Here is a 60,948-nt window from a genome sequence, read left to right on the forward strand (position 1 = left end):
TCACTGTCCATAAATACAGCCCGTAGCAAAAAGTATGGAATCACCAGTCTCGGACGAGCACTCACTCAGACATTTTATCATGTAGAACAAACTCTGATAAAAAGCTTGAAAAAAATATGAATTAGTTCAAAAGTGCAACTCTTGAACATTCAGAAACACTAATAGAAATGAATAAAAAACATTGTGGTGGTCAGTAAATGTTACTTTTATAGAACAAGTGCAGACCAAAGCACACGGTCCCAGTTGAAGCCTGGGACCATGTGTATTTTTGTGTGAGACCAAGATTGAGCTTTTTGGCAACAAACAGTCTAAGTGGGTCTGGCGTGCCACGAAAGATGCACATGCTGAAAAGCACCTCATACCCACTGTGAAGTATGGGGGTGGGTCAGTGATGCTGTGGGGCTGTTTCGCTTCCAAAGGCCCTGGGAACCTTGTTAGGGTGCATGGCATCATGAATGCTTTGAAATACCAGGACATTTTAAATCAAAATCTGTTGCCCTCTGCCCGAAAGCTGAAGATGGGTCGTCACTGGGTCTTTCAGCAAGACAGTGACCCTAAACATATGGCCAAATCTACACAGAAATGGTTCACCAGACACAAAATCAAGCTCCTCCCATGGCCATCTCAGTCCCCAGACCTTGTTTTGTTGGCAAAAGGGGGTTGTACAAAGTATTAACACCAGGGGTGCTAATAATTGTGACACACATTATTTGATGTCAAATAATTTTTTTCTTTATGCGAGATTTTTTCCCCACTGAATGAATGAACTTGTATTTAAGGTTGGATTTTTCTCTTTTTTTCCGTTAAGGTCCCATATTATTTGAATTTTAAAAAATTATTACAAGCTAAAAAACACATCTTTTTCAGGGGTGCCAATAATTATGGAGGGCACTGTATATGGAATCACTTCATTCTGAGGAAAAATATATGGAATCATGAGAAACAAACGAAGAAATAACAATCAAAACACATCTCTAGTATTTTGTAGCACCACCTCTGGCTTTCATGACAGCTTGCATTCTCTGAGGAATGGATTTGATGGGTATTCTTCATCAATTTGGTGCCAACTCTCTTTGATTGCAATTGCTAGATCATCCTTGCAGGTCGGAGCCTTGCTGTGGACCATTTTTTCAATTTCCACCACAGGTTTTCAATAGGGTTGAGATCTGGGCTATTTGCAGATGATATTGACTGGATGAGTCTTTCTCCAAGGCATACTTTAGGGGTTGTATAAAAAAGGTTGTCGCCAGGGATGTCCTCTCTCTCCATTACTATTTGATATGGCAATTGAGCCATTTGCGATTGCAATCTGTTCTAACACACAATTTAGGGGACTTGTGGTGGGACAGAAGGAATATGGAATTGCCCTGTATGCTGATGACATCATTTTAATGATTTCTAAACCATCAGATTCAATCCCAGTGTTATTGCAACTAATAGTCTTTTGGCAGGATTTCTGGCTACAAAGTGAATACCCGTAATTTGGGATGGAATCGAGAACCGGTTCCTAGAGAGAACCACTTCTGAGTGTTTCTATTCCATGGAATTGTTTGCCAATGTATCTAATGGTTATCTTATCGATTCCAACCAGAACAATGATGCATGTTACACGCAGTTGAATCAGCAAGCAAGACTACATAATTACTCAAGGAGTGACCACTCACCAAGTATGAACTGAAGAGTCTTCGCCGAGTGATTATGCATATATTTTCTCATGCCAAGTAATTATTCATGAGACTACTTAAAGAAATGATGATTTTTCCAAAAAAGTCTAATAATGGGTCAATCGTATTCCTCGTCAAATACTCTATAAGAAAAATATAACATATATGCATCTAAAATAATCCTAAACAATTTTATTTGCAATTTTAATACTCCTGTTACAATGGTTCCTTGGGTATGCGTTCGTTCCCATAGCAACCACTCAGTTACTACCTGTTATTGTCCTACGTCACGCGCGCTGCGTTGTCTGGGACCGAGAATAGGCATAAAGGTACGCATTTCGAGCAGAGTGCGGCGACCTGTTAATTTGTGTGCGTCCATGAACGAATCTAAGTATTTCCTCTTCATGTCATAAAGTTCTTATGATAAGTTGGAGCCGTTATCAGCGCGACTGTTTCGTGTTTTTACTGTTGTGTCAGCTGGTTGCTCACGCTCGTCCTCGCTGCGTCGAGGATAGCATTATTTACATTATATTCGCGTTGCACATTTGTGTCAAGAGGGAATGATTTCTATATTTCTGATGTCCTATGAGCAATTAAGATTGAAATTTGGACTTGACAGGAAACATTTTTAAATACTTGCAACTCATGAGTTTTATTCAAACAAATCTCCTTAAACCTCCTCTTTTTTAGAGGATTTGATGACAAAAGACATTCTTAGGAAAGGGGCTATCTCGAGGTTGTACAAAATTCTAATGTGTAACTCTCCTGAAAATTCAAAGGACAAAATGAGGGCATGGATTCATAACTTGGATAAGGACATAACAGAAAGGGAATGGGCTAAGCTGTGTGTAAATGCTCAAATCATGTGCATGAACGGACGGTTAAGACTTATTCAATACAAATGGATAATGAGAACATACAGTGTATCACAAAAGTGAGTACACCTCTCGCATTTCTGCAGATAATTATATATTTTCATGGGACAACACTGACAAAATGACACTTTGACACAATGAAAAGTAGTCTGTGTGCAGCTTATACAGTGGGGCAAATAAGTATTTAGTCAACCACCAATCGTGCAAGTTCTCCTACTTGAAAAGATTAGAGAGGCCTGTAATTGTCAACGTGGGTAAACCTCAACCATGAGAGACAAAATATGGGGGAAAAAAACAGAAAATCACATTGTTTGATTTTTAAAGAATTTATTTCCAAATTAGAGTGGTAAATAAGTATTTGGTCACCTACAAACAAGCAAGATTTCTGGCTGTCAAAGAGGTCTAACTTCTAACGAGGTCTAACGAGGCTCAACTCATTCCTGTGTTAATGGCACCTGTTTTAACTCATTATCGGTATAAAAGACACCTGTACACAACCACAGGCAGTTTTTGCTATGGGCAATGTGGGCGGCCGCCCAGGGCGCAATCTATTTGGGGGCGCACAAGCGCCCTCTCAAAAAAAAAAAAAAAAATCCGCTAGTTTTCTAGACTAATGCCGCTCATTTTCACGTCAAGTTAGTAGAGTGGGCGCTAGGGCGCCCCTTACTCAGAGGGGCCCCCAGAGGGCCAATAGATTTGGCACACAAAGATTTCGCACACTCAGCTTCCCCGCACTGTCAAAGCTAAAGGTATTGGATGTGATCAAGTACCATGGAATTAATTAGCGGATCATATATCAGTTTTGTTATCAATCCCAAAGAGTATTCACACGTAAGCTCGGCCAATCAGTTTTCACACAGTAAGTATGTGCAAATAGTGGTTTACCAAGATCTATAAGAAAATTCTTTACTGTAATTTCAATGGTGGTTTTCACAGGCCACCTCATTATTCATTTGACTACTTAAAGAAATGGTGATTTTTTTTCAAGAAAGTCTATTAATGGGTCTATCGTATTCCTCGTTGAATACGCTATAAGAAAAATATACCATATATGCATCTAAAATAATCCTAAACGATTTTATTAGCAATTTTAATACTCCTTTTAGCAAGGTTCCTTGGGTATGCGGTATGCCGCTGCGTACGTTCCCATAGCAACCAGTCCTGTTACGTCACAAGTGCTGCATATTCTGAGAACGAGCATAGGCGTAAATCAAAAAGTAAATCCGAACTTTAAGATTTTTTTGGGTTGAATTTGAATCATATTTCACATCACTTAATATGATACAAAATAATAAATGCAAGTCTAGTATAGAAGCTCATGCAAAATTGTTTAGTACTTAATTAATTTCCTCTTGAGTTATTATTTTTATTTACTATTTTTTTGTATGTCTAATGATGTAAATATGTTGAGATGGTTATATTCTATGTGAACTAGTTGTTTGTATTATTTGTTATTTGTATGTTTTGTAGTGTTCAATTAAAAAAAAAAAAAAAAAAATTAATTTAAAAAAAAAGAGAATAGGCGTAAGCGTAAGGTGCGCATTTCGAGCAGAGGGGGCCACCCCACCTGTTTGAGGATTAATCTGTGCGTCAATGAACGAATATAAGTATTACCTCTTCATGCCATAAAGTTCTTATGATAAGTTAGAGCCGTTATCAGCACGACTGTTTCGTGTTTTTCCTCTTACGTCGGCTGGTTGATCCCACTCGTTCTCGCTGCGTCGAGGAGAGCGTTCTTTACATTATATTCGCATTGCACATTTGCTTTAAGAGGGAAGGTGTTAGTTTAGCATCTTAAAATGATGTTGTACATCCATATGAGTGTAAAGTGCTTAGTTTTTGCCACTTTTATGGCCAAGATGACCGCAAGCAGCGCCCCCTGGGACCCTTGCTACGTCCCTGCCCTTACTATCATGTCAACTGCTGCTGAGAGTTGTGTGTGTCAGAAGAAAAGGCAGGGGGAGACGGGAGGGGGATCAGCTGCTCGCAACTGCAGAGTGAGTCTCACTCACTCTCAGAGGAAAAGCAAGGAGGGGGGCGGGGGATAGACTATTTTAATAAAATAACGTAAAAAAACGTAACACATTCTTGTGTTTCATGTCGGCGGGGGTTGGGTAGTTTGGATGTCGGGGGGGGGGGGGGGCAGATGGGGTGGTTCGCCCAGGGCGCGAAAGTAGCCAGGACCGCCACTGTACACAACCTCAGTCAGTCACACTCCAAACTCCACTATGGCCAAGACCAAAGAGTTGTCGAAGGACACCAGAGACAAAATTGTAGACCTGCACCAGGCTGGGAAGACTGAATCTGCAATAGGTTAAAGTTGCTTGGTGTAAAGAAATCAACTGTGGGAGCAATAATTAGAAAATTGAAGACATACAAGACCACTGATAAACTCCCTCAATCTGGGGCTCCATCCAAGATCTCACCCCGTGGCGTCAAAATGATAACGAGAACGATGAGAAAAAATCCCAGAACCACACAGGGGGACCTAGTGAATGACCTACAGAGAGCTGGGACCACAGTAACAAAGGCTACTATCAGTAACACAATGCGCCGCCAGGGACTCAAATCCTGCACTGCCAGACGTGTTCCCCAGCTGAAGCCAGTACACGTCCAGGCCCGTCTGCGGTTCGCTAGAGAGCATTTGAATGATCCAGAAGAGGACTGGGGGAATGTGTTATGGTCAGATGAAACCAAAATAGAACTTTTTGGTAGAAACACAAGTTCTGGTGTTTGGACGAGAAAGAATACTGAATTGCATCCAAAGAACACCATACCCACTGTGAAGCATGGGGGTGGAAACATCATGCTTTGGGGCTGTTTTTCTGCAAAGGGACCAGGGCGACTGATCTGTGTAAAGGAAAGAATGAATGGGGCATTGTATCGAGAGATTTTGAGTGAAAATCTCTTTCCATCAGCAAGGGCATTGAAGATGAGATGTGGTTGGGTCTTTCAGCATGACAATGATCCCAAACACACAGCCAGGGCAACAAAGGAGTGGCTTTGTAAGAAGCATTTCAAGGTCCTGGAGTGGCCTAGCCAGTCTCCAGATCTCAACCCCATAGAAAATCTGTGGAGGGAGTTGAAAGTCTGTGTTGCCCAACGACAGCTCCAAAACATCACTGCTCTCTGCATGGAGGAATGGGCCAAAATACCAGCAACAGTGTGTGAAAAGCTTGTGAAGAGTAACAGAAAACGTTTGGCCTCTGTTATTGCCAACAAAGGGTACATAACAAAGTATTTAGATGAACTTTTGGTATTGACCATATACTTATTTTCCACCATGATTTGCAAATGAATTCTTTAAAAATCAAGCTGTGATTTTCTGTTGTTTTTTTTCACATTCTGTCTCTCATGGTTGAGGTTTACCCATGTTGACAATGGCGTACCGCAACACGTCACTTCCGCTCATTAATATTCATGACATTAGCTACTGTGCCTATGTAGGGACAAGCCACCGGTTGTCCCTAATAGGAAATGAATGGAAATCGTGTACGAAGGAGATGTTTACAGAGCTAAAACTACCAATTCTCTACGAAAATTATGTGCCTGGTGCCAAATTCACTGGCAAAGATGTGGAACAACATAAAAATGTTCAGTTAAAGAGATAGCTTGAGTGTCGAAGGCTGAAAAAGACGAAAAAAAACTAGCCGACCTAAGCATAGCCTTAGCTTTTTTATCGACGCGACTGACAATGACATTCTCCTGTTTCAACAAGCTATCCTTTACCTTCAGCCCTGTCTTTTTTATATACCTCTGGTTGTCCTACGTCTCTTACAGTTCTTGGGGGTAATTTAGTTAGCTTTGTGTAGCGTTAGCAAATGCTAGTCAGTGACAGCCAACGAACACTTTTAATTTTTTCATTGATAACAAATCTTTTAATTCTATAATTTATTTACACTTCCCCCTTACTAAAGTTGTTTTATATATATACCCTAACTGAAACTGTAACAGTGGCAGTCAGATACTATTGTAATTCTTTTCAGGTCATTCATTGTCAGACAGAAGCAGTACGGCACAACGTTACGCTAAAAAAATAAGTTAAAAAATATAAAAATGGCTTACCTCTTTGTCCTCTGAAAGACCATGCCAACCCGACAAAATGTTTACTGCATATGAAATGTGAATGGATTCACCGAGCTGGTGTTAAAGTCCGCAGCAAGTTGATTCGGTCTTCACATTTTTTCCTCCCGAATTTTTGGTTTCCAGAAACGTATGAAGAAAACATCCTTCATGTGCCGTAATGTCTAGAGTCATTTCTATAAGTTCCAAAAAAGCAATGCGTGATCGGCATGTTCGTTTTTGAAAGATTACCGGCGAATAGTAGCACAAATTACGTTGTTTCTATGCAAGGGCTGGTCTATAATGTCCCACTTCGGCTTTACTTCCGCTTTACGATGCGATGTCACGGTCTAAAAATAGCATGCGTGCTGTACGCCATTACAGGCTTCTCTAATATTTTCAAGTGGGAGAACTTGCACAATTATGACTAAATACGTATTTGCCCCACTGTACAGTACAGGCCAAAAGTTCGGACACACCTCATCATTTGTGCCTTTTCTATATTTTTTGCTACTATTTAAATGGTAATTTCTCACTGAAGATATCAAAACTTTGCCTGGTACACCAGACTCACCGCTGTTCCAGCAGTTGAGTCTGGCCACCATTCAGCGGATGCAATTTCCAGGGCCAAGCAAACCACAGCAAACAGACAGCGGAGTGGACCAATCAGCGACGGGCAGACGTGACGTTAGTAAAACGACGAGGGCAGGACGAGGGACTTGTGCGCGAAAGGAAACATACGAGGAGAGCGGAGTTTATTCAACATGGCTAGCGCGAGACAGACTGTTGTCAATGACTCGTGTCGATGTGTTTTTGGTAATTTAGAACTGATTTTACCGTGGATTGGAACATATTCTCGGCTCTCCTGTTCACCATCTGTGGTGTTGTTGTGGAAACGACTTCCGACGCGCAAGTGTGACGTTGCTCCTTAAGAAGACGTCACGTAAATAAACTAATCTGATTTGTCGATTGATTTTGTACCTGCTCGAGAGGCCGTTAATGGGCTGGGTCCCAGACTTTTCTCTCAGTGTTTGAAAAATACAGGGAGAACAGTCTGGCCGTGCCAGGTAAATCTGAAAACAGGTTTTATATTCTACTTTCTTCAAAGTATCCACCCTTTGTCTTTATTACTTTTTTGCATACTTTTGGCACTCTCTGTGCTTCAAGATTCAAACACCTGAAATGGTTTTCACTTCACTGGTATGCCTTACCAGGGTTAATAACTTGCCTTTTCAATGGAGTTGGGACCATTATTTGTATTGCCTTGAATGAGGTGTGTCCAAACCTTAGGCTTGTACTGTATATACTAGTATATGGCGGAAAACACTCAGGTGACTTGAAGTTCCGCTCTGAGACCCCCAATTTGGCCTTTGACTTTCAAAATTGTTCGATATGCAAGTGTGATACATCATTGGAAAGCTTAAAATCTCAATTTTCTGGGGGAAGAAAATTTTTGAACAGGAGGGCATTTTTCCCCCCAAAATGTTTTAAACAGCAAAACCGTAACTGGAGGCGAGAGCACACGAGAGCAGAATTAAAGACACCACGATTTTAACGAGATATTATCGCGTACTTACTTTGTTTCGATCCAAAAACTCCATGTAGCATGTATAACCGAGTGTCATGAGTCATGACACAGCTGTGAATGGCCACAGCCGGATTTTTGGGGGGATTTTATGGGTAAAACATGGTGATATAACAAGGGTCGCGATGCAGAAATCGCAGACAACAAGGAGTGGTTGAGATTTTCTTTTTCATATAATTACCCTTTTAAACGTTATTTTTCAAATTTTTTTTTTTGTTTGGATCGATTATTTATCATCTAACATATCGGGGAAAATGCAACAGTGACAAATAAAGTACAATTAAGCAATAGTTATGAGGTAGATATCCGTGACTTTTTTACAGACGCCAAATTTTTCATTGTGACGTAATTTGTTTAAAAGTTTAAAATATGTGAGTGAATAATTAAAAATTTTTTTTTTTTTTTTTTTAACGAAATATGAGACATCAATTAATGATTCTAAGCTAAAAACGACAGACATTTTGAACAATAAATATTATTAGTTACGTTTGTTTTATGGTTGGGTTCAAACAAAAGCGGTTGCGCGACTTCTGTAAGCGGGGGTTTTCAGGGTAAACCGGACAAATTAAAAATAGTTCGGGGGCTTAATGCGCCATGAATCTGCGATGGCAGCATATAGACATATTGTTCTATCAAATACAAGTTGTTTTGGCTTAAAATACCACAGTTTTTTCTAAAGAGGAGTGCAAGAGCAGAAACTGCTTTTTCAGTCTTGTGTTTTCTGCCATATACATCTTGACACTGTTCTTCAATCCACGGTTCAAGCTCAGATGTTGTTGAAGCTTTTGAAAGCATAGGTTTAAAGAAATTCTAAACATCCATCTTGCCTTCTCAGGTGTAGTTTTGGCTAAGCAAAGCAGAGGACCGTCTCTAAGGTGCTAGTCGCATGAGCTGTTCGAAAAATAATTTTGATCCACTATGGAATACGTAGGATTCTTGTTCATTTCATTCATTTTTGTTTTATTGCTTTACAAGTTTTATAGACAACATTTTAACAGCTACGCCTTTATTTTAAAGGGTAAGTTCGGAATTTTTGACATTAGGCTTTATCTTCAAGTTGCTGGGGGTTTAATTAGTCGGCGGAGTTGATTTCAACAAATTCCATGCAGATGGTCAGTTATTTGCTAGTTTCAGGGCTCCGGAGTGGCTAAGCAAGCGCGAGTCAATGGTGGTTGAAATCAACGCCAACCACTCACCCCCGCTAACTCGAAGATTAAGCCTTATGTGAAAAATTATGATCTTCCCCTTTAAATTCAAATATCGGAAAGTCAATTACCGTAATTTTTGCACTATAAGGCGCACCTGACAATAAGCCGCCACCCACCAAATTTGACACAAAAACGACATTTGTTCATAGATAAGCCACGCTGGACTATAAACCGCAGCTGTCCTAACTGTATTATAGGATATTTACACCAAAAGATATTAACCTGTAACACTTTATTTGACAGTGGCATCATATGACTTTTATAAGACCAAATGAACCACCATGAAGCTTTTAACCAATTGGCTGTGAAGCTTCATTGCCTTAAGAGGGTTCATTTGGCCATCATTGCTCCCTTGGGGGAGACATTGAACCTCTGCTGCCACCTGCTATCAACATTGTTGTCCAACATGCCTCCTACCATGCATTGCTGCGCTACATATTTAAATGACAATCAAAATTCATGTTCTTTGCTAATTACCATAATTTTCTGACTACAAGGCGAACCTGACTATAAGCCGCCACCCACCAAATTTGACACAAAAATGGCATTTATTCATCAATAAGCCGCACTGGACTGTAAGCTGCAGCTGTCCTCACTGTATTATGGAAAATTTACACCAAAAGATATTAACCAGTAAAACTTTATATCATCCATCCATTATCTTCCGCTTGGTCCGGGGTCGGGTCGCGGGGGCAGCAGCTTTAGCAGGGAAGCCAAGACTTCTATCTCCACAGCCACTTCAGCCAGCTCTTCCGAGGGGATTCCAAGGCGTTCCCAGGCCAGCCGAGCGACATAGTCTCTCCAGCGTGTCCTGGGTCGTCCCCGGGGTCTCCCGCCGGTGGGACATGCCCGGAACACCTCTCCAGGGAGGAGTCCAGGAGGCATCCGAACCAGATGCCCGAGTCACCTCAACTGCCTCCTCTCAACGCGGAGGAGTAGCGGCTCGACACCAAGCACCTCCCGGATGACCGGGCTTCTCACCCTATCTCTAAGGGAGATCCCGGACACCCTACAGAGGAAACTCATTTCGGCCGCTTGTATCCGGGATCTTGTTCTTTCGGTCACGACCCACAGCTCGTGACCATAGGTGAGGGTAGGAATGTAGATCAACCGGTAAATCGAGAGCTTTGCCTTTCGGCTCAGCTCCTTCTTCACCACAACGGACCGGTGGAGTGTCTGCATCACTGCAGACGCTGCACCGATACGCCAAAGCACACGGTCCCAGGCTTCAACTGGGACCGTGTGCTTTGGTCAGATGAGACCAAGATTGAGCTTTTTGGCAACAAACAGTCTAAGTGGGTCTGGCGTGCCACGAAAGATGCGCATGCTGAAAAGCACCTCATATCCACTGTGAAGTATGGGGGTGGGTCAGTGATGCTGTGGGGCTGTTTCGCTTCCAAAGGGCCTGGGAACCTTGTTAGGGTGCATGGCATCATGAATGCTTTGAAATACCAGGACATTTTAAATCAAAATCTGTTGCCCTCTGCCCAAAAGCTGAAGATGGGTCGTCACTGGGTCTTTCAGCAAGACAATGACCCTAAACATATGGCCAAATCTACACAGAAATGGTTCACCAGACACAAAATCAAGCTCCTCCCATGGCCATCTCAGTCCCCAGACCTTGTTTTGTTGGCAAAAGGGGGTTGTACAAAGTATTAACACCAGGGGTGCTAATAATTGTGACACACTTTATTTGATGTCAAATAATTATTTATGTGGGATTTTTTCCCCACTGAATAAATGCACTTGTATTGAAGTTTGGATTTTTCTCTTTTTTTCCATTAAGGTCCCATATTATTTGAATTTTAAAAAATTATTAGAAGCTAAAAAACATCTTAACGAGGGGTGCCAATAATTATGGAGGGCACTGTAACTTTCAAATGCTCCAATCCCATTGGCTGGCTCACCGCTAAGGTTTTTGTTTGTTGCCCACCTCCGCTCTGCAAACCCGCAGAAAAAAATGATTTTTGTTGTTGCAACGTGTATTAGTCCAGACAACTTGAGATCCGGTCCAGACGGCTTGGGTGACCTCTGCTTTATATGACAGTGGCATCATAAGACCACCATGAGACCAAACGAACCACCATGAAGCTTTGAACCAAAGATGGCAGCAAAGCTTCATTGCTTCAAGAAGTGTGATTTGGCCATCACTGCTCCACCTTCTGTCAACACTGTTGTTGTCCAACATGTCTCCTAGCATGCATTGCAGCGCTACACATCTAAATAACAATAAAAATTCATGTTGTGTGCTAATTATTTCTTCAGTTACTGTTACAGTTTCATTAGGTGCTAGTTATGGTATTTGAAAACACTTTTACAGCGGTGCCACAAGACTATCATAATTATGACATGACACTTCTTCTCGAGTCACTATGTATTATCAGATGATTCCAGTTCTGCCATGAGCATTAATGAATGCTTATGACAGATGTCATTTTGTGTCATCCGGCAAATTATCTCAATTTTGAATAGATGTGAAAGATCCGAGCTGGTATAAATGGGGTTAGTGACAATTTTCCAGGTGACACTTGATGACATCTGCCATAAGCATTCAATAATGCCCATGATAGTGTCATGTCATAATTATGGTAGTCTTATCGCAGTCTTATGACGCCACTGTCAAATAAAGGGTTACCTATTAACGCAAACAAATAAGCCGCACTGGACTATAAACTGCAGGATTCAAAATGAAGGAAAAAAGTAGCGGCCTGTAGTCCGAAAATTACGGTATTTCTCCAGTTACTGTTCCAGTGGTTTCATTAATTGCTAGTTATTGTATTTCGTAACACTTTGACAGTGACGCCATAAGACAATCATAATTATGACATGACACTGTTATGAGCATTAATGAATGCTTATAACACGTCGTTTAGTGTTATCCGGCAAATTATCTCACTTTTGAATGGATGGTAAAGGTCCAAGATGGACATAAATGGAGTTAGTGACAATTTAACGGATGACACTTAATGACATCTGTCATAAGCATTCAATAATGCCCATGACAGTGTCATAATTATGATGGTCTTATGGCAGTGTTATGACGCCGCTGTCAAATAAAGAGTGACCTATAAATCCAAATAGATCAACAAATATGTCGCACTGTCGACTATAAGCCGCATGATTTAAAAAGAAGGAAAAAAGTAGTGGCTTATAGTCCAAAAATTACAGTAGTTACTTTGACAATAATCGGTCAAGTAACTAGACTAATTTTTTGGGATGGAAAAGTAATTTAATTACTGATTACAAGTGATGATCTGTGACAACACTGATTGTGCTATTGTTTTATGTGGTACATTTGATGGTGAAGCTTTAAATATGGACAAGTGGCTTTTATTTAGCAAAAACACAGATACAAAAACATTCTCACATTATCGAAACGGACAAGCCTGCAGATTAAATTAAAAATGACCAATGATAAAGAGCAGTGAATATAGTGCCTCTCTATGGCCAGTCAAAAAAAAAAATCACTTAATACATTGTGAAACCTACAGAAGATTTGTTTTTTCGAATAAAGAAAAACATGGCATCTCAAAAATAAATGTACATGAGTGAGTTGAATTTACAAAAACAGAAACAAGAAAAAGGATCAGATTGTTTAGACGTGACCAGGGTTCTGCTGGTTTACAGTTAAACAGTTCTGAATTCCCCAGCAGAAGGTTTAATGGTGAATGGTGAAATCAATTTAAAAGACATCACAGAAAATAGTCTGCAACTGGCTTCTTTGAAGGAATGCCTCTCGTTTCCTGTGGCGCTGCTTCAAATATGATAAACTCCCGTTGTAGATGTTCATCCAGTTCCAAAATGGCAGCCACGTTACCACATCTGGGGGCGGGTGAATAAAGGACATAAAATGGCAGTTGAAAATAAATGTTATGAATACATTGATCCCTCGTTTTTCACGGTTAATGGGGACCAGATCTCGCCGGTATAGGTGGAAAAAAACATTTGTGGTTATTTCAGTGTGAAAATTATTCATTTGTTTGATGTTAGTAGTTTCTTTCTAACAAATATTTTATTTTGTAATTTGCCATGACATCTCGGTGTTCGGCCATTCCTAACTACGCGGCGAAACGTCCTACACAATGCTCAGGGCGCTTGCGCATGCATCCACACGCATGCGCACATCGGTTAGAAGCAGCGAGTACACACTATTTTTGTTTTTATTTAGTTATTTAGAACCTTTTCACTGCCTCAAAGATACGTTTTGCATGTATTACCCTCTCATACTTTTAACCATTGTGTTTTTTTGTGTTAGCTTTAAGCAGTTGACCACATTAGTCACGTAGCGTATATAAACCGTCCTTATTTGATATAACTACATTTAAGTATTTTCTGCAGGCATTTTTTTATTACGTTATTCCTGTATGCATCCAAACAAAACAAGTTTAGAGCGCACGGTAGTACTTTAGGTGTCAAATAAGACTAGTATAGGACGTTTCGCCGATGTAGGATATTTTGGCAGAACACCGGTTACGCTTTTATTTTGGTATATTTCCTGTTTCAAGTGTCTTGTGATGTTTTAGCTTAAAGGCGGGCGAAAAGGAGTGACAGCGAATTTGAGTGTTTTTGATCTCGTCTAGCGGCCCCTCTGGAAGAGACAAAGCTCTTACGGTGAAAACAGACCACCTTAGAAAATAAAACAATCACCAGGATCACCGGATCATATTTTGTATCTGTGTGTGAGTTCTCTGATAGCTTCTATGATGGTAAAGCATTCAGCATTAAGTACAATCCAGCAGTGAAACCTATAATATGACCATTTATTGGCCGCAGCTATTTTTCTGTATGTGCTTGCTTTATTCCATGTCATTACTGCCATCAGAAACTCTTAAATGTTTCATTAGCATAAGAGCAGTATAGCTTTAATGTGCGTGTGTCTGTGTGGGGGGTCCATGTGCGCGTGCATGTATTTAAAAAATGCTCTGAGGAAAAAAAAACCTGGAACCTTGAAGTAAACACTTCTGTTGAGTATGTCACAGCAGCCATTAACAATAAGCTGTCCGGTTGAAGTGTACCGTTTAAGCTGTAAGTCATTTATGTTACAATGACATGTTTGCACAGTCGTCATATTGATTTTTATAATGTTGTACATTGTTCAAGTCATACAAGCTGTTAGAAATGTTCATACTTGAATTCTTATTGTTTACAAGATATTTTATATACTTAATGTTTAGACTGCATGTACAATTGTTAAATATGTTGAATTGAAAGCTGGTAAATTAATCAACGAGAAACGTTTAATTTGTATTTCATGCATTGATTCAGATTTTCAAATTATATAACAGTCCGCGTGAGTGAATTTATCATCATTTATCGAGGTAAATCCGCTCAATTTACCGTGATACGTACTTAAGGCCATATCGCCCAGCCCTAGTTGACAGTCGACATATCACAATTTCACAAATGTTATGAAAATATTTTATAAAGGTTGAAAAGTTACCTAGTGTTGCTTTAAGGATTATATTGTAATATTAAAGGATTCAAGTCGTAACAAAATTAAAGTTGTTTTGATGTTTATTTTTACATTACATGAACCGGAAACTGTTTGGTTTCACAGGCTGAGACTTTTTACCAACGTAGGGCTTTAGTAACACAAAACTACTTTTGGTGTGATCACAAAACAGCATTTTGGGAACAGGCGAGGGCGAGCGACAGAACACTGTCTGTCTGAACTCAACATTACTACCATCTGAGCTACAATGATCACCTCGCTTTTCCTGTTCCTCATTTGAAAAGATGACTCTTCTTTCGTACCTGTAACAGTAGTTAGGTGCTGACCACACAGTAAGCACTGTTTCATTAAAGTGCCACTTATATCCCTCCATGACCAGCTGATGTGCTCTGCAAATCATGTGGATGTCATTGGCAGCATTGAACTGGGCCACGACATCACTACCGAAAAGGTAGCCAGCACCTCTTGGACTCACACCCCATCCTGTAGTATCTGAGAAAAGAGAAAGTTAAAAAAAAATAAACATTTATGTTATATTCTTGCAGCCAATGTCATTTGTCTTATTTATAGAGGAAGCCATTATCTTTTAAACACTCTGTGAGGTGACGAAAATGTTTCATGAACTTTTTCCTGTTTCTTCAGTGTAACCCACATGATAAAAGTCCACAAAAAAAGTGTATTTCATTGTTTCATAAATTGTGCGAAAATATTTTAACTCACATTTAATTAGAATTGTTTTCATCAAAGTATTGGGGGGGGGGAATCAAACACTTGACTGCAAAGAACAATTCGGCCTACTGGTTGCTCGTATGGCAGGAAGCCCCCGCCCTCGTATGCTCCATTAGGTAGCTAGAAAAAAACAATGTGTGGATTGACAAAACTCGGCCCAACTTTGTTCAAAACACTGTCGGAGAGATCGGTGGTCGATGGAAATTTCAGCAAAATACTCGATTACAAAAATATTAAATTGCTGCAGCCCTATATTTATTATTTTCAATGTAGTTTGTGTTTTAGTTAGGAATTTAAAAAAATACTGCATTTAAATTGATTTATTAGAATGTGTATTCATTACATTAGTGTCTGAATGGGTTAAAAAAATGTTGAAAAAATAACGCATATCGGCAATAATTTATGAGGCAATATACAGTGTTGGCCAAAAGTATTGGCACCCCTGCAATTCTGTCAGATAATGCTCAATTTCTCCCAGAAAATGATTGCAAATACAAATGCTTTGGTAGTTATATCTTCATTAATTTGCTTGCAATGAAAAAACACAAAAGACAATGGGAAAAAAATTGAATCATTATCATTTTACACATAACTTCAAAAATGGACCAGACAAAAGTATTGGCACCCTTTGAAAAATCATGTGATGCTTCTCTAATTTGTGTAATTAACAGCACCTGTTACTTACCTGTGGCGCATAACAGGTGGTGGCAATAACTAAATCACATTTGCAGCCAGTTGAAATGGATTAAAAGTTGACTTAACCTCTGTCCTGTGTCCTTCTGTGTACCACATGGAGCATGGAGAAAAGAAAACCAAAGAAGAAGAAGAGATGCAAAATTGTGAGGAAGCATGGGCAATCTCCAGGCTTCAAGTCAATCTCCAAAGACCTGAATGTTCCTATGTCTACCGTGCGCAGTGCCATAAATAAGTGTAAAGCCGTAGCACTGTGGCTAACCTCCATAGATGTGGACGGAAAAGAAAAATTGACCAGAGATTTCCACAAAAGATCATACGGATGGTGGATAAAGAACCTCGACTAACATCCAAACAAGTTCGAGCTGTCCTGCAGTCCGAGGGGACAACAGTGTCAACCCGTACTATCCGTCAGCGTCTGAATGAAAAGGGACTCAATGGTAGGATAACCAGGAAGACCCCCCCCCACACACACACACACACTTCTGACCCAGAGACATAAAAGAGCCAGACTGGAGTTTGCCAAAACTTACTTGAAAAAGCCAAAAACTTTTTTACAGGAAAAAAACGAGGCCTTCAAAGAAAAGAACACGGTCCCCACAGTCAAACATGGCAAAGGTTCCCTGATGTTTTGGGGTTGCTTTGCTAGTCTATAGACCAGGGGTCCCCAAACTTTTTTCTGTGAGGGCCACATAACTTTTCCCTTCTCTGATGAGGGGCCGGGGTCAGTTTGTAACAGAAAAAGTGTGACGATTGCAGGAGTGCCTAAATGTAAAATGTCATTGTTTTTCAGAAAGCCACAATCAATTAACCCTTTCTGGATTCTTCACGGATATAATGAAAAAAAAAAAAAAAAAACGGAGTTCCAGGAGGAAACCAACGTGCCTGCGTAGGTTTCCTCCGGGAACTCCGGTTTACTCCCACATCCCAAAAAACATGCATGGTAGGCTGATTGAACACTCTAAATTGTACGTATGTATGAGTGTGTGCGTGAATGGTTGTATGTCTCCTTGTGCCCTGCGATTGGCTGGTAACCAGTTCAGGGTGTCCCCTGCCTTTAGCTGAGTTAGATGGGATAGGCTCCAGCACCTCCGCGACCCTCGTGAGGAAAGCGGCATGGAAAATGAATGAATGAATAATATATAATAATAAATAATAATAACACTATTAATCAAATAGTGTTATTATTATAACCCTCTCTGGGTTCTTCACAGAAAAAAGCCAGGAAATAAATAAGACTATTGGGGGTGGGGGGATAAATTGTTCAGGGGCCGGACCAAATGTAAAGGTGGGCCGTGATTTGGGGACCCCTGCTATAGACTATCAAGAAATTTTGCAGCATAATGTAGGGCCCAGTGTGAGAAAGCTGGATTTACCTCAGAGGTCATGGGTCTTCCAGCAGGACAATGACCCAAACCACACTTCATAAAGCACTAGAAAATGGTTTGAGAGAAAGCACTGGAGACTTCTAAAGTGGCCAGCAAAGAGTCCAAACCTGAATCCCATACAACACCTGTAGAGAGATCTAAAAATTGCAGTTTGGAGAAGGCACCCTTGAAATCTCAGAGACCTGGAGCAGTTGGCCAATGAAGAATGGTGTAAAATTCCAGCAGAGCATTGTAAGAAACTCATTGATGGATACCGGAAGCGATTGTTCGTAGTTATTTTCTCTAAAGGTTGTGCTAACAAGTATTAGGCTGAGGGTGCCAATACTTTTGTCCGGCCCATTTTTGGAGTTTTGTGTAAAATGATAATGAATTTTTTTCTTTTCTTCATCCGCTTTGTGGTTTTACATTGCAAGCAAAATAAATGAAGATATTACGACCAAAGCATGTGTAATTGCAAACCTTTTCTGGGAGAAATTGAGCATTCTGACAGAATTGCAGGGGTGCCAATACTTTTGGCCAGCAGTGTATATTCATTACATTAGTGTCTGAATTGGTTAAAAAAATGTTGACAAAATATCGCATATCGGCAATAATTTATTAAGGCAATATATCGCCCACTACAATTTGTTATCGCGACAAGCCTAGGTATGATTATTATATTTAACGTTGACTTGTCAAGAGAACTCCCTGGTGCCAACAAACAATAAAAAATTAGGGCTGGATAACCACAATTGTGGTGCAAAACAATCTGCTAGCTATGAAAAATTTGCTTTACAGATGATTTTCAAGTCTTTCCAAGATTTTAAAGATGAAGAGGGTTCCCCAGTTACAATGTGGACACCTGCGGCTTTTCATCAGACAATAAAGAGTATGAAACATAAAAAAAAGAAACACAAATCAATCGAATAGTATTCGCATGCTTCATTATCTACGGAGCTTGTATGCATACCTTCTGGGTCTGACCAGAGAAGGTCACACATAGGCCCATCATGAGGCACTTCCTGTTTTCTGTCGATGGTCCGAATCTGATCCAGTGTTTGTATTGAAGGCGATAAGCCACCATGGACACAAAATATCTGCGGGGACAAGGACTTAATTATAACTACAGACTGACAAGTCAACATTACATTTATTTACACTGACAGTAACATCTGGTTAAAATGGATCATAAAAAAAAAATAATCCATGATGACAATCACCAAATGTATTTATTTCTGCCAGTTGTAATAGCCAAACAATGTGATTAAGCAAGAAACGCCGGGAACTCTGTCCAGGCACCAAACTTTTTTTCCTCTTGAACCTGAACGGTTGCGAAATATAGTGCGGGTATGATGGCCAATGACACATCAGTCAAAATGGATTCGGCGTAGGGCTGGGCGATATGGCCTTAAGTACGTATCACGGTAAATTAAGCAAATTTACCTCGATAACGATAAATGACGATAAATTCGCCCAAGCGGAATGTTATATAATTTGAAAATCTGAATCAATGCATGAAATACAAATTAACCGTTTCTCGTTAATTTACCAGCTTTCAATTTGACAATCGCTCGTGCAGTCTAAACATTAAGTATATAAAAATTTCTTGTAAACAATAAGAATTCTAGTGTGTTTGTAACAGCTTGTATGACTTGAAAAATGTACATTATAAAAATCAATATGACGACTGTGCAGACATGTCAATGTAACACAAATGACTTACAGCTTTAACAGTACACTTCAAACAGACAACTTATTGGTAATGGCTGCTGTGACACAAGTACTCAACACAAGTTTTTACGTCAAGGTTTCAGGTTTTTTTTCCCCAGAGCATTTTTTAATACATGCACGCACACATGCACCCCCCACACAGACACAACCACATTAATTCTATATTGCTCTTATGCCAATGAAATATTTAAGATTTTATGATGGCAGAATAAAGCAAGCACATACAGAAAAATAGCTGTGGCCTTTAAACGGTCATATTATATATAGGCGTCACTGTTGGATTATACTTTACGTTGAGTGCCTTACTATGGAGGACCAGGAGTGCAAAAATTCAATAAATAAATACACAATTAAATAAATAATTAAAAGTGTCATTAAAATGCTTTTATTTCAATATTTATTTATTTATTTCAATATTTATTTCAATTTTTAATTATTTATTTCGATTTATATTTATTTCGATTCATATTTATTTATTTATTTCAAAATTTATTTCGATTTTTTTAATTTCAGTTTTTATTCCTTTATTTCAACTTTTATTTATTTATTTCAATTTTTATTTATTTCATTTTATATTTATTTATTTCAAAATGTATTTCAATTTTTATTTATTTCAATTTTTATTTATTTATTTGATCATTTATTTATTTATTTCAACATTTATTTATTTCACTTTTTATTTATTTCATTCTTGCACTCTTGTTCCCCGTGTGGCCGCATGAAATAATTTTATCTGTCATTGGCTCATCAAACTCGGTGGGCGGGCGTGAACTAGGCGGGGTTTGAGTTGATCGCGTAATAAGCGATTGCTACGTCCTATTTCTTCCCAACATGGCGGCATTATCTGAGATTTTGCATGACCTCTCTTGGGACATGTTAGACTTCTCAGAACAAATTGAAGCAGGACATTTGGACCCTGAGTACGTGTCCTACAAAACAGAGCAATTAACGTTATTGGCATCATCTCGGCTCTGTCAGATCAAGATGTTGATCGATCGAGTTTTCGATAGTTTAGAACTGCGGTCAAGCCAGCCTCCACTCGTAAAAACGAAGTCAAACCAGCCGCCCCTCATTTGGATTATTGTTTGCATTATGTGCATTACGGTAATGCAATGCGCTGGCTTCGGAATGCAATGACGTGGCTTCAGAGCGCAAGTCCCTGTATTAAATATGGGGGAAAAAACGGTGACCTATTCGATAACGGGTCCACTTTAGAGAGACACTGGAGCACCCTTAGACCCAAACTAAATCATTATCATGTAAAAATGATGTCGGAGTTCAGAGTAAAACTACTTAGAAAACTGCTAGTTATTTCTGTCATTTAGCCTTATTTCAAAACTTGATTAAAAAAAAATAATAAAATCTGGTAAATATCCAAGGACCGTTCCACTTCTGAGTTATACTAGAGTTTCCCGTATGCAGACATCAGCCCGTTTAAAGGCGCTGGCCCATGCGACGTAGAAGCCAAAGACTGGATTCCACCATGGGCTGCTGGTGGAGTTCTCCTCAGAGTGTCCTCGAATAAATTTGCTGCTTCTCTGAGCAGCTCTGGGCCCATTTTGGACATATGTATGTTTTGCTTGGACAACACGCGAAATGCGTCAAAGCCTACTACCGCTACACTGACCACGCTACTAATCTTCGTCGTTTTTGTGATTTTGAGGGAGCAATTATTTTTTAGATTATACGGATCTACACTGCCACCTTATGTATTGGGTGTACATAAAAATTAGCCAATGCCTCATGTAGAATGTTGCTTGTTTCTGTGTGAGTCAAGGATCACACTTGAGCTGAATAAAACACTTGTTTATTAACAAAACAATAGACTCGGGACGACCGATTGCCTCGCATGCACACTTCCGTGTTCGTCTCATCAATACTGGCGCTACTCCCGTGATTGGCAACTTACATATGACATCGAGGGTACAGCGGCTCATGAGTGTCAAACAACATTTAAACAAATGTTCTACACCTCAGGCGTCAATCTATTATCTGAGATCGACTAGTTAAGACTTGCTTTGCTGAGCAACCAATCAGACGTTAGAAACTTTGACGAGCAAACATGACAGATAAAATTATTTCATGGTTGCACCTCCAGAGGAACAAGAGTGCAAGAATGAAATAAACAAAAAGTGAAATAAATAAAAGTTGAAATAAATAAATAAATGATGAAATAAATAAATAAAAATTGAAATAAATAAATAAAAACTGAAATAAATAAAAATTGAAATAAATGAATAAAAATCGAAATAAATAAATATCGAAATAAATGTAAATTGAAATAAATAAAAATCGAAATAAATATAAATTGAAATTTTAAAAAAATGAAATAAATAAATATAAATTGAAATAAATAAATAAAAATTGAAATAAATATTGAAATAAATAAATAAATATTGATATAAAAGCATTTTAATGACACTTTTAATTATTTATTTAATTGTGTATTTATTTATTGAATTTTTGCACTCCTGGTCCTCCATACCTTACCGTCATAAAAGCTATCAGAGAAATCACACACACACACACACACACACACAGATACAAAATAACGCGACATAATGATTGCTAGATGCAGTCCGTGCCCAGTCCACTCATTAATTTCAGCCGTTTCGATAAGATTAGCGCCGCTCAAAAGAGGGAAAAGATAGCCTCGAATGTGGTAATTACCGACCGATTAGCCTCCTAAATGTCGATTATAAATTATTCACCTCCATAATCTCTAACAGATTAAAATCAGTACTACCAGATCTGATACACATGGACCAAACGGGCTTCATAAGACAAAGACAAACACAGGATAACATTAGGAAGATAATACACGTGATAAAACAAGTAATGGGAGAAAAAGAGGAGATGTTGATGTTAAGCCTAGACGCTGAAAAGGCATTTGATTCGGTGAGATGGACATTCCTCTATGAAGTACTCGGAAAATTTGGCTTCCACCCATCAGTGATAGAAATTTTGGCAGCGTTGTATAAAAACCCACTAGCAAGAATTAAACTTAATGGGGAACTGAGTGAGCCTTTTAAACTGGAAAGGGGAACAAGACAGGGCTGCTGCCTGTCACCACTCCTTTTCGCCATATTCATAGAACCCTTGGGCCAATTGATCAGACAAAGGCTAGACATAAAGGGTATAATCATGAGACCAGGGGAACAAAAATTGGCATTATTTGCAGATGACCTATTGCTGACCATAGCACAACCAACACAGACATTACCCAAATTAATGAATATGTTAGAGGAATATGGCAGGCTATCGGGATATAAAATTAACATACATAAAACACAAGCCCTGACATTCAACTATGATCCTCCACCACAGATCAGGACAACGTACGAATGGAACTGGGAGGCGGGTTCAATTAAGTATCTTGGGGTTCAGATACCTAAAGATTTGACAAAGTTATTCGAATTTAACTATAATCCTTTAAATTTAAAATTAAAAGCAGATCTGCAAAGATGGAATGTTATACCCTCCCTTAGTCTGAGTTCTAAGATTGAATCAATTAAGATGAACATACTTCCACGACTGCTTTACCTCTTCCAATGTCTACCTGTTAAGATACCATCGAAACAATTTTTGGAATGGGAGAGATTAATTTTGATATATATCTGGCAAGGAAAACGGGCTAGAATTAAATTCAAAACACTGCAACTGAGCAAAAACAAGGGTGGAATGGGACTTCCAAACCTACAAGAATATTACTACGCAGCCCAGCTAAGACCTTTGATTTGTTTATGTTCCTCAACATACAGTGCGGGTTGGAAAGAAATTGAATGTTCTAATCTCCAGGGAATGCCAATGTCTGCTTTGATGGCTGATAATGTACTGTGGCATCGTTTGAACATTGCAGATGGCAACATAACTCATCACTTGTTGCAGGTCTGGCAGGAGGTATGCAAAAAACTTAAAATTGAGAACTCACTCAAAAGGTTGAGATGGTGTGCCCTCGACACAGAATTCACACCAAACAAAACAGATAATAGGTTTAAAAAGTGGATTTCAAAAGGCCTGACCTCATATCAATCATTCACACAAGACAGTAAATTTCAGGACTTTGAAACCCTGATATCTAAAAATGGCCTAGAAAAAGACGATTTTTATAGATACCTGCAAGTTAGACACTATTTTCACCATAACATATTAAAAAATATAAATAGACATGAAAATTTGGTCCTACAAGAAATTGTAAACCTTCTTGAGTCCAAAACCTGCAATAAAATTATTTCCAAATTGCATAAAATTATTAGACTAACCAAGATGGAGAACACTCAGTATATAAAACAAAAATGGGAAGGGGAGGGAAATATGCGACTAGACGAAAAAAGCTGGGAGAACATGTGCCAACTGCAATGGACTATAACGAGCTCAAATATATGGCGTGAATTCTGCTGGAAAAACATCATGAGGTACTTTATAACCCCGATCCAAAAACGACACCTGGGTAAAGGAGATGCCTGCTGGAGAGACTGTGGAACAAATGGAGCGGACCATTCACACATATTTTGGAAATGCAATGTTATTAAACCATACTGGACTGAGATTCACACACACTTGGAGAATATTTTCGGGCAACATATCCCTTTTAAATGTGAATATCTGTATTTGGGTGATTTGAAACTGAATAAGCTGAAAGTCAATGATAAAAAACTGTTCAATATTTTATTAGCAGCCACCAAGAAATCTATTACCAGGAAATGGCTCAAGAAACAATCACCAACCATTGAGGAATGGATAGATATTATACATGAAATTTACATTATGGAGAAGCTGTCATTTTCACTTACATTGCAGATGGATAGATTTTACTTGATATGGTCCAAATGGACTGAGTACGTGAAACCAGTTAGAATGGATTTCAATTGACGCTCAAACAAAAAAGTACATCCCTATCTTGCTGGGTAAGAAAACAATTCCTGATGTGCTCCCAAATTCTTTATTTATTAATTAATTAATTTTTTTCTGTTGTTTTTTTTTTTTGTTGTTGTCTTTTTTCAAGTTATTGTGTTATTTTTTTCTCGTTTCCTTTAAGAGGAAAAGCAACGAATCGAGAAATGGACGATCTTTATTCACTATTGTAAGTACAAAGTACTGTGTATTATTTGTGAGTCGGAAAAAAATAAAAACCTAAATTATAAAAAAAAAAAAGATTAGCGCCACTATCCAACTCCATCACGTTCATTTGTAGCGTTAACCGCTAGTGTTAGCTAGTGGCCTGGCTACCAGTAAAAAGCACTGAAAGCACACTCTCCTGAAATCATGAGAACCAGGGAGGACAGCAGGTGAAAGCCCGTCTGGAAGCCGCCAAGAGTCTACTTAATGTCGGGTGAAAGTTTGGCGAAGCTCCCTTAAGCCCGACTCCATCACGTTTCCATGTAGCGTTAGCCGCTAGCGGCTAGCCTTCCGGGCTTCTGTTTGTTTGATTTACTGATAACCACGTGACTTCATACGTAAGCACACTGACTGCTTTCTTAAAGGGGAATGAACATCGCCGAACAACACAGAATCAAAGCGGGATAAAAGACTATATTTTCTTGTTTTATTAAATTACCAAATTTACCGACATGGTCAAAATTACATCGGTCATAGTGAAGAATTTCAGTAACGGTAAATTTTCGGTTTACCGCCCGGCTCTAATTCGGCGTCTACGGCCGTCAATGGCGCTGAAACATGATCATTGACTGCCAGCCTTACTAGTCAAAATGAATCTGTCTAGCACTGTCAATAGCAGCCAATGTGTTAACGAGCTAAAAGCCCTCCGCTGTTTTTTTGTTACACGTAGATCACAGGTACAGTGCATTGCCGCCTGCTGTGTAGGTGAAGTTTTAAAATAAGCATGTGTGTCACCAAAAAGTCTCTAGAGCTGATACGCCAGTATACAAAGACCATGTTGACATTTACATTTCACTTGAGCTAACAGCTACAGTGCTGGCCAAAAGTATTGGCACCCCTGCAATTCTGTCGGATAATGCGCAATTTTTCCCAGAAAATGATTGCAATTACAAATGCTTTTGTAGTAATATCTTCATTTATTTTGCTTGCAATGAAAAAACACAAGGTAGAATGAAAAAAAAATTAAATCATGATCATTTTACAAAAAACTCCAAAAATGGGCCGGACAAAAGTATTGACACCCTCAGCCTAATACATGGTAGCAAGACCATTAGACAAAAAAAACTGCGGACAACCGCTTCCGTTATCCATCAATGAGTTTCTTACAATGCTCTGCTGGAATTTTAGACCATTCTTCTTTGGCCAACTGCTCCAGGTCTCTGAGATTTGAAGGGTGCCTTCTCCAAACTGCAATTTTTCAGATCTCTCTACAGGTGTTCTATGGGCTTCAGGTCTGGACTCATTGCTGGCCACTTTAGAAGTCTCTAGTGCTTTCTCTCAAACCTATTTCTAGTGCTTTTTGAAGTGTGCTTTGGGTCATTGTCCTGCTGGAAGACCATGAACTCTGAGGGGGACCCAGCTTTTTCACACTGGGCCCTACAAAATTTGTTGCTAGTCTTTAGACTTCATAATGCCATGCATACGGTCAAGCGGTCCATTGCCAGAGGCAGAAAAGCAACCCCAAAACATCTGGGAACCTCCGCCATGTTTGACTGTGGGGACCGTGTTCTTTTCTTTAAAGGCCTCATTTTTTTCCCTGTAAACTATGTTAATGCCTTTTTCCAGAAAGCTCTACTTTTGTCTCATCTAACCAGAGAACATTCTTCCAAAACATTTTTGGCTTTCACAGATAAGTTTTGGCAAACTCCAGCCTGGCTTTTTTATGTCAGAAGGGGGGTCTTCCTGGGTATCCTACTATAGAGTCCCTTTCCATTCAGACGCCGACGGATAGTGCGGGTTGACACTGTTGTACCCTCAAACAGCAGGACAGCTCGAACTTGTTTGGATGTTAGTCGAGGTTCTTTATCCAACATCCGCGCAATCTTTCGTTGAAATCTCTCCTCAATCTTTCTTTTCCGTCCACATCCAGGGAGGTTAGCCACAGTGACACTGCGCATGATAGGCACAGATCACATTCAGGTCTTTGGAGATGGACAATGCTTCCTCACAATTTTGCTTCTCAAGTCCTCAGACAGTTCTTTGGTCTTCTTTTCTCCATTCTCAATGTAGTAGACAGAAGGACACAAGACAGAGGTTGGGCCAACTTTAATCCATTTTAACTGGCTGCAAGTGTGATTTAGTTATTGCCACCACCTGTTATGTGCCACAGGTATTTAACGGGTGCTGTTAATTACACAAATTAGAGAAGCCTTACATAATTTTTCAAAGGGTGCCAATACTTTTGTCCAGCCGATTTTTGGAGTTTTGTGTAAAATAATAATGATTTAATTTTTTTCCCATTCTCTTTTGTCTTTTTTCATTACAAGCAAAATTAATGAAGATATTACTACCAAAGCATTTGTAATTGCAATCATTTTCTGGGAGAAATTGAGCATTATCTGACAGAATTGCAGGGCTGCCAATACTTTTGGCCTGCAGTGTAGCTAGTATGTAGTAGCTCTTGAATTGATAGTTTCCTTTTACAGTGTGATGATGTTTTTTTTTTTTTTAATCAGCAGCGGGGCAGAAAAATACATTTTGGAGAAAAAAAATAGAAAAAATATTTTAACGGGATATTGAACAGTTTCATGACGAGCAAACAAAAAATACCCCAAGAGACAGGATATTATAACCAAATTGTCTTCTTACCTTTCCGTCAATAATAGCAGAGAGGGACAGGTAGTCAAATATTTCTGTGCAATATCTCCAAACTGTGACAGAGCCGTATTTTCTGAGGCACTCATCATAAAACCCATAGACTTGGGTGATTTGCCGGGACTCATGGTTTCCCCTGATCAAAGTTATCCTGTCTGGGTAACGCACCTGAAAACAAACATCAGAGAGGAGTTAAAAAATATATATACATATTTACAATCTGCTTCCAAGCCGAGCATTTCCAAAATAACACAAAGCAAGTCAGTTCCACTGAAATTATACGTCGGATGTCCAAAGGATCGTGTGTCGAGGTACCACTGTATATGTATATTTTGGTAAATGGTTTTTACCCACGGCAAATGTAATAATTATGATTTCAATGAGATATATATACACGAAAACAATTATTTTTATATGTATACATGCATATATCTCAACATTTTTCAATAAAATACTGTATTTATTGAAAAAAATCCACGATGGACTGAGGGCGAAGTAGCAAATTTTATTTTACACGCATAATATGCATATTTGGCGTTGGAGTAATTCAAAAGTAATAAAGTTAAATTACTTATTATAGTCGACCCAAAATCAAATGAATTAATAAGCCAACCCCTTAATAAAACTAGACAAGACTAAAATGATATCGAGGCACCTTTAATATGACGATAGCATGCATATTTACCTTAAGAGCTAGCAGAAGAAGAAATGTTTCCACACTGTAGAAGCCTCTATCTACAAAATCTCCCATGAAGAGATAATTTGTTTCTGGGACATCTCCTCCAACCTGTTGTGAAAACAATCCAAAGAGATTAAAAATGTACAATAATATCATGAAGTTATTATTAATCAATTTTTCCGTAATAGATTTTTCTTATTTAGTCCGAGTAAATGGTTGATTTTATTTCCAAGTCATAACACTCAGCCCTACCTTTTATTTGACTATATAGTATGGCTTAACGATTTTCTAGTTTTTTTGTTTTTTCTAATGCTCTCCAGGATTCCTACTGCTCAAGGTAAATTAAAAAGCATTAAAAAGTCTTGAATTTAATTTAAAATTCTCTTTTTTTTTTTGTTTTTTTATTAAATCAAATCTAGAGTAAAGGAACTCCTATGTAAAAATCCTGAGAATGGTAAATATTGGGAGGAAATATTGGAGCTCCTCCATGGGCTCCTTCCCTATCTTTTGGGAGTGCTCCAAGCAATGTTCCCTGTAAATTTTCAGGTGTCTGAGTAGATACACAAGCTCCTTGAGCACACTGCAGACCACGTTGAGCAACATCAGATGAGTATACTGTAGCCAGACACCAATATCACGCCTGTTCAAAACCTTGGAATATAGCAAGTTACATGGCTTATTAAAAGAATGAAATTACAGCAGCAATTTTCATTAGTTTACTTTTAATCTAACTGATTTGGCCCACTTAAAATGAAAAAGACCAAAATTCCATATGTATCACAGTATATCAAACTCCCACATTAAAACTAGAGATGTCCCGATCGATCGGGACGTCCCATCACGTCATTTTCAAAGTATTGGAATCGGCAAAAAAATATCGGCCATGCCATTTTTTAATTAAATCGTTTTCTAAATGTATTTAACGTTACAGACATAATATGTTACACTCAGCCAGAGTCTTTAGTTTAGGCTTAAGGTACCAATAACGGCGGTAATTAATTTTTTAAAAATGTATCACGTTAAATATTTAACGCAATTAATGCATGCGTTGCACGACCCACTCACGCATTGTCGCGCTCAATCTGTAATGGCCGTCTTACCCATTTATAGAGATAAAACGCAGCGTAAAATGAGTAGAGTGAATTTTGGCAGCCTTTGGATCCTTTACAATAGGCTAAAGCCTTACAATCGCTCTCCCTACAATTAGAAATATCATGGGAAGCAATGTGGGGATGCAAGGTAGCAATTAATCTTTTTCTTAACCCCTTATGTTATTTCCCAACGCAGAGAAGATATGAATTGGTAGCACTACGCACAGTCATGGTTCCACTTCCCATCATGCATCTGGGTTGAATGGCTGCAGTATCATTTACTGAAAGCTCAATAAATACACTATATGGCAATATTAAGTCACAATATACAAAGTCACAAGTCTTCCTATCCGTGGATCCCTCTCACAGAAAGAATGTTAATAATGTAAATGCCATCTTGAGGATTTATTGTCATAATAAACAAATACAGTACGTATGTACTAGGCCTGAACGATATATCGTTTAAACATCGCCATCGCGATGTGCACATGTGCAATAGTTCCATCGCAAGGACATGCGATAGTTTTATTTTTTTTAATCCACAAATGTATGTTGCTCCATGCTTTCTCTGTCCTGAGCTGATCGCTTCAGTGACACTCACACAACCTCCCTTTCCCCCTCCCTCCCTCCCTCTCCTAGGTCTTTGTTCCTCTGCGCACTTGCTTATTAAAGTTAACGATGGTTGTGTTTGATCTTGCCACAGAGGCTGACTTCAGTCACACCGCATCTTTCAGTCGTCGTTTAACTTGTTAAGCACGTGTTGCATGAAGGAAGCGTGCGCTGGAATGAATGTGTGTGCGTGGAAATGTTGGGGACAGCCGGTGTTCTGACGAATGGGTATGCTTTGTACACCTGTTGTGTTGTGTCCTGGAAATAAACACTAGAAGTGATTCTGCAGCCAAGGTAGATAAACAGAAGCATTAAATAAAGCAAAGCATTTTTCTACTACAGTACATTATTCTTGTTTAAAAAGGATTCGATGATCTGCACGTGTGGTACATGATTGGAAAGCTTAAAATCTCAACTTTCTGGGGGAAGAAACATTTTTAACAGGAGGGCATTTTTAAAAAAAAAAAAAAAAGTTTTTTAAACAGCAAAACCCTAGCTGGCTCCTCCGTGAGTCATCACCTTATCGTGGTGGAGGGGTTTGCGTGTCCCAGTGAACCTAGGAGCTATGTTGTCTGGGGCTTTGAGCCCCTGGCAGGGTCACCCATGGCAAATAGGTCCTAGGTGAGGGGCCAGACTAAGCATGGCTCAAACTGACCCCTTATGATGAGAAAAAGAAATGAACTCCAGTTTCCCTTGCCCGGACGCGGGTTACCGGGGCCCCCCTCTGGAGCCAGGCCTGGAGGTGGGGCTCGAAGTCTGGTGGCCGGGCCTGTCCCCATGGGGCCCGGCCGGGCACAGCCCGAAAAGGCAACATGGGTTCCCCTTCCCATGGGCTCACCACCTGTGGGAGGGGCCAAAGGGGTCGGGTGCGTAGAGAGTTGGGCGGCAGCCAAAGGCGGGGGCCTTGGCGGTCCAACCCCCAGCTGCAGAAGCCAACTCTTGGGACATGGAATGTCACCTCTCTGGCAGGGAAGGAGCCTGAGCTGGTGGGTGAGGCAGAGAAGTTCCGACTAGATATAGTCGGACTCTCCTCTACACACAGCTTGGGTTCTGGTACCAATCCTCTCGAGAGGGGTTGGACTCTCTTCCATTCTGGAGTTGCCCACGGTGAGAGGCGCCGAGCAGGTGTGGGCATACTTATTGCCCCCCGGCTTGGTGCCTGTACGTTGGGGTTTACCCCCGTGGACGAGAGGGTAGCCTCCCTCCGCCTTCGGGTGGGGGGACGGGTTCTGACTGTTGTTTGCGCTTATGCACCGAACAGCAGCTCAGAATACCCACCCTTTTTGGAGTCCTTGGAGGGTGTGCTGGAGAGCGCCCCCTCTGGGGACTCCCTCATTCTACTGGGGGACTTCAACGCTCACGTGGGCAATGACAGTGAGACCTGGAAGGGCGTGATTGGGAGGAACGGCCCCCCCGATCAGAACCCGAGTGGTGTTCTGTTATTGGACTTCTGTGCTCGTCACGGTTTGTCCATAACGAACACCATGTTCAAACATAGGGGTGTCCACATGTGCACTTGGCACCAGGACACCCTAGGCCGCAGTTCAATGATCGACTTTGTAATCGTGTCATCGGACTTGCGGCCACATGTTTTGGACACTCGGGTGAAGAGAGGGGCGGAGCTGTCAACTGATCACCACCTGGTGGTGTGTTGGCTCCGATGGTGGGGGAAGTTGCTGGCCAGACCTGGCAGGCCCAAACGTATTGTGAGGGTCTGCTGGGAACGTCTGGCAGAATCCCCTGTCAGAAAGAGTTTCAACATCCACCTCCGGCAGAACTTCTCCCTTGTCCCGGGGGAGGTGGAGGACATTGAGTCCGAGTGGGCCATGTTCCGCACCTCCATTGTTGAGGCGGCCGATCGGAGCTGTGGCCGTAAGGTGGTTGGTGCCTGTCGTGGCGGCAATCCCCGAACCCGCTGGTGGACACCAGCGGTAAGGGATGCCGTCAAGCTGAAGAAGGAGGCCTATCAGGCCTTTTTGGCCTGTGGGACTCCGGAGGCAGCTGACAGGTACCGGCTGGCCAAGCGGACTGCGGCTTCGGCGGTGGCCGTGGCAAAAACTCGGACATGGGAGGAGTTCGGCGAGGCCATGGAAAACGACTTCCGGACAGCTTCGAGGAAATTCTGGTCCACCATCCGGCGTCTGAGGAGAGGAAAGCAGTGCACCATTAACACTGTGTATAGTGAAGATAGTGTACTGCTGACCTCGACTCGGGACGTCGTGAGTAGGTGGGGAGAATACTTTGAAGCCCTCCTCAATTCCACCGACACGCCTTCCTTTGAGGGAGCAGAGTCTGGGGACTCTGAGGTGGGCTCTTCGATCTCTGGGGTTGAAGTCACTGAGGCGGTTGGTAAGCTCCTCGGTGGCAAGGCCCCAGGGGTAGATGACATCCGCCCGGAGTTCCTAAAGGCTCTGGATGTTGTGGGGCTGTCATGGCTGACACGCCTCTACAACATTGCGTGGACATCGGGGACAGTGCCTCTGGATTGGCAGACCGGGGTGGTGGTCCCCCTTTTTAAAAAGGGGGACCGGAGGGTGTGTTCCAATTATAGAGGGATCACACTCCTCAGCCTCCCCGGTAAAGTCTATTCAGGGGTGCTGGAGAGGAGGGTCCGTCGGGAAGTCGAATCTCGGATTCAGGAGGAGCAGTGTGGTTTTCGTCCCGGCCGTGGAACTGTGGACCAGCTCTACACCCTCAGCAGGGTCCTCGAGGGTGCATGGGAGTTCGCCCAACCAGTCCACATGTGTTTTGTGGATTTGGAGAAGGCGTTCGACCGTGTGCCTAGGGGAGTCCTGTGGAGGGTGCTCCGGGAGTACGGGGTCCCTGTACGACCGGTGTCAGAGTCTGGTCCGCATTGCCGGCAGTAAGTCGAATTCGTTCCCAGTGAGGATTGGACTCCGCCAAGGCTGCCCTTTGTCACCGATTCTGTTCATAATTTTTATGGACAGAATTTCTAGGCGCAGCCGAAGCGTTGAGGGTGTCCGGTTTGGTGGCCTCAGCATTGCATCTCTGCTTTTTGCAGATGATGTGGTGCTGTTGGCTTCATCAAGCCGTGACCTCCAACTCTCACTGGGGCGGTTCGCGGCCGAGTGTGAAGCGGTTGGGATGAAGATCAGCACCTCCAAATCCGAGACCATGGTCCTCAGCCGGAAAAGGGTGGAGTGCCCTCTCCGGGTCGGGGATGAGATCCTGCCCCAAGTGGAGGAGTTCAAGTATCTTGGGGTCTTGTTCACGAGTGAGGGTAGGAGGGAGCGGGAGATTGACAGGCGGATCGGTGCAGCGTCTGCAGTGATGCGGACTCTGCACCGGTCCGTTGTGGTGAAGAAGGAGCTGAGCCAAAAGGCGAAGCTCTCAATTTACCGGTCGATCTACGTTCCTACCCTAACCTATGGTCACGAGCTGTGGGTCGTGACCGAAAGAACAAGATCCCGGATACAAGCGGCCGAAATGAGTTTCCTCCGCAGGGTGTCCGGGCTCTCCCTTAGAGATAGGGTGAGCAGCTCGGTCATCCGGGAGGGGCTTGGTGTCGAGCCGCTACTCCTCCGCGTTGAGAGGAGCCAGTTGAGGTGGCTCGGGCATTTGGTTCGGATGCCTCCTGGACGCCTCCCTGGAGAGGTGTTCCGGGCATGTCCCACCGGCAGGAGGCCCCGGGGTCGACCCAGGACACGCTGGAGAGACTATGTCGCTCGGCTGGCCTGGGAACGCCTTGGAATCCCGCCGGAGGAGCTGGCTGAAGTGGCTGGGGAGAGGGAAGTCTGGGCTTCCCTGCTAAAGCTGCTGCCCCCGCGACCCGACCCCGGACTAAGCGGAAGATAATGGATGGATGGATGGATGGATGGAACCCTAGCTGGAGGTGAGAGCATGCGAGAGCAGAATTACAGACACCATGACTTTAACGAGATATTATACTTATCTTGTTTCGATCCAAAAACTCCATGTCGCATGTATCACTGAGTGTCAAGACAGCTGTGACTGGCCGCAGCTGGATTATTTCATTTTATTTTATGGGTGAAACATGGTACTATAACAGGGGTCGCAATGCAGAAATCGCAGACATCAAGGAGTGGTCGAGATTTTCTTTTTCATATATTTACCCTTTTAAAAGTTTTTTCCCCCCAATTTTTCTTTTTTCGGATAAGTTATTTATCATCTAACATAGCAGGGAAAATGCAACAGTAACAAAAAAATACAATTTAGCGAAAGTTATGAGGTAGATATCGTGACTTTTTTACAGATGCCATATTTTTCATTGTGACGTAATTTGTTTAAAAATTTAAAATATGCGAGTGAATCATTTTTTAAAGTTAGCCATATACATTTTTTAAAGCATATTTTATGGGGAAAATGTTGAAAAAAACATGTCTAATATATGTATAATATGTATCTTATTCCAATGCAAAAAAAAAAAAAAAAAAAAAAAAATATATATATATATATATATATATATATTTTTTTTTTTTTTTAATATCGCAATATAATATCGCAATATATTGCAACCCCAAAAAAAATCGCAGCAATAGTTTTTTCTAATATCGTTCAGGCCTAGTATGTACTGTATGTTGAATGTATATATTCGTCCAAGTTTTATTCATTTTTTTCTTAATGCATTGCCAAAATGTATATGATTGGGAAAAATTATCGGGAATGATTGGAATTGAATCGGGAGCAAAAAAAAGCAATTGGATCGGGAAATATCGGGATCGGCAGATACTCAAACTAAAACGATCGGGATCGGATCGGGAGCAAAATTACATGATCGGAACAACCCTAATTAACACTGTTCAGACAATAAGGACACTCAAGATTCCTATTCTCAATGTCTGAGCAGCTACACTGCAAAAATGCCCCCTTAAAACTAGTTAAATTCCCTTGTTTTCAGTGTACCGACTGCCCTGATTATAAGACGATCCCCTCTTTTTCAAGACTCAAGTTTGAAAAAAGACTTTTTGAACAACAAATTAATTTTTATACAGAAAATAATTACAGTACATCCGAAACAAATGATTATAACAATATATTTTAGAGAAAAAGCATGTTATTTTGCCTCATTCAAATCTTAATATCTGAACATTTAAATATGTAAACTAAAGTGCAATCACATTCGTAAATGAATGGCTTCTGGTTTTTGAAATGTAAATATACCAATCTATTGTGATAAAACAACAAAATTGCAATAACTGCATTAACCATCAAAGTGAAGTCTAACTGTAGTCTTGAAAAAAATCAGAATAAGGAAAAACATTGCAATAAAATAATGCAAACTAGTTAAACTTGAGAGTAGCGGAGATCTGTCATGACAGAACATCGCTTCAATGATATCTGGCGCCATCTAGCGTCGTGAATGGGTATAATGTCTAGACCGCAAAAATAAGAGAACCCCCTCTTTTTCAATTTTATTTCAATGCAAAAAACACTGTCTTATATTCGGGCCAATACGGTATCTTTACTAGAAAAAAGTGAAATGATCTACCAGTGCTTCAGGTAAATTCTGCTCAGATTTCTTGAGATTTAAAAAATTAGCTACCTTAAAATAAGCTTTAAAGGCTTATTTTAAGCAGTACAGTGTTTCCCCTACATATAAGAGATTGTGGCACACACCACACCAAAATAAAAGCCGCGACGCCTTGCAAATGAGTTGAGTTTTTCGTTGTTGTTTTTTAAGGCCGTTTCAAACTAGCGGCAGCTGAGTGTGAAAAGTTCAGCGTCAACCGATTCATTGTTTATTGTAATGCCCATAACTATGCACGGCCCCCTTCAGAGACGATCGGACTGGGGAGCTGTGACGCAGGGGGAAGCGAGTAGGAAGAATGGGAGAACGGGCGAGATAGCGAGAGATAGCGGTCGCATCTCCCGGCAGCCTGCTGTTATTTTGTTATTGTTTTTCTTTATTATTGTTACCACAATAAAGTGGGTAAGCCAATACCGACTCCTCTCCTTCTTCCCCATATCCGGGGCATTACAGTAGTTTGGATAGGACTTTTCAGCGAAAGTGAGTGGCGTATGGCTGTCTTGGACAAAAGGCCAAATTTGAAAGAATTTGCGCCGAGAGGCGGGGAGCGCCGCTACGCTAACTTCGACAACGAGGGGCAGGCTTATATCTGTGCTATCAGGCTGTTTCTGCATACGGATAAACGCAATCACGGCTGACGAAACTTTGATAAATGCGCTTTCGAAGTTTCGCGAGCTCTGGAACACTCGAAAAATGACTCTCATACCTCTCCTTGCTAAGTTAATGGTACCTCGATGTGTGTTTGAGTGGAAATGTAGTTCACGAACAACAAAGACAAAAAAATATTTACCTTCTCACCAAAACTAGTGAAGCTCTTTACACGGCTATTAGAATTTCCCCCCTACTCCTTAAGTTGAAATGGGCCCGTTGACAGAAGAAAAATTACAGTGGTACCTCTACATACGATCGCTACGACACACGAACTTTTCGACATCCGACGTAAAATTTGACTCGCCATTTGTTTCTACATCCGACGAAATGCTCGAAATACGACGACAACGGCAGCACCGCAGACGAATGCACGGCGGATTTTCTTGTGTGACAAATCAACACAGGTTTCAGAAAAGGTTGGTACAGGTGGTGAAACAAGGAAAAAGTTGACGCTTACCTTCTAAACGAAGATGCAAATGACAGAAAAATATGAGCGTAGGGTGGGCATCCGTGAAATGGCTCAACAATACATCTCCACGGTCCTCCTCCGACCATCGTTCGCCAGTCTTTATAAGTTAAGCTGACAATTCTTATTGTGGTAACATCTCCAGAGAAATCGCCAGCTTCGCCACGTTTTCATCATTTCTTTCACAACTTATTCAACACAAAACGCCTGCTGTCTGCCGCAATTGACGATGTTCTCAAGAAAGCATTGAAAGCGAAAGTAAACTTTCACCCGCTCCCCTCCCTCTTTGTCACGTCAGCGCCGCGGTGCCTTCAGGTACAGAAAAAAACGTCCGCCTTATTAGAACCCGTTTCGTTACACTATTACAGGAATTATTATTATATTATTAATCCAATTTTTATTTATTATTTATTTGTTTTGCTATATGTAATTGCCATTTGTAATAGTACCAGCAGTATTTTTTAAGGATTTAGTGCAGGTTTTTGGGCTGTGGAACGAATTAATGGAATTATAATGTATTCCTATGGGAAAATCCTGCTCGACATACGACCATTTCGACTTACAAACAAGCTCCTGGAACAGATTAACTTCGTATGTAGAGGTACCACTGTATTGTTGTGGTAATGTACGTATTAGGGCCAAATAAAAGGAAAAAGGACTACGACAGGGGTCTGCAACCCGCGGCTTTAGGGCCGCACGGCTCTTTAGCACTGTCCTAGTGGCTCCCTGGAGCTTTTTCAAAGATTTTTGAAAATGGAAAAAGTTGGGAGAGGGAAATCTATTTTTTGTTTTAAAATGGTTTCTGTAGGAGGACAAACATTCTTTCGATTCGTTAATATTGTAATGAAGTTAAACTTGAAGTGGCATTATTCAACAGAGTAGTCATGTGGTGCGTCATTCTCTATAGCACAGGTGTCAAACAGATTCCTGAAAAGGCCAAGTGGGTGCTGGATTTTGTTCCAACCGATAGCGTGCAGAGGGTTTAACCAATGAACTTCCTACTGAAACAAGCAGCACGTGACAAAGTTTAACTGATTACACATGTAAAAGATCTGATTGGTGAAAAGGTGTCCTCTTCATTGGTTGGAAAGCAAACCTGCACCCACTTGGCCCTTTCTGGAATCGGTTTGACACCTGTGCTCTATAGGATCCACTGCAGGGAAAAAAGAAATTTAAATCATGAAGGATAATTATGTATTTGTAGCCAACTTAGTCACTTTGATAGTAGGCTAATATAGCTAATATCATACATACAATATAGCTATACATACAGCCGGTGTTGCTTTCATTATAAGTCTTATACAGGGCTTTTATTTTTTTGCGGCTCCAGACATACTGTATCAGTTTGTTTTTTTGGTCAAATATGGCTCTTTCAACATTTTGGGTTGCCAACCCTTGGACTACGAGACGTAAGTCGTACTATTGCTACGAGAAAAATGTCAGACTATTGCATAGGGTAACGTAGCTGTAATCGGCTACGCATTTTATGTACATGTACCATACCTGAGCAGTGTTTCCCCTACGATTGTTTGAAGCGGCGGTGGTGGGCTGCATCGGAGTCAGACTGCCCATGTCGTGCCACGGCAAAAATTGCGTAATATCATTACACTTTTCCCCCCCACATTTTGCTTCCCCCAAAAAGAACCATAACAAAGATCTATTTGAAATATTTCATGAGCCAGGCTAATGTCGTAGCTCTCAGCTACAGTTCATGTACGTAAAGTGCGTAGCTGATTACAGTTACATTACCCTACGTAATGATACGGCTTTTTTCTCGTAGCAATAGTATGACTTACATTTCGTAGTCCTTCTTTTTCCTTTTATTTGGCCTTTTTATGTACTACATTAACACAACAATAATAGTACTGCTATTAATGGACCAATGGCGTAGGTTTGCATAGGACGTTAGGGACAAAACACTCGGAACTTTTCAGGATGCTCAAATTGTCCCCACCAAATTTTAAGCAACCTTTTTGCATTATATAATGAGTTCAGTTATAGAGGTCATTTAGATTCTCTTCTCATATTTTGTAAGGATAGAATGGACCCTACCATTATTAAGTGAATTACTTTCATTATGTTCAGACTTACACTGACACCATTTTTCCCCCTCAAACGCACGTTTGATTGGCAGATGACTAGTAAATTCCCTTGTTTTCAATCTATTAGAAATAAGTGAAATTATCTGCCAGTGCTTTAAGTAAATTTTACTCAGATTTCTTGAAATAAGATTATTTTCAGACAGCTATTTTTTAACACACTTATTTTAAGCAAAAAAAAATTTTTTTTTTTTCATCAGGAATGTTCTTAATTCAACAAGTGATATTGTTCAAAACATTATTTGATTTTGGTAAAAAAATGACCAACCTTTAGATGTATAGGCTTAATAAGAACAAATGGCATTATTTACCTACAGTAAATTGAATAATCTGACCCATTAATCTGTTAACTAGTCTTTAACACTCGAGATGGAGAAAATTATTCAAATAGATTTCAGAAAAATCATCGTATTAAAACGTTCTATATTTGCAGTGTGAAACTTGGTACGTCAATACAGATTTATTTTTGAAGTGATCATTTAGCCTATCAATTAATTAGGTTGAAATTGGTGGTGAGAAATGTAGCCCTGACCCCAGTTCACCTTATCAGTTTTATTAATGTCCTGTCCCCAGCAAAAAGTGTACATGCAGGTTATGCTGTTGTAGGGTCCCTACCAATATTGAGACCTACGCCCTTGTAATGGATCCATTTCAAGGAGTAGGGGGAAATTTTACTTTCCGTGTAAAGAGATTTACTAGTTTCAGTGAGAAGGATATTTTACTGTTGTTGTTGTCCGTGAACTCCATTTCCACACAAACGCACAATGAGGTACCAATTAGCTCAGCAAGGAGAAGCATGAGAGTAATTTTTCGAGTGTCCCAGAGCTCGCGAAACTTGGATAAAAAGAGCGCATTTATCAAGGTTTCGTCAGAAGTGACAGCGTATATCCGTCCGCCGAAACAGCCTGGTAGCAGATATAATAAGGACGCCTGCCCCTCTGCTATTGAACGCGTTGTTGATATTAGCACGGCAGCGCTCTCCCCGCAATTTCATTCAAACTTGCCGTTCCGTCCAAGACGCCAGTCTACTGCTTACTTTCGCCGAAAAGTCCAATCCAAAATACTGTAATGCCCCGGATGGGGGGAAGAAGGTGAGGAGTCTGTATTGGCTTACCCACTTTATTGTGGCAACAATAATAAAGAAAAACAATAACAAAATAATAGCGGGCTTCCATGACATGCGACCGCTATCTCGCTTCCCTCTACGTCACAGCTTCTCGTCTGAATGTCTCTTAAGGGGGCCTCGCGGAGTGACGGACATTACAATACACAATGAATAGGTTGCCGCTGAACCCTTCAGACTAGGCTGCCAGTAGTTTGAAACGGCCTTAAAAATGTTTTTTTTTTTTTAAAAAACATCTCTTTTGCACGGCGTTGCAGCTTTTATTTTGGTGTTATATAATAATTAATATGCAGGGGAAACCCTGCTCACAGCTATGACATTAGCCTGAATAATGAAATATTTCAAATATATCTTTGTTATGGTTCTTTTTGGGGGGAAAAAAACATGACACAACATTGTGAGGCTGTCCGACTATGATGCAGCCCACCACCACAGCTTCAAAAAATCCTAGAGGAAACCCTGCAATCAATTAGTATATTTAATCTTTAAAAAGCTGTGAAAGGTCAGAAATGTTCTTGATTAAAGAATATTGTTCAAAACATTACTTGAAAGCAAATTTTTCTAGACACCTGACGCTCATTGAGTTACGTTGCAAAATGGTAAAATTAGATAATTAATACTGTAGGGCTTGCAAAGATTGACAGAGGAATGTTGCTTCAGTAAATCAGCATGGGAGTCCAGCTCACTTTTCTCCACCAATGGGAGCGTTGCGTTGCCGTATCGAACGCACCAATGGAGTGTCGCGTTGACACATCACAGCGGCGCAACAACTGTCATAGTCGCGTTGCCGTATCGAACGCACGAACAGGAGTGTCGCGCTGGTACATCACAGCAATGCCGACAATTGTCCTAGTCGAGTTGCCGTATCGAACGCACCAGTAGGAGCGTCGTGTTGCTGCATGGAACGCATCAATAGGAGTGTCGCGCTGACACCCAGCTAACAGTTATCCTATTGACCCTACAATGAGTTTCTGTTTAATTTTATTTTGTGCGCTGCATAGATTTTCTTGTGCGCCTAGTTTGTGTAAGCAGTGCGCGATTGCGCACACACGCAGCTTAGAGGGAACATTGGCTCCAAGATCTCCTGTTACTGGAAAGATGGTTTTAGTGCCGAGAAGATTGGCTTTACAATTGGAAATTAGTTTTAGTACTTATCATTTGGGTGACATAGCGACTGGATTGACAAAACAAGACATACCTCCTACAGAGACAATAACTCGTAAGTGGCTTAAAGAGAAATCACCTACTGTTACGGAACGGATGGACATAATGCACGAGATTTATGTTATGGAGCTGTTGACCTTTTCCCTCAGTCACTTTGAGATGTATATATATATTAGGGGTGTAACGGTACACAAAAATCTCGGTTCGGTACGTACCTCGGTTTTGAGGTCACGGTTCGGTTCATTTTCGGTACAGTAAGAAAACCAAATGCAAAATATAAATGTGCTAGTTGTTTATTACACACTTTTGTGCTTTCAACAATAGGAACAGTAGCCTATACAAAGCTAGAATTCTGCTCAAAAAGTAGCGGGTATTTAAAGATAATAATCCAGCAACAATTTGCTTTTCAGACCCCGCGTATTGGTCAGTTTTCTTTCTGAAAGCAAGAACAAAAAAGAAGTCCTGTGCTAAAGAGAAAAGTAATCCCAATGACAAAGATTTAACATGTATTTTACAAATGAAATGCCTCAATGAATTTTTTTCCCTTATGAACGGTATTCAAAAGCTTTATTGGTGGATTTTCTCAAGTTAAAGCGCCACACAGAAATTAATAAATTTAATTGTGTTAGCAGGATCTGTATATTATTCTTATTATTTAATTACAGGTGTTTTAGCTGATTTCAATTTATTTTATTTAAATGGACTATTATTTATTTTATTATGTGTTTGTATTTTACAAATGTGATGTAGTATTCATTTATATTGTATATTTTATGTTGTTTAACTTTAGTTCCTATGTGAATATTAGTTCCTACTTGTTTTGTTGTGGTAGGAGGGTTTTGTATTGAATATGGGGCCGTGTTGGTTATTATTATAGCAGAGAAGACAACTGTAAATCAACAAAGAACAGTCAACTGTGCCCCGATCTACCACTCAAGAGATCTGATGGACTCAAAAAGTGGGTTACGATTAGGCATGTGCCGGTATGAGATTTTCACGGTACGATAACCGTGAGCAAAAATACCGAGGTTTCACGGTATCACGGTATTGCAATTATAGCTCCAAAATTTTGAGATATTTGGGTTTAAAAAAAAAAAAAAAAAAATCCATTGAACAGGATTTTTTCAAAACATATTTGCAAATTGGAACATGAATATAATGTGAAAATAAATAAATTAACAAAAAATAACAAATATTATATAAAATTAAAATAAATAGAACCTAGACTATACCCACAGCCACAGCTCAAGTTGCTCAATATTAGAGTAAGAACAAAATAATTGCTATAAAAAGTAAAAACACTTCTAAATAAAATTAAAAATATATACTGTATGACTTTTTTTTGAGGGGGGAAGCTCAAGTGAAGTTTCGCCATTTTCAGCCACTGTGTCAACTCTAGTCTACATGATGCCATGCCTTTGTGTTAAAAAGAACAAAGAATTCATAAGTTAATAAGTTAGTTAAAATGTATAAGTTAGTTTTATAAATTAGTTAAAATGTAAATATTGTTGAGGTTTCAAGGTTTCATCTAAAAAAAAAAAAAAAAAGTGAGGAGTGAGACCTCCTCTCTCAATTAGCGATCTTTGACGCGATTCTTTTTCTTTCCCCCCTTCATTCAAGCTTTTCTCTCACTCAGCGGCTGTGAGACATAAAAGAAGCTGCTCTCCCAGTTTAGCCTAGGCTAACATTCGTCTTTGTAAGTTTTAGTTAGTTTGTATATTGAATTTGAAAGGAAAATGTGTGTTTTGTTTTTGGCGAACTTTTTAATGGTGCTACTGCTATCCTGTTGAACCTAATCACACGTGGAAAAATACAATTGTACAACGTTTTAAATGTATTTATTTGTATATTTCACCACGATTTGAGAGCTCAATAAATTGAAGAAAAGTACGCCTTGTGTTTGGAGGATTTGTTTTTGGCTTTGCTGGCTGTTTAGTGACACTCACGGCAACAAACGGGAAGGGGTGAGCGGTGCCGCACCAAGCCACTTCGGCTGCATTTTGGCACATGAAAAATAGCGAATACCGTACTAAGGTATGACGGAAAATTTTAGTGGTTTTGAAACCGCGACGTTTTTACACCACGGTAAACCGTGAAACCGGTAACCGGCACATGTCTAGTTACGATTGCATATTAGTTTGAAAATCGACCGGATCCACCGTATTTTTACACGAGTGACTTCCAGTCTGCTAGCTAGTAGTATTGACGCAGGAGGGCCACGTCTCGCGTCAAATAATAAACTGCCGTTGTTTTCGCGTGCATCGCGTTGAGCCGCTTTTGGGACGCAATACGCGGCCGCACTGCGACTGGTGTGCATTCGCTGATTAACTTTAACGGCCGCGTTTCAGTGCGTTCTCGCGGCAGCCACGTTGTTGCGCCGTTGACGTTTCTTACTGTCCTACCATGTTGGTCCTCATTATAGTAGGGAAGACGGAGTAAATATAATCTACACAAAGAAACTGTAACCCGATCGATTCACAGCCTCGAAAAGTAAGGGTTACATTAAGTCAGAAACTCGTTCGGTACGCCCCCATTTGGATATATATATATATATATATATATATATATACCGTATTGGCCCGAATATAAGACGATGTTTTTTGCACTGAAATAAGATTGAAAAAGAGGAGGTCGTCTTATAACTGCGGCCTTAAAAAAAAACAAAAAAAAAACAAAAAAAAACAAAAAAAAAAACTGCGGCCTAGACATATACCCATTCACGACGCTTGATGGCGCCAGTCATCAATGAATCGAATGCTGAACGCGACTCGGGCGGCCAAAGCGAACCCCTGACACGAAGAAGAAAGTGGTAAGAAGGAAAAGAGAAGAAAATACCGGTAATAGAAGAGATAACCGAAAATGGAGAAACTTCGCGACAATTTGGAGAAAAGTGGGTCGAAGATTGGCCAGGTTAACCGGTGTTTGGCCATTCCTTACTACGCGGCGAAACGTCCTACACAACGCTCAGGGCGCTTGCATATGCATTCACACGCATGCGCACATCGGTTGGAAGCGGCGAGTACTCACTATTTTTGTTTTTATTTAGTTATTTAGAACCTTTTCACAGCCTCAAAGATACTTTTTGCATGTATTACCCTCTCATACTTTTAACCATTGTGTTTTTTTGTGTTAGCTTTGAAGCAGTTGACCACATTAGTCACGTAGCGTATTTAAACCGTCCTTATTTGACATAACTACATTTAAGTATTTTCTGCAGGCATTTCTTTAGTACGTTATTCCTGTATGCATCTAAACAAAACAAGTTTAGAGCACACGGTAGTAATTTAGGTGTCAAATTCGACTAATGTAGGACGTTTCGCCGATGTAGGACATTTTGGCAGAACACCGGCAGCTGAGGAGAAGTTATGACGCAAACTTCAAGTTGATGGTGATAAATGAGGCGGTGTCTTCAAACAACTGCAAAGCGGCTGTGAAATATGGTGTCACAGAGTGTAATGTACGGAGATGTAGAGCTCAAAAAGATCGCCTAAAAAATGCTCACAGTCAGAGAAAAGCTTTCCGTGGTCGTTTCTGTATAAAAATTAATTTGGTGTTCAAAAAGTCTTTTTTCAAACTTGAGTCTTGAAAAAGAGGGGGTCGTCTTATAATCGGGGTCGTCTTATATTCGGGCCAATACGGTGTATATATATATACACAGGGTGACCCAAAAAAAAGTTTACACTCAGTTGACTGCTTGTTTAAAAGCCATTGAAACATATCTAAATAGGTTGTCATGCTTAAGTGATTCATTAAGGTCACTCAATGCAGCTGATAATCTCTCGTCTCTACAATTCCTGTGCTTCTGCTGAAAATGAAGAAAACTTTAGCTGTACCTGAATTGCTGCGTGCCGGTCTGACACCTACTGAGATTGCAGCAATTCTGAGAATATCCAGATGTGCAGTCTACAAAGTTAAAAAGAAGCTGAAAGATACTGGAACAGCCTCACGAAAACCTGGGTCTGGAAAACCCGATCTGTGCGGACCAAAAAGTTGATTGACAAGGTGATATGTGGCCACCCTAGAGTCCAGATCTCAATCCCCTGGATTATAGCATATGGGCAACTGTGGAGGACAGTGCCTGTAAGAAGCCACAAACTTCTGTGGCAGCCTTGGAGAGGTCCATTGTTAGATATTGGGAAAAGATGACAGCATCCTACATAAAGAAGGCTGTTGTGACGCTTAAGGGAAGACACATTGAAAGATAGAGTGTACTGTACATGTTCTTTACAATAATGTATAATTTGTGATTAAATTTTAATTCTAAACTGAATAAACATGGCATTTAAGTTGTATTATGGCAGTGTAAACTTTTTTTGGGGTCACCTTGTGTATATATATATACATATATATATATATATATACAGGGGTGCACATAAGTGGTCCGCATGTGCGCATGCGTACTGGACGTAGACAAACGCGCTGGCCCTCAACGGCTTCCATACGCTTTTGCGTACCGATGGCTGACCACTGTATTTGCGGAGGACACGAGAAAATAACTTCTCAAAATTTCGAAGAGGCAGGCCACACTGAGTAATTACTTCAGTGTTCCCCCACCCCCATCAAAAGACAGACAGACGACAGAGACGTCACCGGAGCTCCCGAAAAAAAAGGACTTTTGCTGGCAAGAAGCAAATGATGCTCGCACGGAAATGCGGTACAAAATGTGCCGTGAGAATCCCAATGTCGCCGATAAGAGCAGCGCATTTTATGTAGGGTCAAAGAATTTCAGCCATCCAAACTTTGAAAACCCACGGAAAAAACAGAGAGCATGTGGCAATTAAGCAAACTATCGATGTCAAACAGGACCCCACTCGCCCTATGGACAAATGGCGGAATAAAGGTAATGAACAACGACATGCACTGACAAACGTGTTTTTGCTCGCATTTTACAAAGCTAAACATGCACGTTCAATGAGGTCTTATGAGGAGGACATCCCACTTTTAAAAAGGCTTGGAGTTAATGTGGGAGCCGCATAATGCCCTTTATTTTGAATTGGTGCTTTTTATTTCTTTACATTTCACTTCAAAATAATGGCAATTTTGTTGTGCCATTTGATGTTAATCAAGCATTAATTGTTAATATAATTAATTAAAGTTAATTGGCTCTAAGTAAAGCTTGTCATAAATTTATCGCATCAGGCGGGTTGGCTCTCAAGCTCAATGAGGACCAAGTCACATCTCCAGGTCCTCCTCTGAGAACCTGGGCAAAAAAATTATGTGCACCTCTGTATATATATATATTAGTCAAGAATCTGCATTGTACAAGGTGTCAAGAGTCAAGAATCTGCATTTGGACAAGGGGATGATGCTAGAACTTGTTTTGTGTTGTTCCAGTGAGATTTACAAAGATGACTGCCTGAGGAAAACATAAAAATTCCCTCAGTCCTTCATGATATGGGGCTGCATGTAAGCCTGTTGCAATATGCAATAATTCCATTTATCGTGCGGGATATAAAAATGAAGACGGTAATTTTCTTGCTGCGATTTATCGCCTCGTGTGCATGTGCGCGCGTGATGCACGCGCTTGCGGCAGATGTGTGGCAGACGTGCTTGACAGCGCTGTTTAAAGTTCAGCTTCCTTGTGCCACTCTGTTTTATTGACTTCTGGGTATGTTCGTTTTATACATTTGAGTTTGAGTGACTGTCATTTAATGGATGGAGGCAGGGCCGAGTGCACTGTCGGCGCACAGCAATGAGCGAGCGGAATGAGGAAGAGGACGAACAAGTCTGCAAAATGTTTCTGGAGGTTGTTTCAACAAAGATTGCCAACCGAATAAATCTACATGCTCATTTGAAACACTATCATCCTCTCCAGTTTTCACTGCTTAGTAGGAAAATTGCATCGCAACAAGCGGAGCCTCCTCGTCACGTTAATTGACAATGAGAGGTATTCGCTTGATGTGAGAAATACAGACGACACCGCGCAAAATGGCGTCCCCTCACGGAAAGTCCGCTAAATTGCTGAAGAAATGAGACCGTTTTACCTCTGTTAAATGATATTTGATACCTTTGGGAGCCAAATTTTTGTTACTGCTACTTAACTAGTCTATTTTTCTCTGTTGTTGAAGTGCAATTACTGTTACTGCAACTTTATACCTATGTGCCTAAATGCTTCAGTTATTAAGTGCAATTTTATTATTTCTTGAAAAAAGACATTTATTATGGGTTTCTGTGCGGTATTAATAGTTGTCTTTTACTTGAAAGAGGCATGGTCTATTGTTTTTAGTTGCGATTTCTTAAAAGGTATTTTTTAATTTAAAAGTAAACATTTATTGCGTTTAAATGGGTGTACTTGATCTATTAATATATACTGTATTCTCACGGTGTTATTGTAAATCAGTTAAAAGGGGACGGGACTTGATAAGCATATGCTTCTCTCGTCAGCCCTTGTCTTTTCTTCGTTTTTTTCGGGTTGCTCATATCACATCTTGCAACTGTCAATGATACCGATGATGATGACAATAAACAAATAAATAAACGCTCAAAAACACATTTTTTGGGGCGGTGGGGGGGGGCACAATAATATCGCATATCGCAATAATTTATGAGATAATTTATCGCCCACTAAAATTTGTTATCGCGACAGGCCTAGCTGCATGTCAGGCAAAGGCACTCGGGAGATGGCTGTGGTTAAATCTTCAATAAATGCACAAGTTTACACTGAAATTTTAGACAGCTTTCTTATCCCTTCAGTTGAAAATATGTCATTTTCCAAGATGACAATGCATCATGCTACAGAGCTAAAACTGTTAAAGCATTCCTTGGAGAAAGACTCATCCAGTCAATGTCATGGCCTGCAAATAGCCCGGATCTCAACTATATTGAAAACCTGTGGTGGAAAGTGGGAAAAAAATAGTCCACAGCAAGGCTCCAACCTGCAAGGATGATCTGGCAACTGCAATCAAAGAGAGTTGGCACCAAATTGATGAAGAATACTCATCAAGTCCATGCCTCAGAGACTGCAAGCTGTCATAAAAGCCAGAGGTGAATCTACTAAATACTAGAGATGTGTTTTGATTGTTTTCTTTGTTTCTCATGATTCCATATTTTTTTCCTCAGAACAGTGATTCCATATATATTTCCCTGCACTTGCTCTATAAAACTAACATTTACTGACCACCACAATGTTTTTTTATTGATTTCTTTTAGTGTTTCTGAATGCTAAAGAGTTGCACTTTTGAACAAATTCATTATTTTTTTCAAGCTTTTTATCAGAGTTTGTCCTACATGATAAAATGTCAGAGTGAGTGCTCGTCCGAGACTGGTGATTCCATACTTTTTGCTAGGGGTTGTACATATATTATACTTCAGTTTAATATGGAAGATACTGCAAGAAATGGAAACTTTTTCTGGATGCTTAACCACCTTAGTTTGCTGATGTTTTAACTTGTATAAACTGGACAAAATATAATTTTGTGCTTATCCCACTTTGTATGGGCTGTTAATATTACATTATGTAAACAAGTAGTTGCTGTATGGTGCGAAATCATATGCTGAATGTTTATTTGTCTATGTTCTGTGTGATATTGCTGTTGATAAAAATTACAAACTTAAAAAAACTGAAGTTTTGTTTTAAATAATGATTGTTAAAAATCCCAATTACATCATGAAAGCGTTTTGTGATGGTAATTTAACAAAAACAGAACAGTAGCTTTCTAAATCAACTATGCCACAAAGTCAGAGAGAGGATTGTATATGATTTTGGGGGGGGGTCAAATTAACAGCAGTAACACAAATTTTGAAAAGAAATAAGACCATTTACGAGATAATCCTATGACACAATAGGTGATTTTAGATATAAACAGCACATAACCCAAATATGATCAAGAAATAACTTACTCTGAAAAGCTCCTTCAAGTCATAGAACTGACCATGTATATCGCCACAGACCTGCGAATTGGATAAGCATGATAACATAAAGTCAGAGCATGGCTCAGAGGAGAAATGCGAAAGTGAAACTTACTGTTACGGGTGAGTCAACTCTCTGGACATTGCTTTCTTCAACCAGAATTTCTCTGTCAATACAAATAAAAGCATTAACATGGGTTCCACTGACCATTGAAATGAATTCATAAATTCGTTCCATCCAGAGCACAGTTTAAAAAGTTTAGAAGGCATATTGATATTGGTTGTTTTTGGTCAGGAGCTTCTGAGGATGTGTATCACTTGTTTAGGGGATTGCCCGTTTTCAACAGAAGTGCGGAAATGTATCTATGAAGTAGATAGTTTTATAGTTTTAATCTAATAATACTCATAACGAAATGCCTTGGGATCCCGCTGAAGGAGCTGGTTCAAGAGGCTTCCCTGCTAAAGCTGCTGCCCTTGTGACCTGACCCCAGATTAAGTGGTAGATCAGGGATGGATGGATTTTATTTTGCTCTCTTCACTGCAGGGGTCAAATGCAAAAACATTTCGTTCTGTATTCACTTGTGCATACCAAAACGACAAAGTTCTAGATCATCATTAACTTTTTTTTTTCATACTTGAAAATTACACCAAAGAATATATCAGATGGATGAGACAAAATTAACTCAGTACAACTATTACATTAGTTGTCCTGTTGATATTTGTAGAATGATTGACAGGTGAGTCACGTCTTCATCCTGATAAAGACGTGTCACACCAACACCAGTAACACTCTGAAGGCAGAAGTACCGGTAGTCGCCGAAACATGCCAGGTAAATAAAACCCTAAAGCAGACATGTCCAATGTCCAAAGTGCGGCCCGGGGGCCAAATGCGGCCCCGGGTCAAATTTCATCCGGCCCCCAGCCTCTGTCATAAAATCAATAACGCCTGGCCCGCACACAGACTTATAAAATTGGTCAGCAGTACTGCTGCCATCATATGAAGTAGCTTACACACTAAATGCTGCTCCTCATTTACCCACTAAAAGGCAGCAGCACTCTAAGCAACAGTACCCCTTAACTCCCAATTTTCTAAAATGGTGACAATCAACACAAAAAAGGAAGTTGACTGCGACGGTCGACGCTTCAGTGATAGGTGGAAATCGGACTATTTCTTCACTAAAATACGCAACAACTGTGTCTGCCTCATTTGCAAAGAGACAGTCGCTGTTTTTAAAGAGTTCAATGTGAGGCGATATTACCAAACAAGAGACGCTGACATGTACGACAAGATTACAGGGAAGATATGTAGCGAGAAATTAAAGCAACATGAAGCTAGTTTAAGTTTACACCAGCAGTATTTCGCAAGAATCCGAGAATCGAAAGAGAACGCCTTGCGAGATTTTTAATGATAAAAATAATAAAAATAATTTTAAAAAAATAATAAAACGAATGTGACATACAGAATGGCTTGCTAAAATTTGCTTAAATATCTTGTTCTACGTAATCTGGCCCCCTTTGCAAAAAGTTTGGACACCCCTGCCCTAAAGCAATTGTCTGCGATAAAAGAAAAACTCAACTCATCTATGAGTGTAGACAACATGAACTCAATACAACAATCAGCTTTTTCGTAATGGGTGTCATTTTAAAGCTATTCTTAGTGTAGAATCCGAAGATGTGAGATTAACTCCAGAAAACATTTTTTCCATGTTGAACATGGCATGCTTTTATTTTTAAATGTTCACCATAAGTACATTCGCTAAGCCGCGAACCGAAAGCTTTGCACTTAGTAGTGCACTTCTATTTTCGTCACGCATACAAACATGCAAACCAGCGAGTTTTCATGTTTGAAGTGTCACCTTTCAACTGCAAGTTTGCATTTTGGAGAAGACTGCCAATATTTTATAGCAGGCTAAAGTGGTTAGTGCATTGTTTTTTTTGTCCCCATTAAGCTAAATGTAGCAAATCTAACATTTTACAATGTTTAATATAGATGCGTTTGCTTATTTTCAATGTCTGAACTTTAATTCTACGGAGTGCTGATGACCAATAAACATCTGTGAAAGGAAATAAGGGTCTCATTTGCAATCAACACGCACGTGTGCTGAGTGCACACAGCACACGCAAACGCACATATATGCAAATCGCCACTGGAAAAATTACTGCCATTTTTCCTCCGGCGTGTTTCTGTCGTAACCAGCAGAAAGTAACCACAGTTTATATTGTTCTTTGTTCTTCATTGGGGAATTTGTGGAAACTTTCTTTTGCCCATGTCTTCTGTTGCAATAGTCTCTAAATGCACATTTCACCACATTGCTGTCATTTACTCAAGACTCAGTGGACTGATGCTGCATTCGAGGAAGGTGGGAAGTCAGAGTTTTCCAACCTCCGACCAGGAAAAATATCAGTCGAACATCACTCGAAATGACAGGCCTTAGTTCCGAAGTCAGGGGGAAAAAAAAAAAGTACCACGACGTCATGAGTTGCTTCAATCTGACGTCACTCTACGAATGGCGCCACCCATCGAAAAGCAGACCGTCAATAGTAAAACTAAAGAAGGTAGTTTACAGTGTGTGCCATTTGCCTTAGCCGTCGGTTTTCCTATTTCCACTATTCGATCGCTTACGAGAAGGCAGGTTTGCTGAAGGTGAAAAAGTCTTTTGATGGTCAAAATACATAACAAATTGTCACGATCAGCCATCTTGCCGTTTACATTCGCTCGGAAAGCTTTGAGGTTGCAACTGGTACCATACGAGTGGGAGAGGTCTGACTTCCCCCTTTCCTCGAATGCAGCATGAGCACGCGTGGCCGAAGCACTCCTCTCTAATGTGCTTGCATTACGCATTTAAAAACAAATTGTACCACAGAATGAAAAGAATTACAGCAGTTTTGTGTGACATTGTTTTGGCCGCATGTGTAGTTTGAACAATGATCTGCATTTTAAATTTATTTGACCATGTTAGATCTGTTAATGTCATTTTTATTAGCATGCTAAGACAGGACCAATGACTCACGCTAGCTTAGCCACTCCGGATTCCTGAAACTATTAAATAACTAACCAAATGCATGGAATTTGTTGAAATCAACTCCACCAACCAATTAAACCCCCGCTAACTCGAAGATTAAGCCTAATGTCAAAAATTCTGAACTTCCACTTTAAATTATTATAATTTTTACTCATAAAAAAAAAAAAAAAAAAAACTTTTCACATACAAAAAAGAAAGGGGGATGGTTATCGGGTGGCTGCTCTACAATTGAGGTGTCCCTTATATTTTCAGGGAGTTATCAACCGTATTTTGAACATTCTTCCAAATGATTTTTGTGAATATGTGTACATAAGCAGGTTTTGACGTTACCTGGCTTTGGCACAAAGTGCTTTCACTTCGTTTTCCTTAATAAGTTCACAGCGTCTGAGCTGGTCAATCTGGCGGTCCAAGTCGCTGATGTCGCCCATTGTCACACACATAGGGAAGGCTGCTCACTCACTACGGTCACACGCTGTTCTTCACAAACTCCAGTTAACTCGTACCACGTTCCCCTTTTCTTCCGTCAATAGTCGAGGATTCCAAGTCACGCTCTCACAAAAGATGGCACTGGATTCGTAGGATGAGAAAAAAACATGTTTTCTTAAATCAGATATTAAAATATACAAACGTCCAGCATACTCCATAATGTGCAGCACTGCACACCTGCCAAACACATCACACTGAATAAAGAATTGTTGTTGTTTTTTTTCAAACTAAGTTGAGAACGTCTTGAAAAGAACACTTTAGGGGCCTTGCGCGCGAGGCCTATGCTAAGTAGTGTGCATTTGCTGTAGTTTCGACCACGAACCATCGCATTTTTAAAGTTTTAATGTAGTCTGTCATATTCCTAAAACGTGTCTTATGTGGGACTACAACGAATTGTGGACTAAAACAGACATTTGTCAAGGGTATCTACTCAAAACGATTTGGCCTGCTGCTAGCTAACAGCTATGTTAGCTACAGCGCGAAATGATTCCGACGGAGCTTATGTATGAACAGAATCAAATTTCTAAATGTTCTATTGTCAAAAGAAAACGACTTACTTTAGAAACGACGTAAGGAAGCAGCAGGGTTCACTTATTTTTTACAACTTTAAAGTCTCGATTTTTTTTCTTCATTTACCGGCCTCGTTCTCCCTTCCTCCGGTTGTCGTCGATAGATATAATATTAATTACTAGATAACTACGAGGCGAAGTCGGCGGTGAAGGGCTCTTACTGCAAGAGGACCTAAGGTAAGTGACTTTTCGCCACTAAAATAAACTCACTGAATACTGACTATATTGTATCTCAGACTTTAATGGCTAAGCAAGCCGTTTGAAAATCTATAGCTATTTCAAAGTAAACACTCCATTGACTAATGTTATGTTTAGCGAACGGAACCGACGTAAAAAGGCAGACAAGCAACGTCGCCGGTCTCCGTTTGCTTCTAGCGCAAATATGACATCTAGTTCAATGAATTATTATGTCTAATGGTGTCGTCATTACCCTTGTTTTGTTTGTTCTGGTGATTGCAAACATTTGGATGCATTACTGCCACCTTTCGATGTGGAATGTAAAACAGGAAGCGTGAATGCAGGAATGAGTAATTGGCATCATTTTTTTATAATGTAGTGCGTTGCTAGCGAGACGAAAATGTGCCCGTATATTTTATAAACATGACTTTGTGCATATAAGAAACAATAGCGTGTTTCATTGACGAAAACAATTTATTACTGCTGTCAAGCAGAGGTGGGTAGTAACGTGTTACATTTACTCAGTTACATTTACTTGAGTATTTTCTAAGAGTAGTTTTACTAAGCCATACTTTTTACTTTACTTGAGTAGATTTGTGAATCATGATGCTCCCTCCACAATGCTTCACTGTTGGGATAAGGTGTTGATGTCGGTGAGCTGTTCCATTTTTCCTCCACCGATGATGTTGTGTGTTACAAACAATTCAACTTTGGTTTCGTCAGTCCACAAAATATTTGGCCAAAACTCCTGTGGAGTGTCCAAGTGCCTTTTTGTGAACATTAAATGAGCAACGATGTTTTTTTTAGACAGCAGTGGCTACCTCCATGTAGTCCTCCAGTAACACCATGCTTGGCCATAATTTTACATATAGTTGATGTGTGTACAGAGATATTGGATTGTGCCAGGCATTTCTGTAAGTCTTTAGTAGACAGTCTATTGTTCTTTTTTTACCTCTCTGAGTATTCTGCGCCGAACTCTTGGCATCATCTCTGGTGGACGGCCACTCCATGGGAGAGAAGCAACAGTGCCAAACTCTCTCCATTTGTAGATAACTTCTCTGACTGTCGATTGATGAAGATCCAGACTTTTAGAGATGGTTTTATATCCTTTCCCAGCCTCATACAAATCAACAATCCTTGATCGCAGGTCTTCAGACAGCTCCTTTGGTCTTCAGCTCTTTTGACCAAGCCATGATGCACATTGGACAATGCTTCTCATCAAGACATTTCTTACCAGGTGCGTGTTTTATTGTGGGCAGGGCAGCTTTAAAACACTCAGTGATTGAGCATACACCTTACTCTGGTATAAAATGGTTTCAACTGCTCTTTTAGTCTCCTTAGGCAGAGGGTTCGCTTACTTATTTTCCCCCCTTCTGTTATTGCTTGCATGCTATCCTTATTAAAATATGAAAACTTATGTTTATTAAATTTAGTTAAAGCAGACAATATATTTTCATCTGTGTGATTTTGATTTATCACATTTAATGGTGATTTTAAACAGAAATGTGAGAAATTCCAAAAGGTTCAGATACGTTTTCATACCACTGTACTTTGTAGCGCCACCTTTTGTTGCAATTACAGCTGCAAGTCGCTTGGAGTATGTCTCTATCAGTGTTGCACATCGAGAGACTGAAATTCTTGCCCGTCCTTCTCTGCAAAACAACTTGAGCCCAGTGAGGTTGGATGGAGAACAGCAGTCTTCAGCCCTGCCCTCACATTCTCGATTGCATTGAGGTCTGGACTTTGACTTGGCCATTGTAACACTTAGATATGTTTATCTGTGACCCATTCTATTGTAGATTTGGTTTGTGTTTTTTATTATTGCCCTGTTGGAAGATAAATCTCCGTCCCAATCTAAGGTCTTTTACGGACTCCAACAGGTTTTCCTCCAGAATGGTCCTTTGTATTTGGCTCCATTCATCTTCCCATCAATTTTAACCATCTTCCCTCTCCCTGTTGAAGAAAATAAGGCCCAAACCATGAGGCTGCCACCACCATGTTTGAGAGTGGGGATGTTGTGTTCAGGGTGATAATCCGTGTTGCTTTTGCGGCAAAAAATTTCGTTTTGCATTGTGGCCAAAAAGTTCGATTATTATTTCATCTGACCAGAGCACCTTCATACACATGTTTGGCGTGACTCCCAGGTGGCTTGTGGCAAACTTTTTATGAATATCTTTGAGAAATGGCTTTCTTCTTGCCAGTCTTCCATAAAGGCCAGATTTGTGCAGTGTACGGACAGACTCTCCCACCTCAGCTGTAGATCTCTGCAGTTCATCTAGAGTGATCATAGGCCTCTTGGCTGCATCTCTGATCAGTCTTCTCCTTGTTCGAGGTGAAAGTTTAGAGGGATGGCTGGGTCTTGATAGATTTCCAGTGGTCTGACCCGCCTTCCATTTCAATATAATTGCTAGCACAATGCTCCTTTAGATGTTTAAAGCTCGTGAAATCTTTTTGTATCCAAATCCAGCTTTAAACCTCTCCATAACAGTATCTCGGACCTGCCTGGTGAGTTCATTGGTCTTCATGATGCTCCCTGCACTTTAAACAGAACCCTGAGACTATCACAGAGTAGGTGCATTTATACGAGATTTGATTATACACCCGGATAGATTCTATTTATCATCATCAATCATTTAGGACAACATTGGATCATTCAGACATCCTCACTGAACGTCTGGAGTGAGTTTGCTGCACTGAAAGTAAAGGAGCCAAAACATATTGCACACCACACTTTTCAGGTTTGTATTTGTTAAAAAAATAGTCATCCGTCCGTCCATGAGTCATCACCTATTGTGGTGGAGGGGTTTGCATGTCCCAATGATCCTAGGAGCTATGTTGTCTGGGATTTTAAGCCCCTGGAATGGTCACCCATGGCAAACAGGTTCTAGGAGGGGGGGGGGGGGGGGGCAGACAAAGCATGGCTCAAAATGACCCCTTATGACGAGTAAAATAAATGGATTCAATTTTCCCTTGCCTGGACACGGGTTACCGGGGCCCCTCTCTGGAGCCAGGCCTGGAGGTGGGGCTCGAAGGCAAACGTCTGGTGGCCGGGCCTGTCCCCATGGGGCCCGGCTGGGAACAGTTCGAAAAGGAAACGTGGGTTCCCCTTCGCGTGGGCTCACCTCCTGCGAGATGGGCCAAAGGCGTCGGGTGGGTAGGGAGTTGGGCGGCAGCCAAAGGTGGGGGTGTTGGCGGTCCGACTCCCAGCTGCAGTAGCCAACTCTTGGGACATGGAATGTCACCTCTCTGGCAGGGAAGGAGCCCGAGCTGGTGTGTGAGGCAGAGAAGTTCCGACTAGATATAGTCGGACTCTCCTCCACACACAGCTTGGGTTCTGGTACCAATCCTCTCGAGAGGGGTTGGACTCTCTTCCACTCTGGAGTTGCTCACAGTGAGAGGCGCCGAGCAGGTGTGGGCATACTTATTGCCCTCCGGCTTGGCGCCTGTATGTTGGGGTTTACCCCAGTAGACGAGAGGGTAGCCTCCCTCCGCCTCCGGGGGGGGGGGGGGGGGGGGGTCAGGTTCTGACTGTCTTTTGTGCCTATGCACCAAACAGTAGTTCAGAGTACCAACCCTTTTTGGAGTCCTTGGAGGGTGTGCTGGAGAGCGCCCCCTCTGGGGACTCCCTCGTTCTCCTGGGGGACTTCAACGCTCACGTGGGCAATGACAGTGAGACCTGGAGGGGCGTGATTGGGAGGAACACCCCCCCCAATCAGAACCCGTGTGGTGTTCTGTTATTGGACTTTTGTGCTCGTAACAGTTTGTCCATAATAAACACCATGTTCAAACATAGGGGTGTCCATATGTGCACTTAGCACCAGGACACCCTAGGCCGCTGTTCAATGATCGACTTTGTGATCGCGTCATGGGACTTGCGCCCGCATGTTTTGGACACTCGGGTGAAGAGAGGGGGAGCCATCAACTGATCACCACCTGGTAGTGTGTTGGCTCCGATGGTGGGGGAAGATGCTGGCCAGACCTGGCAAGTCCAAACGTATTGTGAGGGTCTGCTGGGAACGTCTGGCAGAATCCCCTGTCAAAAAGAGTTTCAACACCCACCTCCGGCCGAACTTCTCCCTTATTCTGGGGGAGGTGGGGGACATTGAGTCCAAGTGGGCCATGTTCCGCACCTCCATTGTTGAGGTGGCTGATCGGAGCTGTGGCCGTAGGGTAGTTGGTGCCTGTCATGGCGACAATCCCGGAACCTGCTAGTGGACACCAGCGGTCGGGGATGCCGTCAAGCTGAAGAAGGAGGCCTACCGGGCCGTTTTGGCCTGTGGGACTCCGGAGGCAGCTGACAGGTACCGGGTGGCCAAGCGGACTGCAGCTTCGGCAGTCGCCGAGGCAAAAACTCGGACATGGGAGGAGTTTGGCGAGTTTGACTTCCGGACGGCTTTGAGGAAATTCTGGTCCACCATCCGGCGTCTGAGGAGAGGAAAGCAGTGCACCATTAACACTGTGTATAGTGAAAATGGAGTACTGCTGACCTTGACTTGGGACGTCGTGAGTCGGTGGGGAGAATACTTCGAAGACCTCCTCAATTCCCCCCACATGCCTTCCTTTGAGGGAGCAGAGTCTGGGGACTCTGAGGTGGGCTCTCCGATCTCTGGGGTTGAAGTCACTGAGGTAGTTGGAAAGCCCCTCAGAGGCAAAGCCCCGGAGGTCGATGAGATCCGCCCGGAGTTCTTAAAGGCTCTGGATGTTGTGGAGCTGTCGTGGCTGACACGCCTCTACAACATCACGTGGACATCGGGGACAGTGCCTCTGGATTGGCCGACCTGGGGTGGTGGTCCCCTTTTTTAAAACGGGGGACCGGATGGTGTGTTCCAATTATAGAGGGATCACACTTCTCAGCCTCCCCGGTAAAGTCTATTCAGGGGTGGTGGAGAGGAGGGTCCATCGGTAAGTCGAATCTCGGATTCAGGAGCAGCAGTGTGGTTTTCGTCCCGGCCGTGGAACAGTGGACCAGCTCTACACCCTCGGCAGGGTCCTCAAGGGTGCATGGGAGTTTGCCCAACCAGTCTACATGTGTTTTGTGGATCTGGAAAAGGCGTTCCACCGTGTGCCTCGGGGAGTCCTGTGGGGGTGCTCTGGGAGTAGGGGGTAGCGAGCCCCTTGGTAAGGGCTGTTCGGTCCCTGTACGACCGGTGTCAGAGTTTGGTCCCCATTGACGGCAGTAAGTTGAATTCCTTCCCAGTGAGGGTTGGACTTGCCCTTTGTCACCGATTCTGTTCATAATTTTTATGGACAGAATTTCTAGGCGCAGCCGAAGCATTGAGGGTGTCCGGTTTGGTGACCTCAGCATCTCTGCTTTTTGCAGATGATGTGGTGCTGTTGACTTCATCAGGCCATGACCTCCATGACCTCCAATTCTCACTGGAGCGGTTTGCAGCCGAATGTGAAGCGGTTGGGATGAAGATCAGCACCTCCAAATCCGAGACCATGGTCCTCAATCGGAGAAGGGTGGCGTGCCCTATCCAGGTCGGGGATGAGATCTTGCCTTAAGTGGAGGAGTTCAAGTATCTTGGGGTTGAGTGAGGGTAGGAGGGAGCGGGAGATCGACAGGTGGATTGGTCCAGCATCTGAAGTAATGTGGACTCTGCACGGGTCCGTAGTGGTGAAAAAGGAGCTGAGCCGAAAGGCAAAGCTCTCGATTTACCAGTCAATCTACGTTCCTACCCTCACCTATGGGCACGAGTTGTGGGTCGTGACTGAAAGAACAAGATCCCGGATACAAGCGGCCGAAATGAGTTTTCTCCACAGGGTGTCCGGGCTCTCCCTTAGAGATAGGGTGAGAAGCGCGGTCATCCGGGAGGGATTCTGCGTCGAGCGGGTAGTCCTCCGCGTTGGGAGGAGCCAGCTGAGGTGGCTCGGGCATCTGGTTCAGATGCCACCTGGACGCCTCCACGGAGAGGTGTTCCGGGCATGTCCCACCGGCGGGCTGGAGAGATCATGTCTCTCGGGTGGCCTGAGAACGCCTGGGGATCCCGCCGGAGGAGCTGGTTGAAATGGCTGGGGAGAGGGAAGTCTGGGCTTCCCTGCTAAAGCTGCTGCCCCGCGACCCGACCTCGGAGCAAGCGGAAGATGATGGTATGGTATGGTATAAAATATCCAACAAATTTCATTTCACTTCACGATTGTGTGCCATTTGTTGTTGATTTTTTAATTTAAAAAAAAAAAAAAAAAAATTCTATCTTTGTTTTAAGGCTGAAATTTGGCAAAAGGTTGAAAAGTTTAAGGGGGGCGAATATGTATATATGTTGGTTTTTTTTTTAACCAGTGTACTATACCAGTTGTAGTCGACAAGGGTAGCAGGTTGTCGGCTATCTTGGATTAAGAAGATATTTACTTAAAGTTACACCAGCTGACCACTGTATTGACCTCAATAGAGTATGGCAGCAAAGAGCTCGCTTGAGGTTGCTATGCAGTTAAACCATAGAAACCTATACATTTAAGAGAAAGGTACGTTTCAGTAGCTGTCCACTGTAGTGACCATTATGCACCAGAGGGTTAAAGTCGTCATAATTATGAAATGACACTGTCATGGACATTAATGAATGCTTATGACAGGGTCATTACGTGTCATCCGGCAAATTTTTTTAACCAACTCCATTTTTGTCTTGCTCGGATCTTTTACATCCATTTAAAAGTGAGACAATGTGCCGGATGACACCAAATAACATCTGTCATAAGCATTCATTAATGCTTATGACGCCGCTGTCAAATAAAGTGTTATCGGTTGGTGTAAATATCCCATAATACAGTGAGACTTCGGCGTCTTATAGTACGGTGCGGCTTATCTATGAAAAATACCGTTTTCGTGTCAAATTTGGTGTGTGGCGGCTTATAGTCAGGTGTGCCTTATAGTGCGAAAATTATGGTATTTACATCAAAAGCTAACGCTACATTCAGTATGTAAAACAGGAAAATCATTCATCTGTAGTCAGTAAATTTCTTCCTTTAAATTATGCTGCAATCGTCAGCTGAGTTTTTTCTGTTTTGTCAATAACTGAGTCAAAGCGCGAGTTTCACCTGCTTCCTCCTTTTTACCTCTAGTAATAGCAAGATAGGTAATAGTCTTTTAAAGATATATTACTCACAGCTGGGATGTCACACTCTTTAATCATAAGAAGTCCATTTCCTAAATTTAAGAAAAGACCACCAGCAGCACAGGAAGAATTATCAAATCAAAAGATAAAGGTATCTCAGAGAGATCTTTGAAGTGTTATTATTCTCTTTGAGCATATCCAAATATAACCATCCAATCACAGTTCAAAATGAAACACAGTCCATGGTGTGATAACGCTGTGCTTAAGGTCTAGCCTGAAAAAACATTTGGTAAGAGGGGAGAAAACTCCATGGTTTGTGTTAAAAAGATGCCCCCAAAATGCCCATTATTCATAGCAATAGTTAACATACAATCAACAGGATAACCTCTCTAAAGTCACTTTCTTCATTAAATCTATCATGAGACATGATTAAAAACAATCTGTTTGAAGATTAATGATATATCAATTTAGATTAGACAAGTTAACATAACTCATCGCAAACGACCATTGACCAATCATACATCCTAGTTGCAAACCGTTGATAAGTAAGAATGATCGGACAAACTCAGCATCCCGTCATTGTCTTCCATTGATAATTTTGGTGGTTACTGTAAGCGTTACTTGACTATGAACGGTCATACAGCTTTACAGAAGCCCCCGGAAAGGACCAGTTTCACTAGAGGAGTGGTGTTCTTTTACTTCCCAAAGCCAAAAACACAACTGGACCAGTTCCTTTAAAGATTAAAACGGTGTGGACGACCTCACTCTCAGGTAAATGTCTCAAAAATAAACAGGCACACAAATGTGTGCTCTATGCATTGGTGGAATGTGACAAAGTACGTTGTTGCTGTACTTAGGTACATTTTGTATATCTGTACTAAAGTACAAATATGAAGTGGTATTTTTTACTTTTACTTCACTACATTTTACAGCAGGTACAGTATCTGTACTTTTTATTCCGTTACTTTTCAAATTGTCGCTTGCGTTTCACATTACTTTTGTTTTGTTTTTTTTCCTCATTGTGAAATAATAGTTTCGTTTACATACCTCCGGCGCGTTCAGTAAACCCTGTGCAACTATACCGTACCTGAGCACTAGAGAAAGCAAGTACACAAGTACAAGCGTGATTAGGCAGGTGAACAAGATATTGACCAATAAAAAACACATTCTTGAACTATAGGTGGTGGTATGCACCTGATCCTGTATGCTTGCAATCCGCTGTGAAAAAAAAACTAGGTAACCTTTCAACGCTCATAAAATATTTTCATAACATTTCTGATGATATGTCAACTGACAACTAGTTGAATGACACCTCTTTTATATCTT

At 41.0% G+C, this 60,948-nt stretch overlaps 1 protein-coding gene across 1 annotated transcript; it reads right to left on the reverse strand.

The window, feature by feature from the left end:
* Nucleotides 1–12,653: 12,653 nt before the first annotated feature.
* Nucleotides 12,654–52,697, reverse strand: LOC130931872 (serine/threonine-protein phosphatase 4 catalytic subunit B). The gene is made up of 9 exons (XM_057861041.1): nt 52,385–52,697; nt 51,672–51,908; nt 48,434–48,485; nt 48,310–48,360; nt 27,765–27,866; nt 27,074–27,247; nt 18,606–18,732; nt 15,149–15,338; nt 12,654–13,216 (listed from the first exon to the last, which is right to left on the reverse strand). Exons 2-9 carry the CDS (start codon nt 51,779–51,781, stop codon nt 13,087–13,089), a joined length of 936 nt encoding a protein of 311 aa, XP_057717024.1. The 5' UTR covers nt 51,782–51,908; nt 52,385–52,697; the 3' UTR covers nt 12,654–13,086.
* Nucleotides 52,698–60,948: the final 8,251 nt, after the last annotated feature.

Source organism: Corythoichthys intestinalis, chromosome 16, assembly GCF_030265065.1.
Source record: "Corythoichthys intestinalis isolate RoL2023-P3 chromosome 16, ASM3026506v1, whole genome shotgun sequence".
Lineage (NCBI taxonomy): Eukaryota > Metazoa > Chordata > Actinopteri > Syngnathiformes > Syngnathidae > Corythoichthys > Corythoichthys intestinalis.

What these genes read in the sequence shown, in the direction of transcription:
- LOC130931872 (XM_057861041.1), bottom strand. Translation starts at nt 51,781, where the DNA reads ATGTGTGTGACAATGGGCGACATCAGCGACTTGGACCGCCAGATTGAC. An exon ending in GAGTTGACTCACCCGTAACA is followed by an intron (nt 48,361 to 48,433) that starts GTAAGTTTCACT and finishes TCCAATTCGCAG; the next exon opens with GTCTGTGGCGATATACATGG. An exon ending in CTGCTATTATTGACGGAAAG is followed by an intron (nt 18,733 to 27,073) that starts GTAAGAAGACAA and finishes TTGTCCCCGCAG; the next exon opens with ATATTTTGTGTCCATGGTGG.